This window comes from Nicotiana attenuata, unplaced genomic scaffold, assembly GCF_001879085.1.
Source record: "Nicotiana attenuata strain UT unplaced genomic scaffold, NIATTr2, whole genome shotgun sequence".
Classification (NCBI taxonomy): Eukaryota; Viridiplantae; Streptophyta; class Magnoliopsida; order Solanales; family Solanaceae; genus Nicotiana; species Nicotiana attenuata.
The window spans coordinates 248,094-320,182 of NW_017670979.1; the positions used below are offsets into that span (position 1 = coordinate 248,094).

Below are 72,089 nucleotides of genomic sequence, written 5' to 3' on the forward strand. Positions count from 1 at the left end.
CGGCCCCCGGGCCCACGTCTCGAAATTCAATTATTTTCATATCAACTGATTTCTTATCTCCCCACGAGTTCATACATACCAAGAACATCAAAATCCATCCACAAATGACCCTTCAAATCCCAAATGTTTGGTTTCAAATTTCCAAGCCCTAGTTCTTCAATTTTAGGCTTAATTCCATGATAAATTGGGTGGATTTCACACAAGAATCGAGTATTGAGTTCAAAAATCTTACCTCGAGGCAATTCTCCTTGAATCCCTCTTAATTCCTTTTCAAAAAGCTTCAAAATTGACCAACAATGGAGGAACTTAGCCTCAAATTCGCGAAAATGAGCTTTTAAAACATTCTGCCCAGCTCTCATTTTTACTTAATCGTGATCACGGAAAACCCATCGCGATTGCGAAGCACAACCTATAATTCCCTCTACGCGATCGCGTATATCCTCACGCGAACGTGATGCCTAAAATCTTCCAACTACGCGATCGCAAATGAGACCACGCGACCGCGCTACACAGAAACATAAAGCTATGCGATCGCAGCCCTATCTACGCGAACGCGAACCTGGATGCTCCCCTGAGATAACTCTACGCGATCGCGAGCCCCCTCACGCGATCGTGACGAAGAAAAACCTGCAACAGAACTGAATCTGCAACTTTTAATATACGAATTTGATCCGTTTAACCACCCGAAACTCACCCGACTCCTCCGGGACCTCAACCAAAGGCACTAACATATCCCATAACATCAATCAAACTTGTTCCAACCTTCGGCACGCTCAAAAAAATCATTAATACACCGAATCTCATCGGAATCAAGCCTAAGGATTTCAAGAACTTCCAAATTACATTTTTGATCAAAAATCCAACCAAACCACGTCCGAATGACCTGGAATTGTGCACACACGTCATAATTGACACAATGGAGCTACTGCAATTTCCGGAATTTCATTCCGACCTCTATATCAAAATCTCACCTATCAACCCTAAAATGCCGAAATTTCAATTTCGCCATTTCAAGCCTAAACCTTCCACGGACCTCCAAAATGCATTACGATCATGCTCCTAAGTCCCAAATCACCTAACGGAGCTAACCAAACAATAAAAATTCTAATCCGAGATCAAATACAAACAAGTCAACTCTTGGTCAAACCTTTCAAATTTCAAGCTTCAAACTGAGAACTGTTCTTCCAAATTCACTTCGATTACTCTGAAAACCAAAACCAGCGATTTACATAAGTCATAATACATCACACGGGGCAAGTCATGCCTGAGAACTGGCGATCAAGGTGCAAAAGCTCAAAACGATCGGTCGGGTCATTACATTATCATAATCAATATATCACTGTTGCGGCGTGCAGCCCGACCCAAAAGTATCCTCACAATACAGGCCCTCGGCCTTACTCAGTCTGAATCTTATAAGCCCCTCGGGCATCAGTAATGAAGCTCAGCTCAAAATATCTTTAAAAATATCATTTAATGTGTTTAAAACAGAATAACATAGCTGAGTTTTGAAAATAGTAAAAATATAGCATGACTGAGCACAAGTTTGAAATCAAACAGTGAGGAAAATATCATTTAAAATCCCCTAAGGGTTCAAACAGTAGGCACGAAGCCCACATATGGCGTTTAGCCCAAAATATAATAATATCAAAGAATTAACTGTCAAATATGCAGCAAAATAGTCATTCGGGATGGACTAAGTCACAATCCCCAACGGTGCAACGTCATCTAGCGTGTGTCCTACCTCAACATGGCCGAACGCTGTGAATTTCCGGGGTTTCATACCCTCAGGACAGTATTTAAAATCATTACTCACCTCAATCCGGCCCGAAATCTAGCTTGCAATGCCCTTGCCCTTCCAATCGATCTCCGGATGCTCCGAATCTACCAAAATCAAAATGTAACCATTAATTTATGCTAAAGGGACGAAGCCTACTCGAAAATAATCGAAAAGCATCACAAAATCCGAAATTACCAAAACCCGACCCCCGGGCCCATGTCTCGGAATTCGATGAAATTAACATCATTAGATTCCTTATCTCCCCACAAGTTCATACATATAAAAAGTTCCAAAATCCGACCACAAATGGTCTTCCAAAACCTCAACCAAAGGCCTAGGTTTCTAAGCCCTACTTTCTCAACTTTACCTTTAATTACAGCTCTAATCCATGCATTAACACCATAAAAACTAGTTTTCATAATCCCAAACCTTACCTCAATGATGTCTCCTTGATTTCTCTCTTCAAAATCGCCCAAAGCTCCAAAATTCGTGTTAAAAAATGAGAAAACCTTCTGAAAATCGCGAAGGAACTAATTTATTTTTCTGTCCGGACATTTCCGCATCTGTGGTCCAATTACCGCTTCTGCGATACCGCATTTGCGGCCAATGAACCGCTTCTGCGGTTCTTCACTTAACCTGCCCTTTCCGCATTTGCGATGGGCTCTCCGCACCTGCGCCTTCGCAGATGCGGCCACACAACCTCTTCTGCGGTCCCAGCCAAACGCACCTCTAGCCGCTTCTGCGGCCCCTCTTTCGCATATGCGGCGCCGCACCTGCGGTCCCCAATTCGCAGGTGCGGAAATACCAGAAGCAGCAAAATCTGCAGCTGCAAAAATTCCTCAAACTCCGCGTCAACCATCCGAAATCACCCAGAGGCCCTCGGGACATCAACCAAAAGCACAAACATATCCCATAACCTCATTCAAAGTTGTACCAATCTTCAAAACACCTCAAACAACATCAAAATCACCAAACTCATCGAATTCAAGCCTAAGGTTCTAAATTCTTCCGCATTCCGCTTTTGACCGAAAACCCAACCAAACCATGTCCAAACGACCTGAAATTTTGCACACACATCCCAAATGACATAATGAAGCTACTGCAACTTCCGGAATTCCATTCCGACTCCTATATCAAAATCTCACCTACCAACCGGAAAACGCCAAAAACTCAATTTCGTCAATTCAAGCCTAAATCTACTCCGGACCTCCAAAACACATTTCAATCACGCTCCTAAGTCCCAAATCATCTCCTGAAACTATCTGAACCATCGGAACTCACATCCGAGCCCTCTAACACATAAGTCAACATCCGGTTGACATTTCCAACTTAAGCTTTCTTAAAAGAGACTAAGTGCCTCAAACCTTCTCAAAACCATTTTCGAACCCGAGCCAACCAACCCGATCAAATATAAAACCGATAATTAAAGCAAATAGAAGCAGATATGGGGGAAACGGAGCGGTAACTCATGAGACGACCGGCCGGGTCGTCACAAATTCCTTCCTGTGTATATACAGATTATATGCAGATTCCTGGAAAAGGAAAGATGCATTCAGTTAATGAATGAATGAAATGATGAGATGGTCCGGTATCATTATCACTGTACTCTTCAAAGAAATATTATGGGTTATGAGTATGTCCAGATATCTCTTTTTTTAACTAAGTTCCAAGCATCACTTTTATCATTTAGTATCGAGTTGTGGGATTTTATATTGCGAATAATACATGTTGTAGGAAGGGATAAGCAAGTGTAATCTTGAAGCACAGAACAATGATAGACAATGATGCTGCTAAAGGTATGGTTGGTCATCAAATCAATTATAATACAGCATGACATAAAACCAATACATCCTAATCATAGAAGTTTTGATGTTAAGATTTCAGGATTCACGCTTGTAAAATCAGGTTTTATCGGATCAATCTTATGATAGGAAGCAGTAGGGACACTACGACACCTTGATCATTCTCTGTTTGAATTTTTTACTAATGTCAGCAGACAACATCTATTATGTTGTACAATCGCAACTTGTTGCCACTAGATCAGTAATTAAGAGAAGTAGAGGGCTCTTACATGTAAGTTTTTTATTACTCTTGGTTGATTGGATAGTAACAAAGCTTTGATTCAACATCCTAACCTGCAATATGCAAAAGTATTATATTTTGATAAAATTTTGAATATGCTGAAATGGTAGCAAGGCCTTATACCAAGACATATCAAGGAAGTTATAGATTTCTAATGTCTTAATGGATAAACAGAATATGGAAATAATTTCTCAAATGTTTCAATAAGGAAAGAAACAACTGATGTTTTGAAGATACTGTATCTGCAATATAGATGATTAAACACAGATGTGAAATGTTTACACCTATTAGCTTTCTTGGAAGTTGCAGGATGTCTGTAACTTTTGCGCTTCTTGAGTTACTTCATAGCATCCAGAAACGGTAAGATTTTTCCACCTTCGGATCATTTGTAACTCAAAGTCGTATATAAGTTATCATCTATATGACTATATCGGTTGATATAATTTGACAATTAAACATTGCTCTGAAGCTTGCTCTTTTATGATACAATTGCATCCAAAAGGATGAGGAAAAGGAAAAAACCTACAAAACTCTTAAAAGGAAAGGCAACATGAAGTTGGTTCGAAGCTTGGCCATGTGGTATAGTTTGGCAGTGATTTGTAATGTTTCAAAAAAGAAAATATTATATGTTCCACATAAATTTTAAATATTATATATATATGCTCGAAGCTTTCCATTTGCTCCCATTGTTTCTATGAAAGTTGACAAAGTTGATTCATTTTTCAATTCATAACAAATCTATTTTTCTATTTTGCTCCAAACTAGATAACTGAATTTATGAAATGACTTTTTTTTAATTATAAATGAAGTGACTTTTATTCTATGTATATTTGCAGGTAAAAATAACTAATGCTAATACAGTCTAGGTCAAATTGTTGGGCACGTGCTAGGCACGGGCATAGAAAAGTCTAGTGTTTACATAAAATGGAAAAATACGTGCTTTACGGATGCAGAACTACTTCTAGAAAAAGGCGCACGTGTTTTATTACAAAGTGACTAAGAATAACCTTTTACAAAATAACTAAAATAGTCTTGCTCCTCTCATCAGCACATAGTACAATTTATTATAGCCATGTTCGTACACCTAACTCTAACTCTAATATATAGTAATCTGTACCAATAAGATGCTAATTAACAATGAATTACAACTGAATCTGAAGAATTTTTTTTAAAACAAAAATTTAAAAGAAGTTTAATTTATAGCTTCTGCAAGTGGTGGTTCAAATAACATAGGATTACATTATTATTAAATCAAAAATAATTCACCATTAATTGCTTTAATGAGTATCAACAACAAAACTATGTTGACAAATATTTATGTCAACAAAGAAAAGCCAACTACTCTATGCTGAGTGTCCCATAACTAGCTATAGCAAGAAGTCTTTTCTTGCGAAAGGTATGAAAAGGCAAGCAAACATATTACTAATCGAGCGCCGCTTAGTTCTTTTACATCAAAGAGAAATTAAACTGATCAGTTGCATGCTAGCTTACTAGATTGTGCATTCTACAACAACAACAACAACAACTACCCAGTAAAATCCCACCAGGTGTGGTCTGGGGAGGGTAATGTGTACGCAGACCTTAACCCTACCCGATAGGGCAGAGAGGTTGTCCGATAGATCCTCGACTCAGAAAAACGAAAAAAGAAACAACTCATTAGTAACTCCAGTATAAACCGTAATAGTAACGAAAGCATAACAACCAAAAGATGAAAGACATGCAATAACAGTAACCAGTATCTAACGCCCAGGGCTAAGATAAACAACAAGTACAGAGTGTATTCAGCATAAACTGCAAGCTATCTAAGATCAACCCTAATCCAACCCCGCCTCACCCCCGGAATGAAGTAAGGAAAGTTCTACTACCCCCTTACCTACAATCCTAATTCTTGACCTCCAGACCTTCCTATCAAGGGCCATGTCCTCGAAAATTCACAGTCGTACCATGTCCTGCCTGATCACCTCCCCCCAATAACTCTTAGGCCTCCCTCTACCTCTTCTCGTACCCACCACGGCCAACCGCTCACACCTCCTTACCGGCGCATCTAGGCTTCTCCTCTGCACGTGCCCAAACCACCTGAGCCTTGCTTCCCGCATCTTGTCATCCACAGGGGCCACACCCACCTTCTTTCGAATATTTTTATTCCTAATCTTGTCTATCCTAGTGTGCCCGCACATCCACCTCAGCATCCTCATTTCTGCTACCTTCATCCTCTGGAAATGGGAGTTCTTAACCGGCCAACACTCTGCCCCATACAACATGGGCGGTCTAACCACGGCTCTATAGAACTTACCTTTGAGTGGAAGTGGCACTTTCTTGTCGCACAGATCTCTAGATGCAAGCCTCCATTTCATCCAGCCCGCCCCTATACGGTGAGTGACGTCCTCGTCGATCTCTCCGTCCCCCTGAATCATCGACCCAAGGTACTTGAAGCTATCTCTCTCCGGGATGACCTGCGGTCCAAGTCTCACGTCCCTGCCTACTTCCCTCGACTCAGCGCTAAACTTGCACTCCAGGTACTCTGTCTTAGACCTGCTCAATTTGAAACCCTTAGACTCGAGGGTCTGTCTCCAAACCTCCAATCTCTCGTTAACATTAGCCCTCGTCTCATCAATTAGAACTATGTCATTAGCAAATAACATACACCATGGCACATCCCCTTGAATATGGTGTGTCAGTGCATCCATCACTAAGGCGAATAGGAACGGGCTAAGCGCATAGCCTTGGTGTAATCCCATAACAACCGGAAAATGCTCCGAGTCGCCTCCCACAGTCCTAACCTTAGTCTTAGCTCCATCATACATGTCCTTGATTGCTCTTATGTAGGCTACCGTCACGCCCTTCGCCTCAAGACATCTACAGAGCACCTCCCTAGGAACCTTGTCGTACGCTTTCTCCAAGTCAATAAACACCATGTGCAGATCCTTCTTCTTATCCCTGTATTGTTCTACCAACCTCCTAATAAGGTGGATAGCTTCCGTAGTGGAGCGACCCGGCATGAACCCAAACTGATTGTCGGAAATAGACGTCGTCTTCCTTACCCTTACCTCCACCACCCTCTCCCAGACTTTCATGGTATGGCTAAGTAACTTGATACCCCTATAATTATTACAACACTGGATATCACCTTTGTTCTTGTACAACGGTACCATTGTACTCGACCTCCACTCATCTGGCATCCTCTTCGTCCAAAAAATTACATTGAACAACCCAGTCAGCCATTCCAATCCTGCTCTACCCATACACTTCCAAAACTCCATCGGGATTTCATCTGGCCCGGTCGCTCTACCCCTACTCATCTTACGCAAAGCCCCCACGACCTCCTCCACCTTAATGCGCCTGCAATACCTAAAATCTCGAAAACTCTCCGAATGCCCCAAGTCCCCTAGCACTATATCCCGGTCGCCCTCCTCGTTTAGAAGACCGTAGAAGTACGTCTGCCATCTCTGCTTAATCTGGGACTCCCCCGTCAATACTCTACCATCCTCGTCTTTGATGCACCTTACTTGGTCCAGATCCCGGGCCTTCCTCTCCCTCGCTTTAGCTAGCCGAACCAGCTTCGCCTTTCTCCCCCAATTCCTCGTATAGACGGCTAAACGCTGCATTCTTAGCCTCCGTGACCGCCAGCTTGCCTCCTTCCTAGCCACTTTGTACCTCTATCTATTCGCTCTCCTCTCCTCTTCGCTAGTGCTCCCTGCCAACTTCGCGTACGCTACCTTCTTCGCCACCACTTTACCTTGGACTACGTCATTCCACCACCAGTTGCCTTGGTGCCTGCTAGAAAAACCCTTTGATATACCTAGCACCTCCCTCGCCGCCTTCCTCACACAGCTCGCCGTCATTGACCAGATAGTGCTCGTGTCTCTACTACTCCTCCAAGCTCCCATAGTGGATAACCTCCCCTCCAACTCGTGAGCTTTATCCTTGGTTAAAGCACCCCATCTAATCCTTGATCGTCCACGAGCATGCCTCTTTTTCCTCTTCATCCTAATGCACATGTCCATCACTAAGAGCCTATGCTGAGTCGCGAGGGTCTCTCCCGGGATAACCTTGCAATCCTTGCACAACCCTCTATCACACCTTCTGAGGAGAAGGTAATCAATCTGAGTCTTCAGCGCCGAACTTTGGAAAGTAACCAGATGCTCCTCCCTCCTGGGAAAACTCGAGTTCGCAATCACCAGCTCGAAAGCTTTAGCGAAGTCTAACAGCGAAGTGCCTCCTCCGTTCCTATCCCCAAGGCCAAAGCCACCATGCACCTCGCTATAACTACCAGCAGCCGACCCAATATGGCCATTAAAATCCTCTCCAATAAATAACCTTTCAGTAGGTGGAATACTACGCAGAATCTCATCCAAACCCTATCAAAAGCGCCTCTTAACCTCCTCATCCAAGCCCGCTTGCGGCGCATACGCGCTCACTACAGTGAGGGTGCACTCACCAATCACCAACTTAATAAACATTAGCCTATCATTCACTCGTCTAACCTCAACCACAGACTCTCTAAGGTCCTTATCCACCAAGATACCCACTCCATTCTTACCCCTCACGACTCTAGAGTACCACAACTTATACCCGTCCGCATTCCTCGCCTTCGACCCTGCCCACCTAGTCTCCTGGACACACGCTACATTAACCTTTCTCTTCTGGAGAATCTTTGCCAACTCAATAGACTTACCCGTCAGCGTGCCTATGTTCCACAACCCGATCCTCAATCTACAAGCTCCCTATTTCCCCTTACCCTCCTTACCTCTCGTCCCATCCACTGACCCCTCCCCACCCCCTACTCACCCCCGGGACCCCTCGAGGACATGACCTTACTCTACCATCCCTGACCACTGCCACAATACCTACGGCAAACTCCGAAAAATACAAACACAGACCCAAACTAGAAAGTAACCGGTAGCAACTACAAGTATTTTAATAATATGCTTAAAGTGATGCTAACTAAATAGCCACAATTAACTTACATAAAGAAAGAGACAAGAAAGCGGGAGGTACCAACTCCCGATGGGAAGAACCTGGGAATATGACTTGAGGTCACAGAAATGTGACGTGCGTCCTTCCAACTCCCACCAACCTTTGCACACACTAGCCGGAGCTGCTCCGCTCTACTCACCCGTACGCCCCACGCTCACCTCGGCAGCCGCAACTAGTTCCCTGAAAAATTACACACAAACACCACGAAACCAATAGGGGGGCTGTCCCAGGCGTGGACCTGGGCAGATTCGAAAACGGTGGGACAACAGGGGAGGGGGAGGGTGGCCGGACAGAGGTCGCCGGCGTCGCTGCTAGGTTTCGGAGCTGAAATTTTGGGCTCAAGAAGGGTTGGGTTGGGGAAAGCGCACAACAGGAGAAGGGAGACGGGTTTATGGGGATAGGAGAGAAGAAGGGAGAAGGGGGTGGGGAGGCGGTCGCCGGCCAAAACACTCCGGCGCTGAACAGAAAAAATAAAAGAGAGAGAAGGGGTGGAGAAAAGAGAGAGAAGGGGGGAGGGGAGAGAGAGGAGGGGGGTGAGAGGAGAGAGGAAGGTGGGGGAAGATCGGGGAGAGAGAGTGTGACTTACCTAGGTCGCCGGCGCCGGAAATCAGGAGGCAGAAGAGAGAGATAGCTAGCGGGGAGAGAGAAGACTAGATTGTGCATTCTCTGATGGAAAAATAGCAGATCCTGATATGAAGTTATCACTTCAAGGCACATGAAAGCATTGAAAACAAGTGCTGCTTAGAAACCCAACTTTTGCGGCCATGACTAAAAGGGTTAAGAATAACCTTATTACTGATCAGCCCACGATCTTCTGGGTGATATTTACTAGATGTAGCACTCTTGATGAATGGCTGACTGAGTAGCATATCTGCAATCCATCTCTAACTATGATCCCTTTCAAAACACTTGGCCAGAAAGTCTTTGCATATATTAGAAACGTTACTCGGAATCACAGGTTCTTCATGTGTAATCTCAAAGTCCAAATCACCAATACCTTCACAACATGACGATAACCGCCTCCTTGTGATCATCTCTAAAACTGTGCAACCAATTGCCCAAATATCAACAGCTTTACAATGAATCTCACAAGCTACAGATTCTGGGGACGCATAAAGCAGTGTCCCTCTATTATTATGACCACACTTCTTTGAGCCTCTATCCCAATATGTATGCGTTTCGTTTTCTACCGCCCTCAAAGACAATCCAAAATCGGCCAACTTGAGGCGCACATCCACAATACTATCATATTCGTGATCAATAGTAGGAAAAACAAGTACATATTTCAGATCTCAGTAAATAAAACCTTTGTGATGAAAATAAGAAATCCCTGTTAAAAGCTGAAAAGCATAGTATGCGACCACCGATTCTTCGAGCGTTATCTTAGACTTAGAGTAGATATCAACTAAATCATGCAAAGTGCCACCGACAGCATATTCAAGCAAGAGGTTATAAGTGTGTTTACCGTTTACGGCGCTTACATCTTCTCCGAAGCACCGAATTACGTATACTTTGATGACTTTTCCTTCTCTATCTATCTAAATGTATTCTTAACCCTAGCAGTGACAATAGAATCCAGGCTTTAGTTCTGTGACTAACTTCTTTCTCTTTAGTACGTAACCCTAACACGATTAACAAAAGTAGACGATGACTTCTCTAGCTACTTAATTCGTTAGAGACTTGATCTTGCTTATATAATGCATGCCCTAAAGTATTTTAGAAAGTTCCATAGTCGGTTGTTTTCACCTCTTAATATATAGAATACGCATTCATTTTATTTTATTTCCATAATGGGTTAATTACTCGCCAAGTAATTAATTAGGGAGCCCTTGTGAGAACATAAAACTAAAAATTTCGTATCCTAAACCTCTTCAACAGCGGCTTTCCAAAACCCTTTTTCTTGCTATTTACTTCATCAAATTTTGACAAAACTTTCCCAAGGTAACTAAATACTCCACTCTTGTTGTACAGTACGAGAATCAAAAAAGATCTGTCTAAATTCCAAAACGATCGTAAATTTAAATTGTAAACTTAAAAAATGTTAAACTTCTTGAACATACATATTTTGAGAACAAAATGACTTTAGAAGTGTTGACTTGAGTATTTAGAAGAAACAATTTCACTTGTTAACTAGTATGTGATATATATATATATATATATATATATATANTATTTTATATAAAATTTAATCTGCTCATCTAAATAAAAAATTAAACATTAAGTTTGCGAGCAGAACTTTCAAAGAATGTTCAGAGAAATGCAACTTCTCTGTTCAATTATACATCATTACCAGATTTGAAAAGGCAATATACACAAAATATTGCCTATAAAAATTAAGTTTCAGCAAAATAGTTTCTTAAAACTCTCTGAAAATCAAAATTTAATTTTGACACAGACATAACAGAGAAAGAAAAATGCAACCGAAAAAAAGAAAACCTTCACCAAGTTACGAATCTCAGAAGAAATGAGGGGAATAGCACAAAGCTGCTTCTTGACGCTCTGAAGATACCTACCTTCCTCTCCAAAGATAGATAGTTTCCTTCCAATTTCTACTTTCATCTCTCAACTCGAAATCTTCTTCAACAGACCCGATTTTGAATATATATATATATATATATATATATATATATATATAAAGAGAGTAGCGAGATACATTGATATTCAGTGAGTACGTTCCTCATGTAATACAAATGAATAAAGCAAACAAATATCTAAAGTATAAATAAATCTCAACTAGTAATAAACTAAAACCAATCTTGAGCCAATTTATTTTACATAATATATATCTCGGAAATTGAAATGTTAGCTTATTTTATCTTTTCTGTTACGGAATATGCATGATTGTATGGTGTGGCAAATTACAGGAGATATTTGTTATGTCATTTGCATTTAATGTCTGCTTTGTCATGGCAAATTCATCCAAAGTTAATTAACCAAAAGCATAAGTTTTAAAAGGAAAAAAGGTTTAAATTTATATTTGTACTATTCGGAATTGTTTAATTTTACATTCGATTACCATTTTAATCCATTATGCCCTTCATGTTAGCATGTCTCTTGTATTTGCTCTGTCAATATGGTGCTCCATTGTGAAAGGTAGATTTCACATATCCAAATTTTTCGAGAAAAAATATCTAAATTTACCCCTAGACTTTTGACTATGGTTTAAATTTAGACTAATTTTAAACTCCATCATAGGTCAAGGGAAAATATAATACTTTTGCAAGGTAATATTTAAACCAAAAATTAAATGAAGGACAAAGTGTTGAAATTCTAATACATATACAGAGCCAACGCAGCGGAAATTAATCAAGGAACGTACCTTCAGCCGTAGTCGTTCAAGTATTGTAGAATCGCCTTCGAAAAACTTGACAGGAATATCTAGAGAGCCTTCTAGCCCGTGCCTATCATAGGATGCCAGACTGATGGAGTCACATGCGTATTTATAGGTAGGCTAGGGACTCTTAGGCAAACACTTTAGCCCTATGGACTTCTCCATAAATTATAATTGCCCTAGGGACTCCTAATGAAAATTGTTTCTTTCCATCAAAGAAACTACCATATATGCATAATTACAAAATATTATCTGATATATTATTTCCTTTGGGAGATAAGGTAAATAATTTATTACCTTATATGTGGGTCACACTAGAAGCCTCTAGAAGAGACGGTAAATTTCTAACATTCTCCCACTTGACCCGCATATTAAAATCAGATAATCCTTTATAAGCGATAAATATATAATATGGCCATAGACTTTATCACTCAACTAAAAGATATGCAACAATCACTTTAACTAGAATTTATTATTACACGAATCATTGCGGTCATGCTTTTAAACAAACACTTCCTTCCGTGTATTACGATGCACAATACATTCTAACAAAGTGTCTAACCACTTTATGAATGAACTTAATATATGTCATTCAGAGTCCAACTTTATTGATCCAATGATCACAAATAATACATGAAAAACTAAAAGTTGCACTGTCATATATATCAGAATAAACATAATGTCTAGACAAACTGTTAGAGAGCAAATCAAGACTTAATTGAGCTACTAAGCCCCATATGAGTTACATGATCCTTGAAAATATTAGAGGGCAGACCTTTAGTCGTAGGATCAGCAATCATCAAGGTAGTACTAATATGCTCAAAATTTACATCTTGCTTCTTCACATAGTCTCTAACCATCAAGCACTTTATATATGTCGATGTGCTTGCTTCGGCTATCACTTTTATTGTTCTTAGAGAAGAACACTGTAGCTGAATTGTCACATAAGATTCTTAATTGCCTTGAAATGGAATCGATAATACAAAGGCCAGAAACAAAGTTTTTCAACCATAACGCCTGCGATGTAGCTTCATAACATGCTTTAAATTCAGCTTCCATTGTGGATGTTGCAACAATGGTCTGCTTGACACTTCTCCAAGACACAACACCTCCAGCAAGAAGAAAAATTTATCCTGAAATAGATATACTAGTGTCTTTGCATCCACCCAAATCAGAGTTTGAATATCCAATCACCTCCAATGAGTCGGAGTATTTGTATGTGAGCTTAAAATCCTTGGTTCCTTGAAAATATCTCAAAACTTTTTTACCTGCTTTCCGATGGTCAAGACCAGGGTTACTTTGATATATGCCAAGCATTCCTACCGCAAAAGCAATATCAGGTCTAGTACAGACTTGTGCTGTAGCGACCCGACTGATCGTTTTGCTTTCTAGAACCCCGTTAAACTAAATAACTCTTCCTGTACCTGCTTTTGTTCATTTATGACTTGCGGGGATGGTTGGTTTGGGATTTGGAAGAGTTTGGGTTGAAATCGGAACACTTGGTTCCCTTAAGGTTGGCTTAAAAGGCCAAGTTTGACTTCGGTCAATGTTTTGAGTAAACAACCTCTAAATCCTGATTTGAAGGTTCCAACAGGTTCATATGATGATTTCGGACTTGGGCGTATATCCGGATCGGGTGTTAGATGATCGGGGAGGGTTTTGGCGCCTAATAGTGAAAGTTGATTCCTTAAGGATTTTGAAGTTCTTTAAATTTGGTTTGGAGCAGCTTTTTGTGATATCGATGTCCGAACGGAACTCCAAGACCGAGAATAGTTCCATATTGTCATTTAAGACATGCACGCAAAATTTGGTGTCAATCCGAGTAGTATAAGTATGTTTCGCTACATTGGATGTGAATTGAAGAACTTGAAGTTCATAAGTTTGATTCAATTGGTTTCAGGGGGTGATTCATAGATTTAGCATTGTTTCGGGCATTCTGAGGGTTTGGGCGAGTCCGTTTTATGAATTCAAACTTGTCGGTATGTTCGGGCGGGGCCTCGGGGGCCCCGAGCGTCTATCGAATGAGGCTCGAGTTAAGTTAGAAAAATTCAAAAGGAGCTGAAGCTCCAGTTCTGTCATAACCGCACCTGCGGTTGGCCAGCCGCATGTGCGAGACCGCAGAAGTGGCCCACCAATCGCAGATGCGGCCCAAGGGGAGGAGCCCAGGAACTGCTGATGCGGCTCCTCTTCCGCAGAAGCGGAACCGCAGAAGCGTCGCCCAGACAGCAGCTGTGGCCCCAGCTAGCCTGGCCAAATTCTGCAGATGCGAACCTTCCCTCGCAAAAGCAAGACCGTAGATGCGGTCCCCTAACCGCAAGTGCGGAAATCGTAGAAGGCAGTGCCTTTATTTAATATGGGAATGTGTCATTTTCAACACATTTCATTCGTTCCTTGGGCGATTTGGGAGCTTCCAAAGAGGGGATTTCGGCTTAGCATCTTGTGGTAAGTTATTCCACCATGTAAATTAGTGAAAATTGTGGGTTCAGAGTAAAACCTAAGGTTTTTATAAAAACAAGCTTTAACCACAAAATTTGTTAGGAAATGAAGTAAAAACAATATATTCTTGATCCTTAGGTTATGGGCAACAACTTCCCTCGAAAATTTCTAGGATCAGGACACGTGGGCCCGGGGATCAGTTTTAGGAAACTTGTATTTAGGGTTGGGAAAGTACTTTAATAGTTAGAATATGAACTCTTGAGCTTGTATTGACTAGTTCTTACCCCATTTGAATAGTTTTGGATCGTTCGGCTCCGAATTGAGGGTTTGAGCGCGTTCTTGAAATTTGAAGTAAGCTTTGGAGCAAGATGAGTCTCCTTTCTAACCTCGTAAGAGGTAAATAACCCCCTAGGTGAATTAAATAAATGTATGTGACTATCTATGAGGGCTACATACATATGTGGTGACGAGAGTCCGTGCGTAGCAACTATTATGCTAATTGTCGGGGTAGTTTAGGACCCGTATCATACCATACTTGCAATGCTTACATTGTTGCTTGCTACTGAGATCACTTAGGACATGCTAGAAATTGTAAATGAATATAAACGGATGTACGCACTTACTTGAAGACTTGTATGAATTTATTTGACTATAAATGAGCAATGTGTGCTTACTTGATAATAAATTGGTATTTCTGGATCGGGCCGATCGCCTCAGTAGAAACTAGATGCATCTATGGTTCGCGCCATTCGACCCTCTGGCAGTGCACAGTTTATTATTATGTTGGACCGGGCTGTACGACCTTGGCATATAGTGCGCATGTTATTTATGTGTAATTCATCCATGATTTACTCTGTTTAAATGCTTTGAAATGTAACTTATTATATGACATGACTGCAATTGATATATTGTTAAGAAATAATATCTTGTTTCGCCTTGTTCTGAGACTGTCATTATATTCATGCTATCCATACTTAGCGTAAACTTTAAAATATTGTTATTGTTGACCTTAGTAGGTGTCAAGTCGAACCCTCGTTACTACTTCTTCGAGGTTAGACTTGATACTTGTCGGGTACTTGTTGGTTATGTACTTATACTACGCTTTCGTACTTAACTATACAGGATCTGAGGCAGGTGCATCTTGTTACCCGTCCGGCACTCGTTCCTAATTCCTGATCGAGATCTCACGCTGAGCTGCCCTTTCTGAGCCGTTCAGCAGCATACCGGAGTTCTCTTCTTTTGTTGTTGTTATGTGCAGTCTATTCTGTTTCAGGCAATAGGATAGTGGTATTTTTGTACATCTAGCACTTGTGACACTAGTTCCTGACACACACTTTGTAGACTATTATTTTGGGTTGTATTTCTATTATTATAAATTTGTTAATTATTGACTGTTTAAAATTTAAGATTTAGTAAATGACGGGATTGGTTGGTAAAATAGATGAGAACTCACTAGTTCATTAGAGTTGGCTTGCTTAACAACGGCGTTGGGCGCCATCACGACCTATGATGGAATTGGGCCGTCACAACATGGTATCAGAGCACTAGGTTCACGTAGGTCTCACAAGTCATGGGCAAACCTAATATAGTCTTGAGGATCGGTACGGAGACGTCTGTACTTATCTTCGAGAGGCTATAGGGTGTTAGGAAACTACTCTTTATTCATCTTCTATCGTGCAGTTGATGGTATACAAAACTTCCTTCTTCTAGTCTCTTACAAATGGTGAGGACGCGCACGACAGATGCTCTAGACCTGGGAGGAGCTTCTCCCCCCGTTGCTAGAGGCCGAGGCAAAGGTTGGGAGAGGGCACCGCCCGAGGTAGGGGACGAGGGCATCCCAGAGCTACCCCAGTTGCACCACCGGCGGATCCTACGGGGGATCCTATCATTGAGGATCAGGGCGAGGTGCCCGCAGTTGAGCCTACCCCGGCGGACTTTTGACAGCTTCGGGTTTCCAGGAGGTCATGGTCCGTATGTTACGTTTCATGGATTCCATGACTCAGGCTGGTTTACTTCCAGTAGACCCATCCACATCTCAGGCGGGAGGGGGAGCACAGACCCCTACTATTCAGGCTCCTGGTCATGCAGCTGTAGTGTATCAGACTCCGGGTGCACTACCCACGAATGGGGCTCAACCAGTTACTGCAGTGGTACCCGAGCCCAGACCGGCTGCAGGCGACGATCTGTAGAAGTTATTGAACAGATGGACTAGGCTAAACCCTCCTATCTTCTGAGGTGAGCGTCATGAGGATACCCAGGATTTCATTGATAGGTGCAGGGACATACTGCACAACATGAGGATATTGGAGTCTCATGGGGTTGACTTCACTACATTCCAGCTAGAGGGTAGGGCCCGTAGATGGTGGCAGTCTTATGTTTTTGGCAGGCCAACGGGTTCTCCTCCCATTACTTGGAGTCAGTTCACACAGCTTTTCGTGGACAGGTATATTCCACCCTCTGAGAGGGAAGAGCTGCGGTATCAGTTTGACCAGCTTGAGTAGGATCAGATGTCGGTGACCGACTATGAGGCGAGGTTTTCTGAGTTGTCCCGCCATGCACTGATAATACTTCCTACGGACACAGAGAAGGTGCGAAGGTTTGTTGTAGGGTTGCATTTTGGTATTAGGGCTAACATGGCCTGAGGGGTAGAGATGGGGACTTCTTATCAGCTGGTAGTAGAGATTGCTCGAAGGATTGAGGGCTACCGTCTGAGGTAGAGAGCAGATGCAGCAGGACAAGAGGGCTCGATTCTCTGGCGAGTTTAGAGGTGCCCCGGCTAGGGGCAGAGGTATGTTTGGGAGGGATCAGCCCAGCAGGCCCCCATATTCAGCACCACCACCTCCTCGAGGTGCTCCAGCGCGCCCCTATTTCAGCGCCATACCAGAGAGTTCTTACCACCCGCTAGCTATTCAGGGTTCTTCCAGTGGGTATTCAGGTCCCCAGGGTTCTTCTAGTTCCTACTTCAGTGCCATGCCGGAGAGTTCATACCACCCACTGGCAATTCAGGCTTCTTCCAGTGGGTCTACAGGCCATCAGGGTCATATATCAGCGCAGCAGGTCACCGCACCGAGGTGTTGTTTCGAGTGCGGAGACCTTAGTCACATGAGGAGATACTGCCCCAAACTTCGGGGCAAGGGAGTGCAGCAGGGTCAGTAGCCTATGATTACAACATCGGCTGCCCAGCCGCCTAGAGGCGGACGACAGACTGGCAAGGGCCGTCCTAGAGGTGGAGGCCAGGCAGGGAGAGGTCACCCAGCTACTGCTCAGTCAGGTGGAGGCCAGCCAGCCGGCGCTCTAGCCAGATTTTATGCTTTTCCGGCCAGACCAGATGTATTGGCCTTAGATGTCGTTACCACAGGTAATATTTTCGTCTGCGGTAGGGATGCTTCAGTGCTATTTGATCCAGAGTCTACTGTCACAACCTCAGTTCGCCCTCTGTGAACTATCGTGACGGTACCTAGTCTCTACGACTAGGTAAGCCTAACAAATGCGGAAAACAACTAATCTTGCGGAATAAATAATCAAAAGCTGAATAACTGAAAGAAATAGTATCTAAATGCTGCTTGGCATATACACACAATTTATCAAAATCTGATACACTATCCCAAAACCCGGAAACTCACGGATCCACAAGCTGAGAAAACACTACATAGCTCTTATCTCCAGAATGCCTAATCAAGAACATAAAGTACAGAAGGGCTAAATACTAGATGCAGGAATAGAAAGAGACTCCTCGGTCTGCGGACGCGGCAGACATACCTCGAAGTCCCGTAGAATCGCCTCGCCTCAAGAATGGTAAGCCTGAGTAGAGGTACCTAGATCTGCACATGAAAAACATGCCACAGGAAGGGCATGAGTACACCACAGCGGTACTCAGTAAGTGCCAAGCCTAACCTCGGTTGGGTAGTGATGAGGAAGGTCAGGGCCTTACTGAGGTTAAATAAGATAGTAGTTTTAACAGTGTGAAATAAACAGTGTAAATAAGTAACACAAGATATAAAGGACAGCAACAACTATCACAGAGGCAAGTAAAACACAGTAAGAGAATATAACTCAGCTCCAAGATAACAACCGGGGATCTCCCAGGATACTGTCCTGTAGTCCCCAGATATAAATACCATATCTGGTGGATCTCCCGGGTGCAGTCCTGTAGTGCAACTCATAAATGTGCAGGGGGATCTCCCGGAATGAAATTCCGTAGTCCCAAAGTAAACATACGGGGGAGCTCCCGGGATACCGTCCCATAGTCCCAAAGTAAAAGTGTAGGGGGATCTCCCGGAATACCGTTCCGTAGCCCCAAAGTATATATGCAGGGGAGCTCCCGGCATACCCTCCCGTAGTGCCAAAGTAAATACGCAGCGACAACAGGAATTCAATTCAATCAATTTCATATCAAATGTGAAGCAGGTAATCCTAACCTAGCATGGTTCACGTAATACAATTAAGGCAGTTAAGGCAAATAGAGCAATTTAGTCAAGTAGACATGCTTCTCTAGGCTACAACATGTTTATTTTCCAAACAATGTAAGCAAGAAAAGGAAGAACACAATTCAAGGCTATTCTTAACGAAAAACTGGATTTCCAACAATTTGTACAAGTACGCGCTCGTCACCTCACATACGAGGCATTTCAATTACCACAATATCAATCCTAAGGGGAAAAGGTCCCCCACACAAGGTGAGACAAGCCATTTACCTCGAACAAGTGCAAGTCAACCTGAAACCACGCCTTTGCCACGAGTATCCGACTCCGAATGGCCAAAATCTATTCAATTAAATTTCATAATGTAAATAACACTTCAAGAACTGATTCTATAATTAAATTCTAAGCTAATACGCAAAATCAGGTAAAATGACCAAAATGCCCCTCAGGCCCACATCTCGGAATTGGATATAATTTACATTTTCAGAAACCTCGTACTCTCACGAGTTCATACATACCAAGAACACTAGAATCAGAGTCCAAATGACCCCTCAAATCCTCATTTAAAGGCCTCTTAAACTCAAGCCCTAATTACCCCTTTTTCCCAAATTTCTCATCAGTAATTAGGTCTTTAATCACATAAAAACGAGTTATGAAGTCAAAAATGTTACCTCCAAGTGATTCCCCTTTGTTTTCCTCAAAAGTCTCTCTCAAAAGCTTCAAACCCGGATGAAAATGGTGAAAAACGGCTCACTTTCGCAAAGGCAACTAAATATAGGTTCTGCCCAGCGATTCCCGCATTTGCGGCTCTGGGACCGCATCTACGGTCCCACTTCTGCGGAAATTACGTCGCATCTGCGACTATCATTTAAGTGACAAAAAACCGCATCTGCGATTGCCCTTCCGCAGATGCGCCACCGCTTCTGCGGTATTCCTTCCGCATCTGCGGACCTTGAAGGAAAATCGAAAATCCGCTTCTGCGGTTGCGAAAATACCAGAAGCAGCAAAAAAATACAGCAGCTGCAACATTTCTCAAAACTCCCCGTCAACCACCCGAAATTATCCCGAGGCCCCCGGGACCTCAACCAAAGGCACCAACAAGTCTAATACCACTCCCCAAACTTGTACCAATCCTTAAAACACCTAAAACAACATCGAAACCTCAAATTAACCATGGATTCAAGCCTAAGAACTCCAAATTTCTCAAAATACGCTTTTGATAAAAAAGTCTATCAAACCTCGTCCGAATGACCTGAAATTTTGCACACACGTCCCAAATGACATAACGGGACAATAGCAACTCTCGAAATTCCATTCCGACCCTCGGATAAAAAACTCACTATCAAACCGGAAACTTCAAAATTCGGCCTTTCGGCATTTCAAGCCTAAATTAGCTACGGACCTCCAAAACACAATCCGACCACGCCCCTAAACCCGAAATCACCTAACGGAACCCTCGGATTTCCATTCCGAGGCCGTCTTCACACTGTTCCGACTAAGGTCAACTTTCCAACACTTAAGCTCTCATTTAGGGACTAAGTGTCCCAAAACTCTCCTGAACTCAAAACCGAACTTTCCGGCAAATCAAAATAGCAGAAATAAACTTGGGGGAAGTAGTTAATAGAGGATCAGGGCGTAAATTCCAAAAACGACCGGCCGGGTCGTTACATCCTCCCACACTTAAACATTCGTTCGTCCTCGAACGAGCACAAAGACATACCTGAAGTAGTGAAAAGATGAGGGTACTGGCTCCGCATATCCTGCTCGGNATATATATATATATATATATATATATATATATATATATAAAGAGAGAGAGAGGGAGAAAGGGATTTGATCAAGGCTAGAAGCTAGAAGTAAGGGTTTTAGGAGAATAGGATAAGTGATTTAGGAGAACGAGATTTTCACCGGGGAGCTGTCACAGCTGTAGAATTTTGAGAAAATGGGGAAGATGGTTTGGGAAAATGAGAGAAAAAAAAGAAAACATACGGTTCTATTAGGCAAGAAAATATGACATTTATTTATTAATTTTTTAATTTTAATCAAGTGACAAAGTCGCCACAATAGATATTTAGTAGCAACTTGTCACGACCCTGGTTTGCCCTCTGTGAACCATCATGACGGCACCTAGTCTCTACGACTAGTAAGCCTAAATTGCGGAAGAAAACCAAAATTCGCGGAAGTAAAACAATTTAAAACAGAAATAAAGGAATAAACAGTGTTTAAATGTGCCGCTTGGCATACACCATATTTAATTCTCAAAACCAACATATAAATCCAAGACCTGAAAACCCATGAATCACAAGTTAAGAAGTACTACATAGCTCTAACTCCAGAATGTCTAACAAGAACTGAAATACAGAAGGCTAGCACTAAACAGCAAGAATAGAAAGAGACTCCTCGGTCTGCGGACGCGGCAGATATACCTCGAAGTCGCTATGGCAGTCGCCTCGCCTCAGGGGTGGTAGGACTGAGTCGAAGTACCTGGATCTGCACATGAAAAACATGCGTAGGAAGGGCATGAGTACACCACATCGGTACTCAGTAAGTGCCAAGCCTAACCTCGGTTGGGTAGTGACGAGGAAGGTCAGGGCCCTACTGAGATTTAATAGAATATAAAAATTCAACAGTGTAGATAAGAACAGTATAATTAAGTGCAGCAGTGAAAGTATCACAGGATATAAAGGTAACTACGACTAATACAGAGGCAAGAACAATCACAAGGATGATAACTGGGGATCTCTTGGTATCCCGAGGATCTCTTGGTATCCTCAATATATGCCAGGGATCTCTTGGTATCCCGAGGATCTCTTAGTATCCTCAATATATGCCAGAGATCTCTTGGTATCCCGAGGATCTCTTAGTATCCTCAATATATGCCAGGGATCTCTTGGTATCCCGAGGATCTCTTAGTATCCTCAATATATGCCAGGGATCTCTTGGTATCCCGAGGATCTCTTAGTATCCTCAATAGGTATGTGCCAGGGATCTCTCGGTATCCCGCACCTCAGCTCGATCATGAATAGTACAGGGGGTCTCCTGGGATGCCTTCCCATAGCCCCAAAATAAAACGCACAACAATAGCAAAAAGAAATACTCAATTAAGCTCAACTTCGTACCAAGGCAAAATAGATAATTCTAACCTAGCATGCTTCACGTAATACAAATAAGACATTTAAGGAAAGTAGAGCAGTTTAGTCAATTAGACATGCTTCTCTAAACTAACAGCATGCTAAATTTCCAAGTAGTGTAAGCAAGAAAAAGGAAGAACACAATTCAAGGCTATTTTTAGTGAAAAACCGGATTTTCAACAATTAGCACAAGTACGCGCTCGTCACCTTACGCACAAGGCATTTCAAATTATCACAATAACAGTCCTAAGGGGAAAGGTCCCCCACACAAGGTTAGACAAGTCACTTAGCTCGGACCGGCTCAAATGTCAACCCGAAACTATGTTTTTGCCACGAGTATCCGACTCCAAATGGCCCAAATCTATTCAATTAAATTTCATAATGTAAATAACACTTCAAGTAACTGATTCTACAATTAATTCTAAGCTAATACGCGAATTAGGTAAAATGACTAAAACGCCGTCGGGCCCATGTCTCGAAATCGAGTGAAATTTATATTTTCGGAATCCTCACACTCTCACGAGTTCATACATACCAAGAACACTGAAATCGGAGCCCAAATGACCCCTCAAATTCTTATTTCAAGTCTCTTAAATCCCAAGCCCTAATTCTTCCATTTTAGGCCTAGCTTCCATGATTTACTAGGTAGATTTCACATTAGAAACGAGTTATAAGACCAAGAATCTTACCTCCAAGTGATTCCCTTGAAATCCCTCTTTCAAATCGTCCCAAAAGCTCCCAAGCCGAGATAAAAATGGTGAAATAAACCTCAAAGTCGCGGAACCCCTTTTAAAAATAATGCCCAACAGTTTTCGCATATGCGGTCCTGGGACCGCATCTGCGGTCCCGCTTCTGCGGAACAAATGACGCATCTGCGATTTCCCGCTTAAAGGCCAAAATCCGCATCTGCGGAAAATATAGCGCATCTGCGGTTCCTGAAGAGATGGCCAAAATTCCGCTTCTGCGGCCACTTAGCCGCTTCTGCGGCGCCGCACCTGCGGAACCCAAACCGCAGGTGCGGTTATGACACCACCAGCAGCTCAAGCTGCAACTTGAACTCCAAAATTTCCTCCGTCAACCATCCGAATTCACCCCGAGGCCCCCGGGACCTCAACCAAAGGCACCAACAAGTCACAAACCACTACCCAAACTTGTACCAATCCTTAAAACACCTAAAACAACATCGAAACCTCGAATTAACCATGGATTAAAGCCTAAGAACTCCAAAATCCTCAAAAATACGCTTTCGATCAAAAAGTCTATAAAATCTCGTCCGAATGACCTGAAATTTTGCACACACGTCACATTCAACACTACAAAGCTATTCCAACTTTCGGAATTCCATTCCGACCCTCGGATCAAAATCTCACTATCGAACCGGAAACTTCAAAAATTAAACTTCCGGCATTTCAAGCCTAAATTAGCTACGGACCTCCAAAACACAATCCGACCACGCCCCTAAACCCGAAATCACCCAACGGAGTTAACGGAACCATCGGATTTTAATTCCGAGGCCGTCTTCACACTGTTCCGCCTACGGTCAACTTTCCAACACTTAAGCTCTCATTTAGGGACTAAGTGTCCCAAAACTCTCCGAAATTCAAAACCGACTATCCCGGCAATTCAAAATAGCAAAATAAACTTGGGGAAAGCAGTTAATAGGGGATCGGGGTGTAAATTCTAAAAATAACCGGTTGGGTCGTTACATCCTCCCTCACTTAAACATTCGTTCGTCCTCGAACGAGCACAAAGACATACCTGAAGTAGTGAAAAGATGAGGGTACTGGCTGCGCATATCCTGCTCGGTCTCCCAGGTCGCCTCCTCGACCGGCTGACCCCGCCACTGAACCTTCACTGATGCAATGTTCTTTGACCTCAGCTTCCTAACCTGCCTGTCCAATATTGCCACTGGCTCCTCAACATAAGATAGATCCTTCTCCAACTGGACTGAGCTGAAACCCAACACGTGCGACGGATCACTATGATACCTCCGGAGCATCGAAACATGAAATATCGAATGAACTCCTGCCAAGCTGGGAGGTAAGGCAAGCTCGTAAGCAACCTCCCCAACACGCCTCAATATCTCAAAAGGGCCAATGAACCTCGGACTCAACTTCCCCTTCTTCCCAAATCTCATAACGCCCTTCGTAGGCGAAACCCGAAGCAGAACCCGCTCTCCAACCATGTAGGAAACATCACGAACCTTTTGGTCCGCGTAACTCTTCTGTCTGGACTAGGCTGTACGGAGTCTATCCTGAATCACCTTGACTCTCTCCAAAGCATCCTGAACCAAGTCTGTGCCCAATAATCTAGCCTCACCTGGCTCGAACCAACCCACCGGAGATCTACATCGCCTACCATATAAGGCCTCGTACGGTGCCATCTGAATGCTGGACTGATAGCTGTTGTTGTAGGCAAACTCCGCCAATGGAAAGAACTGATCCCAAGAACCTCCAAACTCAATCACACACGCACGGAGCATATCCTCAAGAATCTGAATAGTGCGCTCGGACTGTCCGTCTATCTAAGGGTGAAATGTTGTGCTCAACTCCACCCGGGTACCTAACTCCTGCTGTATGGCTCTCCAAAATCGCGATGTGAACAGAGTACCTCTGTCTGAAATGATGGAAACTGGAATACCATGCAGACGGACAATCTCCCGGATATAAATCTCCACCAACCGCTCCGAGGAATAGGTAGTACACACAGGGATGAAATGCGCGGACTTGGTCAGCCGATCCACAATAACCCAAATGGCATCGAACTTCTTCAAAGTCCGTGGGAGCCTAGATACGAAGTCCATGGTAATCCGCTCCCACTTCCACTCCAGAATCTCTATCTGCTGAAGCAATCCACCCGGTCTCTGGTGCTCATACTTCACCTGCTGACAGTTAAGGCACCGAGCTACAAACCCAACAATATCTTTCTTCATCCTCCTCCACCAGTAGTGCTGCCTCAAATCCTGATACATCTTCGTGGCACCCGGATGAATGGAATACCGCAAACTATGGGCCTCCTGTAGAATCAACTCCCGAAGCCCATCAACATTGGGTACACAAACTCGACCCTGCATCCTCAATACCCCGCAAGCACCTAAAGTCACATCTCGAGCATCGCCATGCAACACTTTGTCCTTGAGGACAAGCAAATGAGGGTCATCAAACTGACGCTCCCGGATACGATTAAACAAGGAAGACCAGGAGACCACACAAGCTAGAACCCGACTGGGCTCCGAAAGATCCAATCTCACAAACTGGTGTTGATACCCAATTTTTCCCTATGTATTTTACACTCAAAATACTTTCGAAATAGCATGTGTATGCATATATAAGCATGCCCAAGAGTTTTGGTATTTTTTTCCCTAATTTTTTAAGATTTTTAAAATCAATTATTGTCTATTTTGGTAGTACACAATCCAATAATTGTTCCCAAAATTATCACTTTGGTGAATAATTTATTTCTATTCTCGTATTTACACCAAAATATAATTAAGGTGATTTTGCATATTTTTATAAATTTATTTGGTATTTTTAAAGCTAAATTGCATATAATTGCAATTATAGCCTATTTTACAATTAACAGCATTTTACAATTGTAAAATCATTTCCAGTATTTTTAGATCAATATTTATATATTATTAATTAGTTCAGTGCTTTTAATTTGTTTTTAAAATCATTTTAACTATTTTTATAAAATAAAAGGGGGAAAATTGGCTATTTAACACATAGCCATTTCTATTTCAATTACAGCCTCAATTTAACCCCCCAATTCCACCCTAATTAAACGACCCAACTTCAAATTTTAACCCAAACCCACAACCCGTTTTCAAACCCGCCCAGCTTCTCTTTTAATCCTAGCCGCTGATCATTTTGATCAACGGCCATGATCCGTTCTTTCCTTTTTAATTCCCATACCCCCCTTAACCCTAATTCACTCTATCAGATGTGCCGCCTTTGAACTCTCTTCACCTCCCAAATTCTCTCAAGGCTCCCCGGAACCCTAGCCTCCCCTACCTTGTTCCACCATATTTTCACCAGCGTCCATGGCTTCTCAGGCCATGGACAGTCTATACCCACCTCCTATGGCTCCTGCATGCCTGTTGTTCGAAGGATCGAGGCCAGACCTCGAGGGTCTTCACCCAGGCCTTCACTGATTCGAAGATTCCGGCCATCTCCGGCCTTGCTCCGTTGGCTCTTGGTCTTTTGAGCTTGTTTATGACATTATCCGACTTAGATCGGGTATTTTCGAAGCCTTTCTCATCTCTAGGGTTCATCTAGAACCCTAATATCGAGGTTCTCTCCGATTATTTTAGATCTGTTACATGTTTGCACTGTTGCTTAAGCTTCTTAAACCTTTTTCCGATTTTCTTTCAAAAAATCACTTCTTTTCAATTAGGGTTTCTGAAAAGTCCCTAAAATGTTTCTGATTCTTCTTCTTCTCTTTTCTTGGTGTGAATCGATCCCTGCTATGTTCCTACTGGCTCTTTTGTGACTCATATGCCTTTCGTGTGTTCTTATATTTGCCTTGTTATGAAATTTATTTTATTATGCTCCGTTCTATCTCATATTGGTTTTTCACCATGCTCTCTCATGTCTATCTTATGTGTTCCTCTACTGTATGCTTCTCCTGAGACTCTGAAAAGGTCTCTGGGCTCACCTCGATAGTTTGCCTCTTCATCTCTGTATCAAATTCGAGTTTAAAAACCCTAGGATTTGGGGGTTTTCTTTGGCTAAATTTGATTTATGTCTGGACAAGGGTTCTACTTTGAAACCTTGAACTCTCAGACTCACTTCGAGTTTATGAATTGAATTTGAACCTTCTTCTGCGTTTGTGATTTTGAAACCCTCTTGCTTGACATGTCTATGTGTTTTATACGAGAGCTTCTCTTTCAAAGGTCTTGCCAACTGTTAATTGATTCTGAATTCCTTTAATGTTGCTTAATTGATTGTTAATGATTTTCCCTAAATTAAAACTTTCCTTTTACCACTTTTATGACTCGAGCAAGGCTTTCAATGGGATTCTTTACTGGTTATTTTACTGGTTCCCTTTCCTTGTTTTACAAATCAAGTACCACCATGTATTTACCCTTATTTGTCTACCTTGCACGAGGTATTTACTTGATTTCCTTCCTTAAATAACTTCTGCCCATTACCGTTTGAATTTGGACTCCTTAATTAAAGGAAGTCTATAGGCTGATTGATTTTTAATTGGTACATAGTTCCTTAATTATTACTAAACTATGATTCTTGCCTTATTTGCTACACCTGTTTGCAATTATAAATACCCTGCTCTTTCATTAACACACACACGATTTTTAATCATCACAGCTCTCTTCTAAAACTTACACTCTTGCTTCTTGATTGCAATTTGGCTTCCCTAAATCTACTGTTTCTTCCTACTTGCTCTTCTGAACTGGTATGTCCTACTTTTGATTCAAGCATCAAAATCCAATGTGTTTACTTACAAGCTTTTATGCCCATGCCTACTTTACTGCTTTGTAGAGTTCAACTTTAAAGTAATACTTTATGTCTTGCTATCTGTTACTGCAATGAATCCCTATCCCCATTCCCCTTTTTGTGCTTGGGCTGTAGTTTAAGACATGGCAACATACAAAGTTGTTGTCATGGATTAAGACTGGGTCCTTTGGATCCCCAGCCTCTTTCAATCTCCCATAACCCCATCTCCTTATGTGTATAGAGTTAAGGTATAGCCTGGCAGCCTCTAAATTGCTGTCCATGGCTGAACTTGACCCTCAAAGGGTCCTAACTCTCTAATTTTTAAGCTGACAAGCTGGTCAGGGGTGTGCCAGCATTCCAGTTGCTGGGCATGACCACCAGCCTGCCCTAGCTCCCCCTGATTCCCTTTCATTGCACTTACACTTACTCCTAAGCCCTTAAGTCCTGCCCCCCTCCTGTGAGCCTTGCCTTGGGACCTTTAGTTCCCTTTGAACTTGGACACATGAGGGCTGGCCATTCCACACTGCACTATAATCTGTTCTGCAATAATATTTGGGGTGTAAGCACTGCCTGGAACTCTTGAAGTTCCTTGGAACTTTGACACATCCCAAATAAGAGAAAGGCTTTGAAAAATCCGATCCTGGAAGTTGGTTTATCTGATATTATTAGACTTTGAGTCTGTATTAGGCTGATTAGATGTAGATGTAATCACTGATGTATTTTCATTTATTCTCTTGATTCACTTGGTCTGTCATAAGCTTTGTAATGAACCTAGTAATGAACCTTGTAATAACTACTAGGGTATAGTGAAAAGGGATGGGATAGAATGCGTGCCAAAAGGGTAGATACCATGCCTATAGGGTGTATATTGTCTCAATTCTGCATTTTTCACGTAGATACCATGCCTATAGGGTGTATATTTTCTCAATTCTGCATTTTCACGCAGATACCATGCCTATAGGGTGTATACTTTCTCAATTCTGCATTTTCACGTAGAAAACATGTCTATAGGATTAATACTTTAAAATTCTGCATTCTTCACATAGATACCATGCTCATAGGTTTTCTGCACTTCGCAATATATACCATGTCAACAAATCACTGCTAAAATTCTGCACATCACGTAGATAATATGCCTATAGGATTTTTCCTGCATTTTTGCACGTGCATCTGTCATTAGGCAATTCCACTTATAGGGCCTAAAATAAACCAATCATATCAATGACCTGCTTAGAAGATCTCTGCATAACAAGATTCGTAACACCTAGAAAGCATGCCTATAGGAGTAATCGATTAAAATCTGAAATTGCCCACTCATCTTTAAAATCGGTAGTAATTCGTTTAAAGTGCTCGCAGAACTTACGATACTATAACTTAAATATTTTTTTTGCAATCAGTTCGTTCTTCCCCCGTCTTNAACCGGATTTCCAACAATTTGCACAAGTACGCGCTCGTCACCTCACGTACGAGGCATTTCAATTACCACAATATCAATCCTAAGGGGAAAAGGTCCCCCACACAAGGTTAGACAAGCCACTTACCTCGAACAAGTGCAAGTCAACCTGAAACCACGCCTTTGCCACGACTATCTGACTCCGAATGGCAAAAATCTGTTTAATTAAATTTCATAATGTAAATAACACTTCAAGTAACTGATTCTATAATTAAATTCTAAGCTAATACGCGAAATTAGGTAAAATGACCAAAATACCCCTCAGGCCCACATCTCGGAATCGGATATAATTTACATTTTCAGAAACCTCGTACTCTCGCGAGTTCATACATACCAAGAACACTGAAATCGGAGTCCAAATGATCCCTCAAATCCTCATTTAAAGGCCTTTTAAACTCAAGCCCTAATTACTCCTTTTTCCCAAATTTCTCATAACTAATTAGGTCTTTAATATAAAAATGTGTTATGAAGTCAAAAATATTACCTCCAAGTGATTCCCCTTTGTTTTCCTTAAAAGTCTCTCTCAAAAGCTTCAAACCAGGATGAAAATGGTGAAAGAATGGCTCAATTTCGCAAAGGCAACTAAATATAGGTTCTTCCCAGCGATTCCCGCATTTGCGGCCCTGGGACCGCATCTGCGGTCCCGCTTCTGCAGAAATTATGTTGCATCTGCGACTTTCATTTAAGTGACTAAAAATCGCATCTGCGATTGCCCTTCCGCAGATGCACCACCGCTTCTGCGGTATTCCTTCCGCATCTGCGGAACTTGAAGGAAAATCGAAAATACGCTTCTATGGTCTTCTTAGCCGCTTCTGCGGAGCCGCATCTACGGTTCCCAAACCGCAGATGCGAAAATACCAGAAGCAGCAAATAAATACAGCAGCTGCAACATTTCTCAAAACTCCCCGTCAACCACCCGAAATCATTCCGAGGCCCCCAGGACCTCAACCAAAGGCATCAACAAGTCTAATACCACTTCCCAAACTTGTACCAATCCTTAACACACCTAAAACAACATTGAAACCTCAAATTAACCATGGATTCAAGCCTATGAACTCCAAATTTCTCAAAATACGCTTTCGATCAAAAAGTCTATCAAACCTCGTCCGAATGACCTAAAATTTTGCACACACGTCCCAAATGACATAACGGAACTACAGCAACTCTCGGAATTCCATTCCGACCCTCGGATCAAAAACTCACTATCGAACCAGAAACTTCAAAATTCGACCTTTCGGTATTTCAAGCCTAAATTAGCTACGCACCTTCAAAAAACAATCCGACCATGCCCCTAAACCCGAAATCACCTAACGGAGCTAACGGAACACTCAGATTTCCATTCCAAGTCTGTCTTCACACTGTTCCGACTACGGTCAACTTTCCAACACTTAAGCTCTCATTTAGGGACTAAGTGTCCCAAAACACTCCGAAACTCAAAATCGAACGTCCCAGCAAATCAAAATAGCAGAAATAAACTTGGGGGAAGTAGTTAATAGGGGATCGGAGCATAAATTCCAAAAACAACCGGCCGGGTCGTTACATCTACCTAATCATATGTATCATCTCTGTTTGGTCATTTTCTGGATATTGCTCATGAGTCCTTGGGTACTCTTGTCCATGTGTCCACTCTTGTGGGCGATTCTGTGGTTGTGGATCGGATCTACCGATCCTGTGTGGTTACATTCTGTGGCTTTAAGACTAGAGCAGACATCCTATTGCTTGATATGACCGACTTTGAGGTCATCCTGCCATGGATTGGTTATCCCCATAGCACGCCGTCCAAGATTGCCATGCCAAGACTATTATTTTAGCAATGCACAAGTTGCCAAGATTGGAGTGGAAGGGTTCCTCAATTAGTACATCTAGTCGGGTTATCTCTTTTCTGAAGGCTCGACATATGGTTGAGAAGGGTTGTTTGGCTTAGCTGGCTTATGTTTGGGACACCACCGTAGGGTCTCTGATGATTGATTCGGTTCCAGTGGTTCGAGAGTTCACCGATGTGTTTCCTTCTGACTTTCTAGGAATGCCACCGAATCGTGATATTGATTTTTGTATTGATTTGGCTCCAGGTACCCAACCTATATCTATCCCACTGTACCGTATGGCTTTGAAAGAGTTGAAGGAGCAACTTGAGGAGTTGTTAGCAAAGGGGTTTATGAGACCGAGTGTTTCACCTTGGGGTGCACCAGTGTTGTTTGTGATGAAGAAGTATGGGACTATGCGAATGTGCATTGATTACCGCCAGTTGAACAAGGCTACCATCAAGAACAAGTACCCATTGTAGTACATTGATGATTTGTTTGACCAGTTGCAGGGTGCTAGGGTGTTCTCTAAGATCGACTTGAGATCAGGGTATCATCAACTGAAGATTCGGGACTCAGATGTCCCGAAGACTGCTTTTCGCAATAGATACGGCCATTATAAGTTTCTAGTGATGTCCTTCGGCTGACTAATGCCCCAGCGGCATTTATGGACTTAATGAACATGGTGTTTAGGCCTTATATTGATTCCTTCGTTATTGTCTTCATTGATGACATCTTGATATACTCTTGTAGCCTAGGGGAGCACGAGCAGCATTTGAGAGTAGTGCTTCAGATTTTGCGAGACTAGAAGCTATATGCTTAGTTCTCCAAGTGTGGGTTTTGGCTAGAGTCAGTAGCATTCTTGGGGCATATTGTATCAGGAGAGGGTATTAAGGTGGATCCCAAGAAGATTGAGGCAATTCAGAGTTGGCCACGTCCTACTCCAGTGATCGAGATCAGGAGTTTCCTGGGGTTAGCAGGTTATTATCGATTTGTGCAGGGTTTTTCATCCATTGCATCACCTTTGACTAGATTGACCCAGAAGGGTGCCCCTTTTCGTTGGTCCGATGATTATGAGGCAAGCTTTCAGAAGCTCAAGACAACCTTAACTACAACACCGGTTCTAGTGTTTCCTTTCGGTTTAGGGATGTATACGGTATATTGTGACGCTTCACGCGCTGGCTTGGGATGTGTATTGATGTAGGAGGGGCGAGTTATTGCATATGTTTCACGTTAGCTGAAGATTCATGAGAAGAATTACCCTGTGCACGACCTAGAGTTAGTAGTGATTGTTCATGCTCTTAAGATATGGAGGCAAGGCAAATGTGGTCGCAGATGCCTTAAGCAGGAAGGCAGAGAGTATGGATAACTTGGCATACATTTCAGCGGAAGAGAGGCTAGTTTCGGACGTTCAGTCCTCGGCTAACAGACTTGTGTGGTTGGACATTTCAGAGCTCAGCCGAGTCCTTGCGTGTGTTGTTGCTTAGTCTTCATTATTGGGGACAGATTAAGGCTCGGCAGTTCGATGATCCGCATTTGGCAGTCCTCAGAGAGACGGTGCTATAGGGTAGTGCCAAGGAGGTTACTATTAGCGAGGATGGTGTTCTGTGACTCCAGAGTCGCCTATGTGTTCCTAATGTCGATGGCCTGACGGAGAGGATTCTAGAGGAGGCACACATTTCACGGTAATCTATTTATCCAGGTGCTAGGAAGATGTATTGTGACCTGAGGAAGCATTATTAGTGGAGGCGGATGAAGAAAGACATAGTTGAGTATGTGGCTAGGTGTTTGAATTTCCCGCAGGTTAGGTACGAGCACTAGAGGCCAGGTGGCCTACTTCAGCAGATACCTATACCTGAGTGGATGTGGGAGCACATTACTATGGACGTTGTAGTTGGGTTGCCGCGGACATTGCGAAAGTTTGATGTAGTTTGGGTCATTGTCGAAAGGTTGACCAAGTCGGCACACTTCATTGCGGTGGTGACTACTTATACTTCAAAGAGGTTGGCTCAGATCTACATTCGGGAGATAGTTTGGTTGCATGGTGTGCCTATTTCTATCATATCAGATAGAGGCCCTCAGTTCACTTCTCATTTCTGGAGAGCTGTACGGAGTGAGTTAGGGACAAGTGTAGAGCTCAGCACAACATTTCACCCACAGACCGACAGGCAGTCAGACCGGACAGTTTAGATTCTAGAGGACATGCTTAGAGCATGTGTGATTGACTTTAAAGGTAGTGGGATCAATTCTTGCCTTTGGCCGAGTTTGCTTACAACAACAGTTATCAGTCCAGCATCGAGATGGCTCTATTTGAGGCTTTATATGGTCGGCGATGTCGTTCTCCTATCGGGTGGTTTGAGCCTGGTGAGGCTAAGTTGTATGGTAAAGATTTGGTGAAAGATGCCTTCGAAAAGGTAAAGCTGATTCAGGAAAGACTTCTCACAACTCAGTCCAGACAGAAGAGTTATGCAGATCAGAAGGCGCGTGATGTATCATTCATGGTCGGCGAGAAGGTTCTCTTGAATGTCTCGCCGATGAAGGGCATTATGAGATTCAGAAAGAAGGGCAAGTTGAGCCTCAAGTTTATAGGACCATTTGAGGTGTTGAGGCGAGCTGGGAAGGTTGCCTATGAGCTTGCTTTACCCCCCAGATTATCGGGAGTTCATCTAGTTTTTCATGTATCTATGCTTCGTAGGTATCACGCCGACTTGTCTCATGTGTTAGACTTCAGTACTATTCTGGTAGATGAGAGCTTGGGTTATGAGGAGGAGCTAGTCACCATTGTTGATAGACAAGATCGCCAGTTGAGATCCAAGAGGGTTTCTATGGTAAAGGTCCAGTGGAGGGGCCAACTAGTCAAGGAGGCGACCTGGGAGTCCAAGGAGGACATACAGAGCCGATATCCACACTTATTTAGCACTTCAGGTATGAATCTAAACCCGTTCGAGGACGAACGTTTGTTTAAGAGGTGGAGAATGTGACAACCCGACTGGTCGTTTTGCTTTATAGAACCCCGTTCCCCTAAATAAGACTTCCCGTACCTGCTTTTGCTGATTTATGACTTGCGGGGATGGTTTGTTCGGGATTTGGAAAAATTTGGGTTGAAATCGGAACACTTGGTTCCTTAAGGTTGGCTTAAAAGGCCAAGTTTGACTTTGGTCAACGTTTTGAGTAAACAACCTCAAAATCAGGATTTGAAGGTTCCAACAGGTTTGTATGATGATTGGGCTTGGGCGTATGTCCGGATCAGGTTTTGGATGACCCGGGAGCGTTTTGGCGCCTATAGTGAAAGTTGATTCCTTAAGGATTTTGAAGTTCTTTAAATTTTGTTTGGAGCATGTTTTTGTGATATCGAGGCCCGAACGGAATTTCGAGACCGAGAATAGTTCCATATTGTCATTTAAGACTTGCACGCAAAATTTGGTGTCAATCCGAGTAGTATATGTGTGTTTCGTTACATTGGATGTGAATTGAAGAACTTGAAGTTCATAAGTTTGATTCAATTTGTTCTAAGGGGTGATACTTAGATTTACCGTTGTTTTGGGCGATCCGAGGGTTCGAGCGAGTCCATTTTATGATTTCAAACTTGTCGGTATGTTCAAGCGGGGCCTCGGGTTCCCCGAGCGTCAATCGGACGAGGCTCTAGTTAAGTCAGAAAACTTTAGAAAGAGCTAAAGCTCCAGTTCTGTCATAACACAGGTGCGAGGCCGCAGAAGCGGCCCACCAATCGCAGATGCGGCCCAAGGGGAGGAACCCAGGAACCGCAAATACGGCTCCTCTTCTGCAAAAGCGGAACTGCAGAAGCGGCGCCCGGACCGCAGATGTGGCTCCAGCTAGCCCGGCTGAATTCCGCAGATGCGGACCTTTCCTCGTAGAAGCGAGACCGCAGATGCGGTCCCCTAACCACAGGTGCGGAAATTGCAGAAGGCAGTGCCTTCATTTAATACGGGAATGTGTCATTTTTGACACATTTCATTCGTTCCTTGGGCGATTTGGGAGCTTCCAAAGAGGGGATTTCGGCTTAGCATCTTGAGGTAAGTTATTCCTATTTAACGTGAGTTTAGTACATAGTTTAGGGGTAGATTACACCATGTAAATTAGTGAAAATTGTGGGTTTTGAGTAAAACCTAGGGTTTTGATAAAAATAAGATTTACCACGAAATTTTCTAGGAAATGAAGTAAAAATCATATATTCTTGATCCTTAGGTTATGGGTAACAACTTCCCTCGAATATTTTCGGGATCAGGGCACGTGGGCCCGGGGATGAATTTAAGAAACCTGTATTTAGGGTTGGGAATTTACTTTAATAGTTAGAATATGAACTCTTGAGCTTGTATTGACTAGTTCTTACCCCATTTGAATAGTTTGGGATCGTTCGGCTCCGAATTGAGGGTTTGAGCGCGTTCTTGAAATTGGAAGTAAGCTTTGGAGCAAGGTGAGTCTCCTTTCTAACCTCATAAGAGGGAAATAACCCCCTAGGTGAATTAAATAAGTGTATGTGACTATCTGTGGGGGCTACGTACGTACGTGGTGATGGTGTGTAGCTACTATTATGCTAATTGTACGGGTAGTTTAGGACCCGTATCATGCTATACATGCAATGCTTACGTTCTTGCTTGGTACTGAGATCACTTAGGACATGCTAAAAATTGTAAATGAATATAAACGGATGTATGACTTACTTGAGAACTTGTATGAATTTATTTGACTATAAATGAGCAATGTGTGCTTACTTGATAATAAATTTCTATTTGTGGATCATGCCAATCGCCTCGGTAGAAAATAGATGCATCTATGGTTCGCGCCATTCGACCCTCTGGCAGTGCATGGTTTATTATTATGTTGGACCGGGCCGTAGACCTCGGCATAATGTGCGCATGTTATTTAAGTGGAATTCATCCATGATTTACTCTGTTTAAATGCTTTGAAATGTAATAACTTAATATATGACATGACTGCAATTGATATATTGTTAAGAAATAATATCTTGTTTCTCCTTGTTCTGAGACTGTCATTATATTCATGCTATTCATGCTTAGCGTAAACTTTAAAATATTGTTATTGTTGACCTTAATGGGTGTCAAGTCGACCCCTCATCACTACTTCTTCGAGGTTAGACTGGATACTTGTTGGGTACATGTTGTTTATGTATTCATACTACGCTTATGTACTTAACTGTACAGGATCTGAGGCAGGTGCATCTAGTTACCCGTCCGGCGCGCGTTCGTGATTCCTGATCGAGATCTCACGGTGAGCTGCCCCTTCTGAGTCATTCAGCAGCATACTGGAGTTCTCTTCTTTTGTTGTTGTTGTTATGTACAGTCTATTTTGTTTCAGGCAGTAGGATAGTTGTATTTTTGTACATTCTACTAGTTTTCCTAGTACTTGTGACACTAGTTCCTGGCGCACACTTTCTAGACTATTATTTTGGGTTGTATTTCTATCATTATAAATTTGTTAATTATCGACTGGTTAAAATTAAAGATTTAGTAAATGACGGGATTGGTTGGTAAAATAAATGAGAATTTACTAGTTGATTAGAGTTGGCTTACCTAACAATGGTGTTGGGCGCCATCACGACCTATGATGGAATTCGGATCATGACATGTGCATACATAAGGCTCCCAACAAGCGAAGCATAGGGAATGTCTTTCTTTTCCAATGCATTTTGTGGACATTGATTCAATGAGAATTTGTCACCTTTAATTATGAGTGCTGCTATAGGTGAATAGTTCTTCATCCCGAATCTTTCCAGAATTCTTTCTATGTAGGCCTTTTGAGACAGTCCAAGTAATCTTTGGGATCTCTCTCTGTGAATCTCTATGCCAATGACATAAGAGCTTCACCCATATCCTTCATCTCAAAATTCTGGATATAAAACTATTTAGTCTCGTGCAATAATCCCAAATCACTACTTGTAAGCAAAATGCCATCCACATATGGGATTAGAAAAATATATTTACTCCCACTTATCTTAAGGTATATACACTGATCAATGATGTTCTCCATAAATTCAAATAAAGAAACAATATTATGAAATTTAATATACCATTGGCAGGAAGTCTGCTTTAGCCCATAAATGGATATATTCAACTTGCAAACAAAGTGACTATTATCCTTATCACAAAATCCTTCAGGCTGACGCATGTATACCTCCTCTTCAAGATCTCCATTCAGGAAAGTTGTTTTCACATCCATTTGATTTAACTCTAAATCAAAATGAGCTACTAATGCCATGATTATTCTCAATGGATCCTTTTTTGATACTAGAGAGAAGGTTTCATGGTAATAAAGGCCTTTCCTTTGAGTAAAACGCTTGGATACAAGTCTGGATTTATATTGTTCGATATTACCATATGAGTCTTTTTTAGCTTTAGACCCGACTTGGAACCTATGATAGAGGATCCCTTTGTTAATTCGACGAGATCCCAAACTTTTTTCTTAGCCATAGATTCTAACTCTTCTTTCATGGCATCATACCAAAGTGTGGAGTTTTCTACACTCATGGCTTGTGAAAACGAGCATGGATCATCTTTTAGTCCAATATCATAATTAGACTCTTGGAGATATACAACATAGTCACTAGAAATTGCTGGTTTACGAACTTTTGAGGATTTTCTCACTCCCACTAGTTCAGACACTTCTTCAGTGGGTTCAGGTAAAGTGGGTTGATCTTCATATGGCTCCTCAAGTGGTGGTGGATCTTGAACTTGTTGTTTTTCAAATAATTCATGAGAATTTTTCTGAGCAACATTCAAGTTCCCAATAAATAAAGGTACCACAGGTGGTTCCCTCATTTCTTTCAGTTCCACCCTTTGAGTCAAACCACTCCCACTCTCTTCATAATCCTCAAGAAATTTAGCGTTTCTAGCCTCAACAATTTTAGGAGAATGAGAAGGACAATAAAATCTAAATCCCTTAGAGTTAACTGCATAGCCTATAAAATAACCGATTATTGTTCTTTCAACCAACTTCTTTAGTTGTGGGTTATAAACACTCACTTCAGTTGGACATCCCCAAATATGTAAATGATTTAAACTAGGTTTCCATCTTTTCCACAACTCAAAAGGTGTCTTGTGGACTGCATTGGATGGAACCCTATTTAATATATACACAACGGTTTTTAAGGCTTCATTCCATAAGGATAAAGGTAAACTTATCTGCTAATCACGCTTCATACCATGTCCATTAATTGTCGATTCCTTTTTTCTACCATACCATTTTATTGTGTTGTTCCTAGCATGGTATATTGGGTAATTATACATTCAATTTCAAGGAACTCAGCAAATGGACCTTAACTTGTCCCTTATTTGTGTACCTACCACAATATTCTCCACCCCTAGTTTGTTTCTCTACTTCTGTTTTGTAAACTTTAAAAGCATCAAGTGCTTCTGATTTGTTAAACGAAAAATAGAGATACATATATCTTGAATAGTCATCAATAAATGAGATAAAATATCTCTCACTATTCAAGCAAGGGGTAAGAAAAGCTCCACGGATGCATGTATGTATGATCTCAAGCAATTGAGAACTACTTTTGGCACCTTTAGTTGATTTATTGGTCTGCTTACCCTTTATGCAGTCCACAAAAGTTGCAAAGTCAGAAAAATCAATAGCTTTTAGAACTCCATCATTAACCAACCTCTTGACCCTATCAATAGAGATGTGTCTCAATCTCTTGTGCCAATGACTTGACGAGTTCTCATTGATAATACATCGCTTAGTGACAATTTCTTTGTCATCCAAAGTTAAAACATTGCATTAAAATGTGGGGTGTAGAACAAGTTTATATAAATTTCCATTCAAATTTCCAGAACCAATAACTTTATTATCTTTCAAAAGTTTCATAGAAGGATAATGAAAATTCAAATCATATCCATTAATCGATAGTCTTGAAAGAGAAATTAAATTTCTAGAATATTATGGAACATAAAAATTATTTTCTAAATCTAAGTGAAAACCATCCATCAAAATGAGCCTATAAGTCCCCACGCCTTCCACACATGAACACGTCCTATTGCCAGAATAAACGTATTGTTCACTTCCTATCAGCTTCCTCTGAGTTAGAAAGCCCTGCATGAATTTGGCAATGTGAATTGTAGCACCAGAATCAATCCACCATGTACTATTAGAAACTTCAGTAAAATTAGATTCATAACATACAAAGGTAAAATTACCTTTCTTCTCAAGCCATTTCTTGTATTTCAGGCAATCCTTCTTCCAGTATCCTTCTTCTTACAGAAATGACAAGTATCTATCTCAAAGGTGCTTTTCTTCTTCATGGTAACACTTTTGCCTTCTTTGCATTTCTCTTACGAAGAGTCACCATATTAACACTTTCAGGTGTCTCATGCTTCAACCTCTCTTCTTCTTGAACACATACGGTAAAAAGTTCATTGATTGACCATTTATCCTTATATGTGTTATAAGAAATCTTAAACGGACCATATTCCACAGGAAGGGAGTTAAGAATGAAATGCAGACATGGTTCAGACATTTCCACCTCAAGGGACTTGAGTTTAGCAGCAATGTCTCTCATCTCCCTAATGTGCTAACGCACTATACGACTTCTGTCAAAAGTCATACTTGAGAGCCTCTTCATAAGGGTGCTGGCCAGTGCCTTGTCAGAGCTTACGAATTGTTCATCAATTTCCTTCATGTAAGCTTTTACTATCGCTATTAGGGATAGAACCTCTAATTCTTTGGCTTATGTGGGCTTTTTATGAGCTTTAAACTTAAGAGATTAGATTGCTCGCACCGCTCAAAATTAGCCTTAGCCACTGGCGTACTTGATTCCATGGGAATAGGTAGCTCATCCACACGGAGTGCCAGGTCCAGATCCGAGCACCCTAAAGTGAGAAGGACTTTCTCCTTCCATTTAGTATAATTTTCACCAGAAAGCATTGGAATTCGAGCATTCTTATTAAAAATAGTGGTAGGAAAAGCTGTAAAGACTGCAAAGCAAGGATAAATATACATAAGCTATGAAGTACAATCCATCAAATGTGAATCGCGTAAAATACCGATTCTAAGAAAATTCTAAACCCTCCTCTGGCAGATGTTCCAACCAAGCATATAATTTAATTTACTTTATTAGACTAGTAAACCAAAACACATAGAAATTAATATGTACCTATGGGCATAAGATAATTCTCAACTTAAAGGTTTACTATCTCATTTCAATTAGTCTCACCAAAATGGTTACCTCCCTGTAGGGCCGGGTTAAAATTTTAATAAGATAACTTGATGTCGTAACCCTAAACAGACTGGTCGTGATGACGCCTATCATGTAACTAGGCCAGCCGACACAAATTCCAAATCAAACCAATATTTTATAAAAAAAGATGTTTTAAGCTATTAATTAATAAAATTTCCATAACATGAGTCTAAATAACAAGTGCGGAAAAACAACACAAGCCCGACATCGGGGTGTCACTAGTCATGAGCATCTACTAAAACCGTCTGACAACATCAAGACCAACATGGCCGGGAAAATCACTAAATACCACTAAGAGAGAATAAGGAGGGAGGAAAGCAGGACTGCTATCGCCAGGCAGCTACCTTACTAACTCCGATGGACCTGCAACTGAGTAATCAACGCCCGATACCGGGCTTAGAAATACCTGGATCTGTACACAAGGTGCAGGGAGTAATGTGAGTACTCCAACTCAGTAAGTAACAATCATAAATAAAGGCTGAGTGCAGTGACGAGCAGTAAAAGCACATAAAGTTCACAATATAAAGTCTCAGTGAAAAGTAGCAAATGCCAAAACAGTATCCCAGTCAAGATATCTCGTAAAACTCCAATTTCAATGAAAAACATATAAAAGCATTTTTGTTCACTAGTTTTCAATAGAGGCTCAATATAAAAGAAGAGGAGTGAATACAGTAATTTCGTAAACAAGCCCCTCGGGCGAAGTATCACTCATATACATATATAGCCTCTCGGGTGAAGTATCGCTCATATATATAGCCTCTCGGGAAAGTATCACTCATATATAGCCTCTCGGGCCAGCCTCTCAGTCCCTCGTGGCTCAACTCTCATCATCCAGCACTCGAACTCAGAACTCACGCTCAATAGGTACCTCATAATAACCGCTACGGCGTGCAGCCCGATCCATATATCGCTGCGGCGTGCATCCCGATCCATACACACACACACACATATATATATATTCTCAGTCATCAACCTCACAAGCCACTCGGGCATTTCAGTGAACAATCAGGGAACTCAGCCTAAACAACTCTCATATGTTTAAAAATAGAGTAATGAAACTGAATCAAACAATAAACAGGTAAAAATCATGACTGAGGATATGCTTTCAAATCAAAACAGTGTGAGGATAATAGTAAAATACCCTGGAGGGTCCAAACAGTATGGCACAAGGCCCCAAACATGGCATTCAGCCCAAGTTAACAGAATCATTTCTAAAACACATAGATATCATATAGAGTTTATCAAAATATGCCACTTTACAGTTGCCACAGGACGGACCAAGTCACCATCCCTACTGGTGCATGCCCACACGCCCGTCACCTAGCATGTGCGTCACATCATTTATCAAAATAGTACAAAATTTTGGGGTTTCATACCCTCAGGTCTAGATTTACAATCGTTACTTACCTCATACCGGATGAAAATCTACTCAGCGATGCCCTTGCCTCTCGACTCGGCCTCAAATCGCCCCAAATCTATCCAAAATCAGAATCATATCATCAATACATGCTAATGGAACAAAGCCCACGCGAAGATTATCAAATCAAAATCAAAATTCCCGAAATTGGCCAAATTCGACCCTCGGGCCCACGTCTCGAAATCCGATAAAAATTACAAAACTAGAATCTTCATCCTCTCACGAGACTATACATACCAAAACCATCAAAATCCGATGTCAAATGGCCCTCAAATCCTCAAATTAAACTCTCCAATTTCAAGCCTAAATTCCCAAATTTCTAGTCCAACTTCTCAATTAGATGATGAATAAAATCATAGATTCATGAAATTTATACCATTATAGGTTAGAATCATTTACCCCAACGTTGCTCTTTCAAATCCCTTAAAAAATCGCCTCTCTCCTAAGTTCCTCAAGCCCAAAATCAAAAAATAAAGAACAAACCTCGAGGTGGGGTTTTCTGTCCAGCAAAACCGCACCTGCGGTCAAATACACGCTTCTGCGGCACCGCACCTGTGGAATTTCCATCGCAAGTGCGGAACCCACTTAATGAACCACTTTTCGCACCTACGGTCACACCATCGCACATGCGGTGCGCACCTGCAACTAATCTTCCGCTTCTGCGGAAGGACCAAACTCCACAGCATCCGCATCTGCGGCTCGCAGCTCGCACCTGCGGTCCCCAATCCGCCGCTACGGATATGACAGAAGCAGCAAATTTTCAGCAGCACCAACTCAATGCCAATCCTTCCGTCAACCACCCAAATTCATCTTGAGGCCCGAGGGACCTCAACCAAACATGCCGACAAGTCATATAACACCATTCGAACTTATTCAAACCTTCGGAACACTCAAAACAACATCAAAACACCAAGTCACCCTCGGATTCAAGCCTAAGGATTTCCAAACTTCCGAATTCCGCAACGATGCCGAAACCTATCAAACCTTGCCCGGATGACCTGAAATTTTGCACACACATCACAAATGACACAACGGACCTACTCCAATTTCCGGAATTCCATTCCGACCCCGATGTCAAGATTTCCACTGCCGACCGGAAAACACCGAATTTCCAATTTCGCCAATTCAAGCCTAATTCTACCACGGACCTCCAAACCACATTCCCGACATGCTCCCAAGTTCAAAATCACCTAATGGAGCTGACCAAATCATAAAAATCCAAATCCAGATCGAATACTAAAAAGTCAAAACTTAGTCAAACCTTTCAAACTTAAAGCTTCAAGCCGAAAAACATTTTTCCATAGCTGCTCCGATTAACCTGAAAACCAAAATCGACGATTTGCATAAGTCATAATACATCATACTGGGATAGTCATGCCCGAGAACTGGCAAGCGAAATGCAAAATGCTCAAAACGACCGGTTGGGTCGTTACATTCTCCCCCACTTAAGCATACATTCATCCTCGAACGTGCCCAGAGTTGTTCCGAAAACCATCAATTCGTTGTATAACCTTATCATGCACATACCCGGAGGTGATCCCATGTCACCCTATCCCACATAGGTCTGATAATGCCACATGACTGAAATTTCGCAATCCAACCAAGCCCGTGAACCTTAGAACCAAATTTTCATTTCCGAACTTATCTGTAAGGTCAGAATCTCACATCTATACACTGTATAAGTCCGAACAAGCTGTAACAAACCATATCCGTAACCCAAAAATGTAATCACATGATATACCACATAACTCAACCACTTGTAGCGATAACTTCTAGTCACAGCATCTACTCAAACAACCCAATACCGATAATAACCCTCTTATCAAACAAAGCCCCATTCCAACACTTTCGTGTACTGCCAATGATGAAAGAAACAAGGAGAAAGTCATAACCATTCCTCTGATCAACCAGTCATGGAGCTCCCTCTCCTTTGGCAAGGACCATAGTAAATTTCTAAGCCGAAACTTAATATTATCTTTCCAACATGCTGAAATCGAATCCGATAGTATTCATCCTAGATCTCGATGACCTCATCTCATCCAACACAAGTACTCTAGCAACATGACACATCGATACAATCTAAACCACAACCTGTGCGAACCGCGCACCAATAAGCAACAATCCAAATCTACTCAAATCATGGAAAAATGACTCAAATGAGAGAGTTGTACTGCAAGCTCACCAGTACCACCACAACACGATGCTAAGAACCCATCACACATCGTATAACCAGAACACACGAGTCTAACCCGAAGGATCATACCTCAAAATAACTTCGCTGCAGTGCGCGACCATATCCAAACACTGGTCCACATGGACACCTCAAATCACCATGCTCAAAACCATCAACCACACGCAATTTAATGTCTAGCACCAAAAGTAAATCACTATAACCACGGAGAAGCAAATGACGCAATGTCATACCAGCCTGAAAGAACATATCCAGTACGCAATCAATCACGCAACACCCAAATATCCGTCTCGCTCAAATCCCGCTATAAAGCCCAAATAGAACCACACCATATGTGCATAGAACCAACAATCATAACTCCTCGCAACACCAAAGGGTAACTCATAGATCACTCCAGAACACGAATAAGCTCAATGACAATCGAATAGCACATCCTTCAACAATAGCAACTCGGAGTCAACAATTTCGACCCGGTGCAGAATAGACATCCATACTAGGCCTACCAATGAACCCTAAATCAACACTGGACAACCACAATAGATAATTTACTCTCCTAAAGTTCACAATGACTGAATCATAACACATACCATCGCCTGACTAGCTTTGCCCACATCTTCACAGTCCACAACTATGAAACGACATGTTTCTGAGAACTCCGAGTCTCGAAATCCATAAAGCGCATGAATCACCATATCTGATCCCAAATCCACCGCTCGAATATATTACACACCTCTAATACCCAATCATTCCACGAGGGATACTCCTATAATTCTTCTGTGCCAAAGCAAACTTGAATATCAGCAGCCGATCCAACAAAAGAGTGCCGCAATTCCGATGAAGTACCCCTAACTCAAACACATTGCCCTTTCTAGAATGTATACCCTCATCAAGCCACACCAATTAGTGATATCATTTACCTAGTCATCTGAAACTGCCCATGCGGCCTAAGAATTTATGGCCTTCCTTCCAGAACTAAACTGTGACCACACACATGCAAATCTCAACCCTACACAACATACCGCATATACCATGCCATCATATGATAAATATGAGAACTTCATAATCCATTCTAAACCACAAGCAACTACGTGCTCAACTAGCCAAGAACTTTCCATTTGATCCCATCTAGAAGAAGATCACTATATGTCACCTGCTCCTCACGCCAATAGAAAATACACATCTCTACCTGTGGAAGAAACCATCAAGAACTCTCTGAATCCCACTCGCACCCAAACTAAACCGTCAGGACCGATTCCTTCTAACTCAACCAAGTTACACAGGTCACAAAAAACCCAAGAGCCTTGCCACGAAACACCTGTAGAACTCATTACCTCATAAGCACCCAGAGAACTAATCATATCCCTTACCGTACCGATCCGACCTACTACCAAGCCATCCTATTTATCCAAGTTCCTTCTGAATTACCTTCGAATTGATACTTCTCCTTGCCATAATACTGCAATTCTCAACCCGGACTCACCACACTAGGCCCAAGCATAAAACCACACCGTCCAAGGCTCATAAGCCGCTGAATACTCTCTCAAATATCCCCAAAAGTACCACATTAAAAATACTTACCCTGAAGAGACTTCCTGCGACTCTAAAGCCATTACCTTCGCCTTGATGATACTGATATGTAGGTCCATAATGAAATAGTAATGCCACAAGTCTTGACACCCTCCAATGTAAACCTCAGTTCCTAGCCAAATACACATCCTGAAGATCCCCCAATTGTTACATATACATTTTGATACCATTAGAACCATTCTCGAGAGTCATCCACTCTGCTCAAACCTCGATTAAAATGATCAAACTGACTGAATGACATGTGCTCCATTAGAAATCAAACACCCCAGGAAGTTGCCCCATCTTAATGCAATCAAATAAATTCCTGCTCTATGCACATTACATCCTTCACTAATAACAACTCAAGTCATTCCATGATTCTTATACACACATAAAGCATAACACAACCCCTATCAAGAATTTCCTTTACTCGAGTCATTCTCAAACTCTACCTCTGCAAGTTATAACGGATTCACCAGTATACCTCGAACCGAAACCAATACCTCACATAATCGTGCAACCAAATTATCGTTAGCAGACTCCCCCACTTGGTTCAAAGCCATATATCAAGACAAACAATAACTCATAATGCACATACGCTATCACCGCCACAATACCACAGTGTGATTCAACTAATTCCTTCATAAGCTCATATAACATAACCATCTAATATCGCAAATCGTCTGCAAATCTCGCGTTCACCATTGTAATGGCCGTGCCAAATTCCACAAGCGATCTAAAATCAAATTGCAACATATATCATTTACTGGTAAAAGAGGACTTGCTATAAAACTACCTAAGGATCACACAAGCCCAGGACACCCCGCAGAAATAACCCCACCTGAGGCATCACAATACGCGGTATAAGAACCGGAAGATGATGGCAGAACTAACACTGGAGTTGTGGTCAAAGCAATCTTGAGCTTCTAAAAGCTCTCTCCACACTCGTCTGACCACCTGGATACCCTCACTGGACACTACGTGCCCCAAAATGCAACTGAACTGAGCCAAAATTCACACTTGGAGAACTTTGCATAAAGCTTCTCCTCCATCAATCTCTGTAATACAACTCTCAAATGCTGAGCATGCTCCTCCTGGCTACGAGAGTACACCAGGATGTCATCAATGAACATAATAACGAAGGAATCCAAATATGGCTGAAATACACTGTTAATCAAATACATAAACGTTGCTGGGGCATTGGTCAGCCCAAAAGACATCACTAGGAACTCATAACACAACATGAAGGTCCACTTCACTCCTCAACTAAACTACATGAGAGATCATTCGATACACTCACAACTCGAGGCCATATGCCAACTTAAGACATAAGTCAAACACTCAATAGTTCGTGCTACATTTCCAGCCAATTCTTTTTGTCACAGTCAACAATCTGAACACATCTCACCGTCAAATCACACTCACCACATAGTCATCCAGTCACCAAAATCCCACCAATAAGGACACAAACGGACATATAAGTCGCAAATGTTCATGCTCACACAATCAAAATCTCAGCACTCAAGCCATAGACCACACCTGGCCTCAAGTCCTCCAGACTGTCCCATTATCAACATGCTAAAATCACATCTCATACCTCACCCATGGAAATCACAAGCCGTCGATGCAAAGATGATACCGAGCGCTCACGTGCGCATTCGAATACATGGAAGGAATTCAAAGAGTTACGCTTTTGGCTGAATAAGTGGATTCGCACGATAAGAATTCAAGAATGTGAGATTTTTCTTAAGGGTTCTGCAGACTCTCGAAGATAAGTACAGACGTCTCTGAAACGATCCGCAAGACTCTACTAAACCTGCTCATGACTTGTGAGACCTATGTAACCTAGGCTATGATACTAACTTGTCACTACCCTAAACCGACCCGGTCGTAATGGCGCCTATCATGGAACTAGGCCAGCCGACACAAATCCCAAATCAAACCAATATTTTATAAAACAAGATGTTTTAAGCTATTAATTAATAAAACATTCATATCATGAGTCTAAATAACAAGTGCGAAAAAACAACACAAGCCCGACATCGGGGTGTCACTAGTCATGAGCATCTACTACAACCGTCTGACAACATCAAGACCAACATGGCCGGGAAAATCACAAAATACCACTAAGGAGAATAAGGAAGGAGGAAAGCAGGGCTACGATCGTCAAGCAGCTACCTTACTAATTCTGATAGACCTACCACTGAGTAATCAACGCCCGCTACCGGGCTCAGAAATACTTGGATCTGCACAAAAGATGCAGGGAGTAATGTGAGTACGCCAGCTCAGTAAATAACAATCATAAATAAAGGTTGAGTGCAGTGACGAGCAGTAAAATCACATAAACTTCACAATATAAAGTCTCAGTGAAAAATAGCAAAGGCCAAATCAGTATCCCAGTCAAGATATCTCATAAAACTCCAGTTTCAATGAAAAACATAAAAAAGCATTTTTGTTCAACAGTTTTCAATAGAGAATCAATATAAAAGAAGAGGAGTGAAAACAGTAATTTTGTAAAAAGCCCCTCGGACGAAGTATCACTCATATATATATATATAGCCTCTTGGGCGAAGTATCGCTCAAATATATAGCCTCTCGGGCAAGTATCACTCATATATAGCCCCTCGAACTAGCCTCTGAGTCCCTCGTGCCTCAACTCTCATCAACCAGCAGTCACACTCAGCACTCACGCTCAATAGGTACCGTATAATAACCGATGCGGCGTGCAGCCCGATCCATAAATATATAGTCGACTGCGCTCACTGGGGGTGTGCAGACTCCGGAGGGGCTCTTACAACCCAAGCGCTATGTCGATGCGGCGTGCAACCCGATCCATACACACACACACACACACACACACACACACACATATATATATATATATACATATACATATATATCGCTGCGGCGTGCAGCCCGATCCATAATTATATAATCCTCACCATCAGGCCCTCGGCCTCTCTCTGTCATCAACCTCAAAAGCCACTCGGGCATTTCAGTGAAAAATCAGGGAACTCAGCCCAAACAACACTCATATGTTTAAAAATAGAGAAATGAAACTGAATCAAACAATAAACAGGTAAAAATCATGACTGAGGATATGCTTTCGAGTCAAAACAGTGTGAGGATAGTAGTAAAATACCCCGGAGGGTCCAAACAGTACGGCACAAGGCTCCAAACAAGGCATTCAGCCCAAGTTAACAGAATCATTTCTAAAACACATAGATATCATATGGAGTTTATCAAAATATGCAACTTTACAGTTGCCACGGGATGGACTAAGTTACCATCCCTACTGGTGCACGCCCACTCGCCCGTCACCTAGCATGTGCGTCACCTCATTTATCAAAATAGTACGAAATTCCAGGGTTTCAAACCCTCAGGTCTAGATTTACAATCGTTACTTACCTCAAACCGAACGAAAATCTACTCCGTGATGCCCTTGCCGCTCGACTCGGCCTCAAATCGCCCCAAATTTATCCAAAATAGGAATCATATCATCAATACATGCTAAAGGAACAAAGCCCACACGAAGATTATAAAATTAAATCAAAATTCCCGAAATTGGCAAAACCCGACCCCTCGGCCCACGTCTCGAAATCCGATAAAAATTATAAAACTATAATCCTCATCCTCTCACGAGTCTATACATACCAAAACCATCACAATCCGATGTCAAATGGCCCCTCAAATCCTCAAATTAAACTCTCCAATTTCAAGCCCTAAATTCCCAAATTTCTAGTCCAACTTCTCAATTTGATGAGGAAGAAAATCATAGATTCATGAAATTTAAACCATTACAGGTTAGAATCACTTACCCCAACGTTGGTCCTTCAAATCCTGTGAAAAATCGCCTCTCTCCCGAGTTCCTCAAGCCCAAAATCGAAAAATGAAGAACAAACCTCGAGCTGGGGTTTTTTGTCCAGCAAAACCACACTGCAGTCAAATAAACGCTTATGCGGCACTGCACCTGCAGAATCTCCAACACATGTGCGGAACCCACTTAATGAACCACTTTCCGCACCTGCGGTCACACCATCGCACCTGCGGTGCGTACCTGCGACTAATCTTCCACTTCTGCGGAATGGACCAAACTCCACAGCGTCCGCATCTGCGGCTCCCAGCTCGCACCTGCGGTCTCCAATCCGCAGGTGCGGATATGACAGAAGCAACAAATTTTCAGCAGCACCAACTCAATGCCAATCCTTCCGTCAACCACCCAAATTCATCCCGAGGCCCTCGCGACCTCAACCAAACATGCCAACAAGTCATGATCACGCCCAACTATGCCTTATAAAAAGGACAATGCGGTCGCTGCAAATATAATCCGGTTTACAAGTCCGGAGTCGAATCCCACAGAGAACTAAGGTTTAGCTATAGCTGTTCACTATCACCAAGAAGACAAGCTTGAACAATTCCTAACTTATAGATATTAAGATTCTTCTGTTTAACTAATTAACTAACAAATTAAAATAGTAAATTAACAACTAACGATACTAAGGGTTAGAGAAAAGATTAAGGAGGTCTAGAGTTATGATTTCCCCAATTGTCGGAATCCTTCCTGCTATGTCTTCTATAATTTCGCCTAAGTATTCTCTACCGATCATGAGCACTCTTATTACCGTAAATCTCTCCCGAGTAATTACGACAATTTACTAGACGCACTCTCCCGAGATACGCTAGCTGGCTTTTAATACAACTCACTTTAGATCGCACCCAAGGCTTCGTTATCCCTAATCCCGCCTTTAAACCCTCGGTTATTGATCCCTCATATACTTTGGGAGTGGTGTTGTTCAACAATTACCTAAATATGCACTCTCTCCCGAGTTATGCATACTAAATAGGCACAGCTAATTGAGAGCTCTTCAATCAACCACAATATAAACGTAGTTGAACAAATAGAGAAAAGGCTATGACTCAATTATATAAAAACATAACAAGAATTTATCCTACAAAAGGTTCTATCAAACTCTAGATAACAAATTAGCTATTCATAATAGTATGTAAAACTACAATACTAAAAGTCATAACCAACAATGAAAAATAGGAAGAGGAAGGAAAAACTCGTAGAAGAATTCTCCGCCTTGCTCCCAATGTGTTCTTGCCTCCAAGGGTGTTGTCTAACCCTAAAGTAGTGTCTCTCCGCCTCCTTAGGTCTAATTTGTGTCCAAAATATGTCCTCTTCTTGTTCTAGGCCGGCCTCCTTTGTTTTATATAGGGTTTAGGACTTAAAATCTCATGTTTTACACTTTAGCCCCTGAAATTTACGCTTCCCACCGCGGTTTCACCGCGATCGCGGTGGAACCGCGGCCAAACGCCCTCGCGGATTCTTCATTCTTCAGAAACTGCCTTCCACCGCGGTTCTGCCGCGGTTCTGCCGCGGTCGCGGTAAAACTGCGGTTTTTCACCCTGTTCCGTTTGGAATTTTGGAAACCGTAAAACATGAAAGTTGTAGCCCTTTGAGTTAGCTTTCCAACCATATATTGTGGAGCCCAAATGGAGTTCTGAGCAAAAAGTTATGTCTATTTTACTAGACAGTGCGCAATATGCCTCCTCAAGTCTTCGTTCGTACTTAATTATCAAATTTGACCCCCGAACACGATCCCGGCTTAATTCCTTGAGCTTTTACTCAGACTTCAAAGCTTCAAATCACTTAAATTCATTCCATAACATCTATATAGCTCGGAATCACACCTACAAGGCATAAAACACACAATTAGTGCAAAACACTAGCGATTAAAGCGCAAACTCAATTAAAGTGCAGTAAATTCGAGTGTAATAAGCGACTAAAATATGCAATTATAGCCTATCATCAAGTCACATAACACCATTTAAACTTATTAAAACCTTCGGAACACTCAAAACAACATCAAAACACCAAATTACCCTCGGATTCAAGCCTAAGGATTTCCAAACATCCGAAATTTGCAACGATGCCGAAACCTATCAAACCTTACCCGAATGACCTGAAATTTTGCACACACATCACAATTGACACAACGGACCTACTCCAATTTCTGAAACTCCATTCCGACCCCGATATCAAGATTTCCACTGCCGATCGGGAAACGCCAAATTTCCAATTTCGCCAATTCAAGCCTAATTCTACCACGGACCTCCAAATCACTTTCCGGATGCACTCCCAAGTCCAAAATCACCTAACGGATCTAACTAAATCATAAAAATTCGAGATCGAATACTAAAAAGTCAAAACTTGGTCAAACCTTTCATATTTAAAGCTTCAAGCTAAGAATCATTCTTCCATAGCTGTTCCGATTAACCTGAAAACCAAAACTGACGATTTACATAAGTCATAATATATCATACTGGGCTAGTCATGCCCGAGAACTGGCGAGCGAAATGCAAAATGCTCAAAATGACCGGTCGGGTCGTTACACTGGACTAAATAGATATCATTATCACTAAACTTTATGTGAATAAGTAACTCAATTTCTTTTATATTAAGTACTCAAGATGTTGTGGCCACTCCTAAATACCTTAAACAAAAGAAAACTCAAAATTAACATCTGAGAGTAATTAACCTTGATAATCAACTTAAGCAAATTGTTGATTAGCTCTGAATATAAGCAGGATACTATATTACCCTAAAGGTTCATCCTTATAATTAAAATATTATAAGAATCTTACAGAATTAAGCAAATCTTTTCTAAAACATATTTTTGTATATACCAAACAGTTTTTTCCATTCTCAAACTTTGAGATAAACAAGCGTACAATGATTTTACCTAAAGTGAAAAGTTAAATTTAAGCATATTAAAACCTTAGTTGTTACTTAATAAAACGTATACAAAAGGATATAATTACCAAACAAACCAAATTATTAGTTTATATTCCAAATAGTTTGACTAATGTATAAATCAATTAAACAACAAACCAACTAAAAATTCTAGCATCAAGTAATACCAAAGCAGATTCGGTTCTCACATTAAAATCAAACATTAGAGTTATGATAGGTCATAACAGAAATTTCAGAAACCAGCTTTTGTCAAGTATTCCCATAAACAGTAGGCGTTTTCACCTAATATGTACTTAGCATCATCATTATTATTGTTCGCATACAAACCTTCAGAAAAGACAGACGAATTATTACCAAAAAATGCTAAACTGATAAATGCTTATAAATTCGCCTACAAACTCACGAAAGCTTCTGCCAAAAATAAACTGTCTAGATCTATTTTGAATCACCAGAATAACAAAGATTTCTCTCTTGTTCTTAAAACATGAAATCAAAGTATGTCGATAGAGATGCATAAAGCTCAAGGATTTAGCAGTAAATAACGATACACTCAGAAGCCAAAAACTACAGAGTAATCTGCCGATTAAAGTTTGATTCCATCTTATGATTTTATTGTTACCGAAACATGATAAATTATATTCATAATTCCCATTAACAAATACTGAACAACACAGCTAAAAGGCAGGCTCTGATACCACATGTTGAAATTCTAATACATATACAGAGCCAATGCAGCGGAAATTAAACAAGGAACGTACCTTCAGCCGTAGTCATTCAAGTATTGTAGAATCACATTGGAAAAACTTGACAGGAATAACTAGAGAGCCTTCTAGCCTGTGCCGATTGTAGGATGCCAGACTGATGGAGTCACAGGCGTATTTATAGGTAGGCTAGGGACTCTTAGGCAAATACTTTAGCCCTAGGGACTTCTCCATAAGTTATAATTGCCCTAGGGACTCCTAATGAAAATTATTTTTTTCCATCAAAGAAACTACCATATATGCATAACTACACAATATTGTCTGATATATTATTTTCTTTGGGAGGCAAGGTAAGTAATTTATTACCTTATATGTGGGTTAGACTAGAATCTGTAGAAGAGACGGTAAATTTCTAACACAAAGTTGTTTAATTTCAAAAGTCCCTCTTAAAATTGTTCTAAAAATAATTATCAAATGTGATATATCTGAAAAAAATACCCTATAACCCATACAAAAGAAGAAAGCTTTAACATTATGTAGCGACCTGAAAAAATTTCGTAAGCTTTTAAATCCTTAATATATGCTAATTAATGTGTGCTAAATGCGTTGTTTGACGTGCTAATGAGAGTTAATAATTTGAAAGATATATATTATTTGGTCATTAAAGTATAAGTAGGATATGGTTTGAAAGATGCTAAGGATGTTAGGAAGTTGAGAGAAATGGTATGAACTGAGTTAGAAATGTTAACAGAAAAAGATGGCCAATGTTAAAGTAGACCTGACTTCAATGATGTTCAAGTTATGTTATGAATAATATGACTTTATGAGTTTTCAAATGAACCATGTGTAAAGTTTATGCTCTTGTGTCATGTTTATTTAAATAAATGACATGTTAAGGAAATGTTTATGGAGTCCTTAAGTAACTGAGAGAATATTTGGGCAAAAAGGTCCGATGACTGAAGTTACATGTGTTGGTATAGGCTATTGGGATAACCATTAGTTTAGCCGGCTAGACAGCTTCCCTTATATGGGATTTCATGCTAGTAAGGTATATGACCCATATATAATATGTGTATAGTGTATATTATCAACGTATTATTACGATCCGAGTTCGCCCTCCATAAACTGTCGTGGCGGCACCTAGTCTCTACGACTAGGTAAAACTAACAATTTGCGGAAAAAGGAAAAAAGAAAGATAAAACTAACCAAAAACTGCGGAATAACATAAATAAAACGCTTAGGATGCCGCTCGGCATATACAAATATAAACTCTCAAACTGAATCGACTCCCCAAATCCGGATCTCATGAAATCACAAGCTGAGAATGTTTACATAAAGTTCTAACTCCAGAATATCTAGTCAACGGAGAGTACAGAAAGACCTAAAGCTAACAGAAAGAGATAGAGAGAGACTCCTCGGTCTGCGGACGCGGCAGATATACCTCAAAGTCTCCGAAAGTCGCCTCGTCTCACTAATGATATAGCTGAGCAGACGAACCTGGATATGCAAACGGAAAACATGTGCAGGAAAGGGAATGAGTACACCACGGCGGTACCCAGTAAGTGCCAAGCCTAACCTCGGTCGGGTAGTAACGAGGAAGGTCAGGGCCCTGCCGGTCATAAACATATATATATATATATATATATATATATATATATATAAGGAAATGAAACAGTATAAAGCAACATAGGGTAATAAGAACAACAACAACTACAACAGAGATAAAATCACAGAAAGAAGATAGCTCTACACAGAGATAGCAACCGGGGATCTACCAGGATACCATCCTGTAGTCCCCAAACGTAAATATCCAGCAACCGGGGATCTACCAGGATACCGTCATGTAGTCCCCAAATGTAAATATCCAGTGGACCTCCCGGGTGCCGTCCCGTAGTCCAACTAATAGTGCGCAGGGGATCTACCGGAATACCAATCCGTAGTACCAAATGTAAATATCCAGTACTAGGGGAATCTACCGGGTGCAGTCCCCTAGTTCCAATATAACTGTGCAGGGGGATCTACCGGAATACCGACCCGTAGTCCCAAATAAACAGGCAAGGGAGATCTACCGGGATACCGCCCGTAGTCCAAAAGTAAACACACAGCAGCAACACGAAAATTATTCAATTCAATCCAATTTCATGCCAAGGTAAAACAGGTATTTCTAACCTAGTACGCTGCACAGAATTCAAATAAAGCAGTTTGAGCAAGTAAAACAATTGAGTCATTTAGACATGCTTTCCTAAGCTAACAGTAGGCTTAAATTGCATGTAGTATAATCAGGGAAGAAAACACAATTATAGTTACTTAATGAAAACCGGATTTTCAACAATTAGCACATGTATGCACTCATCACCTCACGTACAAGGCATTTCATATATCAGTAATACCAAATCCTAAGGGGGAGTTCCCCCACACAAGGTTAGTCAAGCCACTTACCTCGAACCAGCTCAATCAACTCGATATCACGTTCTTGCCACGAGTACCCGACTCCAAATGGCTCAAATCTATTCAAAGTAATTGCATAATGTAAATATAACTTCAAGTAACTAGTTCAACTAATTAATTCGAAGCTAACACGCGAAATTAGGAAAATCGCCAAAAAAGTCCCCCAGGCCCACGTCTCGGAATCGGATAAAATTTGCAAAACTAGAATCCTCACATTCTCACGAGTTCATACATACCAAATACACGAAAATCGGACCACAAACAACCCCTCAAATTCCCAATACCAAGTCTCCGATTTCAAACCCTAAACCCCCAAATTTAACCCTTATTTTCCATAAATTTCTTGCCAACTCAGTAGAAAAATACCATAATAACGAGTTTGGGTTCCAAAAACCTTACCTCCTCGAAGCTCCCTTGAATTCTCTCTTGAAAACCTCCTAGAAAGCTCAATTCTCGGATAAAAATAGTGAAAGAATAGGCTAAAATCGCGACAGAAACCTTATATAGGTTCTGGCCCAGGGTTTCCGCACCTGCGGCCTTGACCTCGCACCCGCGGACCCGCACATGCGGTCCCAGGTGCGCGTCTGCAAAATTCCATTTAAAGCATTGGGCCACACCTGCGCTTCTTTTACCACACATGAGGTCTCGCAGGTGCGCTCAACCTCTCGCACCTGCGGATTCTGGTCTCCAAGCGCCTGGCCGCATCTACGGCTCCTCCATCGCTTCTACGATCACGCACCTGCGGTCCCCAAACCGCAGGTGCGGTTATGATAGAACTTCAGCAGCTAGAGCTGCTTCCAAATTTCCCAATTTCTTCCGTCAACCTTCTGAAATCATCCCGAGGCCCCCGGGACCTCAACCAAAAATACGAACAAGTCATATACCACTATTCAAACTTGTACCAGTCCTCGGAACACCCAAAACAACTCCGGAATACCAAATCACCCTCGGATTCAAACCTAAGGATTCAAAAACTTCCAATTTCCGCTTTTGATCAAACAGTCTATCAAACCTCTTTCGAATTACCTGAAATTTTGCACACACGTCCCAAATGACACGACGGACCTACTCTAACTTTCCAAATTCCGTTCCGACCCCGATATCAAAATCTCACTATCGAACCGAAAACTTCAAAAATTCAACTTTCGGCATCTCAAGCCTAATTAAGCTACGGACCTCCAAAACGCAATCCGAACACGCCCCTAAGCCCAAAATCACCCAATGGAGCTAGCGGAATCGACGGAATTCCATTCCGAGGTTGTATTCACACTGCTCCGACTACGGTCCAATTTCTAAAGCTTAAGCTCTCATTTAGGGTCTAAGTGTCCCAAAACACTCCAAAACTCAAGACGAATCCTCTCGACAACTCACAATAGCAGAAACAAACACGGGGAATGCAGTTAATAGGGGAATAGGATAATTCTTAAAATGACCGGCCGGGTCGTTACATCCTCCTCCTCTTAAAACATTCATTCATCCTCGAACAAGCATAGAGACATACCTGAAGTGGTGAAAAGATGAGGGTAACGGTTGTGCATATCCTGCTCGATCTCCCAAGTCGCCTCCTCGACCGGCTGACCCCGCCACTGAACCTTCATTGATGCAATGTTCTTTGACCTCAGCTTCCGAACCTGCCTGTCCAATATCTCCACTGGCTCCTCAATGTAAGATAGATCCTTGTCCAACTGGACTGAACTGAAATCCATCACGTACAACGGATCACTGTGATACCTCCGGAGCATCGAAACATGAAATACCGGATGAAATGCCAAGCTAGGAGGTAAGGCAATCTCATAAGCAACCTCCCCAACACGCCGCAATATCTCAAAAGGACCAAAAAACCTCGGACTCATTTCCCTTTCTTCCCAAATCTCATAACGCCCTTCATAGGCGAAACCCGAAGCAAGACCCGCTCTCCAACCATGTAGGAAACATCACGAACCTTCCGGACGCATAACTCTTCTGTCTGGACTGGGCTGTACGGAGTCTATCCTAAATCACCTTAACCTTCTCCAAAGCATCATGTACCAAGTCTGTGCCCAATAATCTAGCCTCGCCCGAATTGAACCAACCCACCGGGGACCTACACCGCCTACCATACAAGGCCTCATACGGTGCCATCTGAATGCTGGATTAGTAGCTGTTGTTGTAGGCGAACTCAGCCAGTGGAGAACCGATCCCAAGAACCTCCAAACTCCATCACACACGCACGGAGCATATTCTCAAGAATCTCAATAGTGCGCTCGGACTGTCCGTCCGTCTGGGGGTGAAATGTTGTGCTCAACTCCACCCGAGTGCCCAACTCATGCTGTACGGCCCTCCAGAACCGCGATGTGAACTGAGTACCTCTGTCTGATATGATGGATACTGGAATACCATGCAGACGGACAATCTCCTGGATATAAATCTCCGCCAACCTCTCCGAAGAATAGGTAGTACACACGGGAATGAAGTGCGCGGACTTGGTCAATCGATACACAATCACCCAAATAGCATCGAATTTCCTCAAAGCCCGTGGGAGCCCAACTACTAAGTCCATAGTGATCCGCTCCCACTTCCACTCTGGAATCTCTATCTGCTAAAGCAACCCACCCGGTCTCTAGTGTTCATACTTTACCTGCTGACAATTGAGGCACTGAGCTACAAATCCAACTATATCTTTTTTCATCCGCCTCCACTAATAGTGTTGTCTCAAATCCTGATACATCTTCGCGGCACCCGGATGGATGGAGTACCGTGAACTATGGGCCTCCTCTAGAATCAACTCCCGAAGCCCATCAACATTGGGTACACAAATCCGACCATGCATCCTCAATACCCCGTCATCACTAATGGTCATATCTCTGGCATCACCTCGCAGAACCTTGTCCTTGAGGACAAGCAAATGAGGTTCATCAAACTGACGCTCCCGGATACGATCAAACAAGGAAGACCGAGAGAACACACAAGCAAGGACCCGAATGGGCTCTGAGAGGTCCAATCTCACAAACTGGCTGGCTAAGGCCTGAACATCCATCGCCATGGGCCTCTCCGCTACTGGTAGATAAGCCAAACTCCCCAAACTCTCTGCCCGGCGACTCAAAGCATCGGCCACTACATTGGCCTTGCCGAGTGATACAGGATAGTGATATCATAGTCCTTCAGCAGCTCTAACCACCTCCTCTGGCGCAAATTAAGGTCCTTCTGCTTGAACAAATGCTGCAAACTCCGGTGATTAGTATAAATCTCACAAGGCACCCCGTACAAATAATGACGCCAGATCTTCAAGGCGTGAACAATAGCAGCTAACTCAAGATCATGGACAGGATAATTCTTCTCATGTACTTTCAACTGTCTGGACGCATAGGCAATCACCCTACCGTCATGCATCAATAACGCTCCAAGGCCAATCCTCGAGGCATCATAATAGACAGTATAAGACCCCGAATCGGTAGGCAATATAAAAACTGGAGTTGTAGTCAAAGCTATCTTGAGCTTCTGGAAGCTCTCCTCACACTCTTCCGTCCACTGGAACGGAGCACCCTTCTGGGTCAGCCTGGTCATAGGTGCTGCAATGGATGAAAATCCCTCAACAAATCGACGGTAATAACCTGTCAAGCCAAGAAAACTGCGGATCTATGTAGTTGAGGATGGTCTGGGCCAACTCTCCACTTCTTCCACTTTCTTCGGATCCACCTTTATCCCCTCACTAGATACCACGTGACCCAAGAATGCCATGGAATCCAACCAAAACTCACATTTTGAGAACTTAGCATATAACTTCTTTTCTCTCACAGTCTGAAGCACTGTCCTCAAGTGCTGCTCATGATCTTCCCGGCTCCGGGAGTATACCAGAATGTCATCAATAAAGACAATGACGAATGAGTCAAGATATGGTCGGAATACACTGTGCATCAAATGCATAAAGGCTGCTGGGGCATTGGTCAGCCTAAATGACATAACAAGGAACTCGTAATGACCATACCGAGTCCTGAAGGCAGTCTTCGGGATATCTGGTTCCTGAATCTTCAATCGATGATAGCCTGAATGCAAGTCAATCTTAGAAAACACACGAGCACCCTGTAACTAATCAAACAGGTCATCAATACGAGGCAAAGGATAATAGTTCTTCACTATAACCTTGTTCAACTGGCGATAATCAATGCACATGCACATAGAACCATCCTTTTTCTTCACAAACAAGACAGGAGCACCCCAAGGTGATACACTGGGCCAAATGAAACCCTTATCAAGCAATTCCTATAACTGCTCCTTCAACTCCTTCAACTCAGGAGGAGCCATACGGTACGGAGGAATAGAAATGGACTGAGTGCCCGGCAACAGATCAATGCCAAAATCAAGATCTCTATCGGGCGGCATGCCCGAAAAATCAACTGGAAACAAATCAGAGAAATCCCGTACTACTGTGACTGAATCAACTGTAAGGGTATCAATACTGACATCTCTCACATAAGCTAGATACGCGTCACACCCTTTCTCAACCATACGCTGGGCCATAAGGAATGAAATAACTCTACTGGAAGTATGATCTAAGGTACCCCTCCACTCTACTCGCGGTACACCTGGCACAGCCAGCGTCACGATTTTTGCGTGACAGTCAAGAATAGCATAATGGGGCGACAACCAGTCCATGCCCAAGATAATATCAAAGTATATTATGCTGAGCAATAACAAATCGGGTCTGGTCTCAAAACCACTAAGAGCAATCAAACACGACTGATAAACGCAGTCCACAACAAGAGAATCTCCAACAAGAGTAGAAACATAATTAGGAGAACTCAAGGAATCCCGAGATACGCCCAAATACGGGGCAAAATAAGAGGACACATAAGAATAAGTGGAGCCTGGATCGAATAAAACCGATGCATCTCTATGACAGACCAGGATAATACCTGTGATGATAGAATCGGAGGCGACAGCCTCAGTACGGGCAGGATGGGCATAGTATCTGGCCTGGCCTCCCCTTCTAGAGCGACCTCTACCTCTCCGACCTCCACCCCTAGCTGGCGGGGCATGTGGGGTAGCAACTGGTGCTGTAACCATAGCCTGGGAACTCTGCGGGGCACGCTGTGGCTGAGATATCTGTGGAGGTGCACCCCTCCTAAGTCTGGGACAATCCCTCACCATATGGCGTGTGTCGCCATACTCAAAACAAGCTCTGGGAGGACGTGGCGGCTGTGACTGGCCACTAGAAGCACCTCGTGCAGGAGGTGCATTGGATACTGGAGGTGCATAATAGGGCTCCTAAGGTCTAGCAGGAGCTGGAATACCACTGGGTGTTAGAAAAGCTGAATGAACGGGGCGACTCATATAACCCCTACCATGACGAGCTGCAGCTGGGGCACGAGCACCAGAATAATGGCCTGACTCTCGAGACCTCTTGGCCTCCCTCTCCTCTCTGTCCCGAGCATGCATACCCTCTACTCTCCTAGCAATGCTCACCACCTGCTGATAAGAAATATCTATCTCCAACTCCCGAGCCATGCTGGACCTGATGCTGGGAATAAGCCTCTCAATGAACCGGTGAACTCTCTCGCAAACAGTAGAAACCAAAGGTGGTGCATGTCTAGCCAAGTCAATGAAACGGACAGCATACTTCGAGACAGTCATAGTACCCTGGCGCAAATGCTCAAACTCTGCGGGCCATGCATCCCTGAGGCTCTGAGGAAAATACTCTCTCAGGAACATATCTAAAAACTGAGTCCAAGTCAGGGAAGCTGCCTCATCTGGACTGTCTAACTCATAAGTACGCCACCACATTTAGGCGACTCCTCGAAGCTGGAAGGTAGTGAAGGAAACCCCGCTCGATCCTGATATACCCATGGTGCGAAGGATACGGTAGCACTCCTCTAGAAATCCCAGAGCATCATCCGCTGCTAGTCCACTGAATGTAGGATGCTGATACTTCTTGAACCTCTCAAGCCTCCTCTGCTCCTCTTCTGAAGCTACTGCCCTCTCCTCGGGTTGAACTAGGGCTACAAGTTGTGCCGATATAATCTCTAGGACCTGCTCAACATGTACTCGCTGCTCAGGAGTGCAGGTGGCGGGAGTCTGGATCCTCCCCCGGCCTGGGATGTGGCTGCAGCAAGGGGAAGCAACCCTGCCTGAGCTAGAGTGGTGTACATACTCATAAACTGTGCAAGAGTCTCCTGGAGAGCTAGAGTAGTAGTAGCAGTAGGCGTATCAGGCGCCTGGGCTCCGGCTGGAGCTGTTGGTGGCTCCTCTGTAGCAGCTCGCGCAGGTGCTCTAGCTACACCGCGTGCGCGTCCTCAGCCTCTACCCGGCCCCGACCTCTGACGGCTCTCGCAGGGGCGCGGGTGTCTGGTCACCTCCGGTAGCACGTGTTCTCACCATCTGTGAGAGAATGGAAGATAAAAGTTTAGAATTTCGATATAAAATATCTCGTACGGCAAGAAAATCAAATGAGGTGGAATTTTTCTTAACAGTTACATAACCTCTCGTAGATAAGCACAGACGTCTCCATACCGATCCACGAGACTCTAATAAACCAGCTTGTGATTCATGACTCCTATGAACCTAGGGCTCTCATACCAACTTGTCACGACCCGAGTTCGCCCTCCATGAACTGTCGTGACGGCACCTAGTCTTTACGACTAGGTAAGCCTAACAATTTGTGGCAAAAGGAAAAATGAAAGATAAAACTAACCAAAAACTGCGGAATAACATAAATAAAATGTTTAGGATGTCGCTCGGCATATACAAATATAAACTCTCAAACTGAATCGACTCCCAAAACCCAGAATCTCATGAAATCACAAGCTGAGAATGTTTACATAAAGTTCTAAATCCGGAATATCTAGTCAACAGAGAGACAGAAAGACCTAAAGCTAACAGAAAGAGATAGAGAGAGACTCCTCAGTCTGCGGACGCGGCAGATATACCTCAAAGTCTCTGAAAGTCGCCTCGTCTCGCTAACGATATGGCTGAACAGATGAACCTGGAACTACACACGGAACATGTGCAGGAAAGGGCATGAGTACACCACGGCGGTATCCAGTAAGTGCAAAGCCTAACCTCGGTCGGGTAGTGACGAGGAAGGTCAGGGCCCTACCGGTCATAAACATATATATATATATATATATATTATATATATATAAGGAAATGAAACAGTATAAGCAACGCAGGGTAATAAGAACATCAACAACTAACAACAGAGATAAAATCACAGAAAGAGAGATAGCTCATCACAGAGATAGCAACCGGGATCTACCAGGATATTGTCCTATAGTCCCCAAATGTAAAATATCCAGCAACCGGGATCTACCAGATACCGTCCATGTAGTTCCCAAATATAAAATATCCAGTGGAATCTCTCGGGTGTCGTCCCGTAGTCCAACTCATAGTGTGCAGGGGATCTACCGGAATACCAATCCGTAGTCCCAAAATGTAAATACCCAGTACTAGGGGATTCTACCGGGTGCAGTCCCCGTAGTTCCAACATAAAACTGTGCAAGGGGGATCTACCGGAATACCGATCCGTAGTCCCAAATAAACAGGCAAGGGGGGTCTACCGGGATGCCGCCCGTATGCCCAATGTAAACACACAACAGCAACATGAAAGAATATTCAATTAATCCAATTTCATACCAAGGTAAAATGGTATTTCTAACCTAGCACGCTGCACAGAATTCAAATAAAGCAGTTGTAGCAAGTAAAACAATTGATGTCATTTAGACATGCTTTCTAAGCGTAACAGTAGGCTTAAATTGCAAGTAGTATAAACAAGGAAAAAACACAACAATAGTTACTTAATGAAAACCGGATTTTCAAACAATTAGCACATGTACGCACTCGTCACTTTACGTACAATGCATTTCATATATCAGTAATACCAAATCCTAAGGGGAAATTCCCCCACACAAGGTTAGGCCAAGCAACTTACCTCGAACCAGTTCAATCAATCGATATCACGTTCTTGCATGAGTACCCGACTCCAAATGGCCAAATCTATTCAAATAATTGCATAATGTAAATATAACTTCAAGTAACTAGCTCAACTAATTAATTCGAAGCTAACACACGAAATTAGGAAAATCAGCCAAAAAGTAACCCCAGGCCCATGTCTCAGAAATCGGATAAAATTACAAAACTAAGAAATCCCACAATCTCTCACGAGTTGATACATACAAATACACGAAAATCGGACCACAGACAACCCTCAAATTCCAATACCAAGCTCTCCGATTTCAAACCGTAAACCCCAAATTTAACCCTTATTTTCCATAAATTTTCTTGCCAACTCAGTAGAAAAATACCATAATAACGAGTTTGGGTTCCAAAAACCTTACCTCCTCGAAGCTCCCTTGAATTCTCTCTTGAAAAACCTCCTAAGAAAGCTCAATTCTCGGATAAAAATAGTGAAAGAATAGGATAAATCGCGACAGACCTTATATAGGTTCTGGCCCTGGGTTTCCGCACCTGCGGCCCTGACCTCGCACATGCGGACCCGCACATGCGCGGTCCCTAGGTGGCGGCATCTTTGCAAAATTCCACTTTTAAAGCACTGGGCGCCACCTGCAGATTCTGGTCTCCAAGTGCCTGGCCGCATCTGCGGCTCCTCCATCGCTTCTGCGATCACGCACCTGCAGTCCCCAAACTGGCAGGTGCGGTTTATGACAGAACTTCAACAGCTGGGATTGCTTACCAAATTTTCGAATATTCTCCTCCGTCAACCTTCCGAAATCATCCCGAGGCCCCGGGACCTCAACCAAAAATACGAACAAGTCATAAGCCACTATTCAAACTTGTACGAAATCCTCAGAACACTCCAAAAATAATGCCGGAATACTAAATCACCCTCGATTCAAGCCTAAGGATTCCAAAACTTTCAAATTTCCGCTTTTTGATCAAAAAGTCTAATCAAACCTCGTCCGAATTAACCTGAAATTTTGCACAGAACACATCCCAAATGACACGACGAACCTACTCCAACTTTCGGGAATTCCATTCCGACCCCGATATCAAAAATCTCACTATCGAATCGGAAACTTCATAAATTCGACTTTCGGCATTTCAAGCCTAATTAGGCTACGGACCTCCAAAAACAATCCGAAACACGCCCTACCAAATCAACCAACGGAGCTAACGGAATGACGAATTCCATCGCGAGGTCTTCACACTTCTCTGACTACGGTCCAATTCTAAGCTAAGCTCTATTTAGGGCTAAGTGTCCCAAAAACTCCAAAACTCAAGACGAATCCACCGACACTCACATAGCAGAAACAAACACGGGAATGCATTAATAGGGGAACTAGGTATAATTCTTAAACATCGGCCGGGTCTTACTATCCTTCTGTATTGCTATATAAAATACTAAATTTTCAAAGCTAATTATGTAAATGCCAATTATAATTATAATTTAGCAAGTATTAATTACTCCATTATTTTCCGGTATATTATAATGACTTGTATCTGTAATTTATAATTTGTAGGTTCATAATATTATAATGTTTTCAATGATACTAGAAAATAAATTAGAACCATTTACTTTCTCAAAAGTGCTCCTGGAATAAAGCCATTTAGGAGTGTTTGTTCCATTATTATATTCAATGAGGAAATTATAGGCTTAGTAGAAGTGATGTGTGAGGGTTCTTGTTATTAATGTAGAAATAGGTTAATTGATTTATATGCTTGAAAAAGGCATAAAAATTACTTAATAAGGGACAGGCGAAAAATGTTTAATAGTTTTTCAAGGCAATCTTAGTTATTTTAATAGATAATTGGTGTAAATAACCGAAAATTATATAATTAATTAATTGTTTAGATTTTGAAACTGATTTAAATGGAGTGGGGCCTAATTTAATTAACATCTGTTAGGTTGAATAATAAAGTAAGTTGATCAAAAACAGGGGTTTTTTCCATTCCTATACACTATTGGGAACTATTTTATTTACCCTAAATGTCCATGTTTAGTTAATTACATGGCATAAAACAAATTTTGTTTACAAAATATTATACAATTCACCTTCAAAAGGCTCCCAATCCATATATTGTGCCTTCAATCAAGGGATTGTTATCCCTTTTCCCATTTTTTTCTCTACTCTCTAGACTCGAAACTTTATTTAGGGATTTTTATTTGGCTAATTTTTTTCGATCTTTTTTTTATCCTTAAAAAACTGTATTATAAAGTGTCTAACATAAAATATGAGAATAGATGGATCATCAGGTGAAATTAAGTTTTGAGCTTTGAATGTAATCTTTCCTTTGATCTCACGGAGCCTATTTTATTGGATACAATTCTACTCAACCACATGAATGTTGGAAACGACGATGAAATTTGGTAAACGAGTAGGCGCCTTTGCTTTTCCGCTTCTGCTGCTACTGTCTTCACCTAACATTGTTTGCAAAGAAGGAAGAAGAGTGTATTTAGTTGTAATAAGGATGAAGGATCTGGAAAGGAAATAACAGAAAAGAAATATAAATATATAGAGGGAAATTCCAATCAGGATAGAAAGGGTAATGCATTAATTGGTAGAATAACTGTGTGTTTTTTCAGGCTATAAATATATATTATTTCTACCCAGTTAAATATAACTATAATATCATACAACTTAAATACAAATTTTATATAAATTATATACGATATGTTCTTTTGGATATTTTGTATCTGATTTGTACATAGTAAAAATAAATTTCATACAACTAAGCATATATTATACAATTTATCTACTACTTTCACAAATTATTTCTACCCAATTAAATATAACTACAATAACATACAACTTAAATACAAATTTTATACAAAATTTATACAATATGTCTTTTGTATATTTTTTGTATCTGATTTGTACATAGTAAAAACAAATTTCATACAACTAATTATATATTATACAACTTATCTACAACTTATCTGCAACGTATCTCAATTTTCATACATTATTCCATTCAGTTATATACAACTACAATATCATACAACTTAAATATAATTTATATATATATATATATATATATATATATATATATATATATATATATATATATATATAGCAGAATATAATTTTTCTACAATTTTACTACAATTTCGTAAATGTAATGTATATCATGTTCTCTTCTTCTTCTTCTTCGAGTTTCAATTAGAAATTCAGCCAAAATCAAGTCTAATCTTAACCAAAACACCCTCAAAATTGAGATATAAACTCCAAACCATATTCCCAATTGTTTGCAACAACACCCAATCCAAACAAATAATGATTTTTGAAAACCTAAATTCGAATTCAAAGCTACAAAGCTTTTTAATGGCTGTCAATGGTGGAATTGCTGCTTTCTTTTCCTTTGCTTTACATTACTGAAATTAAGGATTGAGAGATAGAGAGAGACATAGAGAGAATTCTCAATTCTTTGCAACAACACCTAATTCAAACAAATAATGTTTTTTGAAAATCCAAGTTCGAATTCAAAGTTTCAAAGCGTTTTAATGGTTGTCAATGGTGGAATTACTGTTCTCTGGTATAAGATACGTGGGGGAGGGGGTGGGATGTGGAGAGAGAAACGTGGAGGGAGTGGAAGATACGTTAGAGTGATTTTAGGACATTAATTATTATTATTAATTTCCATAAAATGTACATAAATGGTAATTGAGTATATAAAATATAATTATAGTAAAACTTGAGTAGGGAAGGTAATATTGTTTCATATAGTGTATAGGAATATAAAAATTCCAATAAAATATATGGTTAAAAGTGGGAGAAATTCAAAAATAGCCAGATTTACCACTGGTCGTTGAAAAATAGCCAAGTTTCAAAAGTCATCGAAATTTAGCCACTTTAAATCTGAGCGAAAACACTGTTCAAAATCCGGAAAAATACGCCCGCAAATTTTACGGGAGTTCAAGCATAATTATGCTAGAACTCCCGCAAATTTTACGGGAGTTCCAGCAAGTATAATTGTCCAGTATAATATACTGGAGTTTGGAGCACTGGTGCTCCAGTCTCCCGCAAATTTTACAGGAGTTAACAAAGTATACCGGTCCAGCATAATATGCTGGAGTTCGTACACAAATGCACCAGAACTCCCGTATATTATACTGAACCGGTCCCTGTTGCAGCAAAATAGTGGCTATTTTTCATTGACTTGATAAACGCTGGCTATTTTTCATTGACCAGTGTGAAAACTGGCTATACCATGATATTTTATGGTCTTAGTTAATACGAAGGAAAAGGGTACATTACAATACAAGACGGACGGCGGAAGAAGGGGGTTAAAATCAGTTGACTACAATTTGGCGTGGAGAAAGAACAAAAGCGATCAGGAATTTATTCTTACAAAAGTACATGAAATTGAATTTGCATGGAAAGTATTTTGGATACTGGTATCGGTTCTTGCTATAGTGGCTTATAAAAAAATATAAAGATTGAATGATGATTGGATAATAATGAGGGGCATAAAGATTATGATCATGATGATGTAATGAGTATGAGCTTGTAAAGAATATATATATGAGAAAATTTTGAAAAAACGTACACCGCTGATGGATTGAACACATTTAAAAAGCTACTGTTATGGATTTTCTTATGATTTAGTACATAGAATATAATTTTCATTCTTGGTGTAACGATTACAGTTAATAATGATGGCAATGAGGAAGTGAAATAATTATATGGTAGTACACGTCATGGAATAGTTCTTTTGAAGCTAGTATACTATTTCGGTACTTTTTGAAGTACTACTGTTGGCATATTAATTGGATCGGGAGTCGACTTTGATTTTCATTTGTCCTAAGATTATGAAAATTATTCACCTAGATTAATTAGGATATATTATTCAATATTTTGGATAGATTGAGGGCATTGAAGGCCGTTTGGTTGGTATTCTAGGCGTTGCAAGGTTAGAAAACTTCGTTAGCGAGGTAAGTGAGACTTTAAGCTTTGATGTTTTTCTAAAACCCATGTTGAAAAGTGTTTTTTCTCTACCTGGTCCATGTGTTGGGACAAGTGTGCGCTTGGCAGATCGGTGGTCTTAGACTAGCCGCAAAAATATTATTTTATAAAAAAAAATATAAAAATTATTTTATAAGTTGTTTGATGGCGTGATATGGCTGTAATAAAGTTGTCAAACATAGCATCGGAAAGGGTCGTCTTTCGCCCGATATTAAAGAGGTATCTTAACTCTTCTTTAATATGGGAGCGTAGACATTCCGGTGCAACTTGATTATCCGCTAGATCTATGAGCCATGATGTTGAGTTTGATAGTTTGATACGGCTATGAGCATGGTGTTGAGTTTGCTAGTTTGATATGGCTGTGAGCCATGATGTTGGGACATTATGTATGCCTTATTACATCACCCGAGCATTGTGCACGCTTCTTGATATATATATATATATATATATATATATATATATATATATATATAATATAGAGAGAGAGAGAGAGAGAGAGAGAGAGAGAGAGAGAGCGCGCATTGTGTATGCTCCGTTATATATTTGAGCAATTGTGGTGCCGTTTCTGACTTATGAAGTTGCTGGTTAAATTCATTCACTGTAGTTATGACAAGCCCTTAGTGTGTAGCGGGTTGAGATATGTGTGTTCTTGTTAGTTAACTAATTAACTCGGTTGATACTTATATATTGTGTGATTGTATAATTATTGTGTTTGGTATATTGTTCTTGTTGTGGTGTATTTGTATTTTCAAACACTTGTTCCAAAGGTATTTAAAGTGGCGGATCGAGAATCTTACTGGGTTATATTTACGTATAACTCACTCCTTATCTGCATCTCTATGCGGATACCGTTGCAGGAGATAGAGCTAGTGTGACGACCCAAAGGGTCATCACCTGTTTTCTCATTCGTTCCGTGCTTTCGAGGCCTTGAAAACCTCATTTTTAGTCGCCTCGCGTGCGCAGTCCGGGCGCGTAGCCGGAAAGCTTAAATATGAATTCTGTGTGAAAAATGATGAATTTTGATATTAATATGATTAAAGTTGACTTTGGTCAATATTTTAGGTAAACGGACCCGGACCCGTGATTGGACGGTCCCGGAGGGTCCGTAGAAAAATATGGGACTCGGGCGTATGTCCGGAATCGAAATCCGAGGTTCCGAGCCCGAGAAATGAATTTTTAAAAGAAGTTGTTTTTCTGAAATTTATATGGAAATTTGAAATAAAAATGGATTAGAAAGTGTTGGTATCAGGCCCGTATTTTGGTTCCGACGCCCGGTACAGGTCTTATATGTGGTTTAAGCGCTTCCTGTGAAATTTGGTTGAAATCGGACGTCATTTGACGTGTTTTGGACCTAAATATCAAAAAAATGAATTTTATGAAGTTTGATGAAAAAGTGATGATTTTGAGGTTTGATTCCTCGTTTTTGATGTTATTTTGGCGATTTGATCGTATGGTTAAGTTCGTAGGATGTGGTTGAGTTAGTGTGTGTGTTTGGTTAGGAGCCCCGAGGGCTCGGGAGTGTTTTCGGAGGTGTTCGGGATGGTTTTAAAACTTAGAAAAATGCAGAAAAGTTGCAGCAGGTGAACAGTACTTTTCTTCTTCGCGTTCGCGGCCTTCAGCTCGCGTTCACGTACCCTTGGGCTCCCCCTTCTTCGCGTTCGCGGAACAGTCCCCGCGTTCGCATAGTTTTAGCCCATCCTTCATTGCGTTCGCGTATATACCCACGCGTTCGCGTAGAGTAAGTTCCTGGACCCCAGCCCTCCTCTTCTACGCGTTCGCGATGCCTTATCCCATTTACCCTTCGCGAATGCAATCCCTTTTCCGCGAACGCGAAGGGCAATTTTGCCCAGTGTTTCTTTAAGTTTTCAGAAACAGTAGCTACGGGTCTTATTCAAAAATTCACACGAGCTCTTCTTCTCCACATCCCCTAGGCGATTGGTAGAGCAATCCTTCACCAAATCTTCTTGGGTAAGTATTATCTAACTCGTTTTCTTCATTTTCTATCATCATTCATTAAAATCCTAGGCCTAAAACATGTAATCTAGGGTTGAAATTGGGGGAAATGGGTAGGATTAGGGCTTTTCAATTTTCTTTGATTTCGGCCTCGTTTTGGGGTCGAATTTGAAAACAAATTGTATATTCGGGCTCGTGGGTGAATGGGGGATTTGAAATTGGTTCGAACCTCGTGTTTTGGCCAAGTGGGCCCGGGGTCGATTTTGGAATTTTTGGAGGAAAGGTTGGGAAACTATATTTAGGCATTGGGTTTGATTTGTTTAGCTATTATTGATATTATAAAGTCGTTATTTCATAGATTTGATTGAGTTGGAGCCGAATTCGAGGGGGAAAGCGGTCGTTGTGGATTGATTTAGCCGTGAAAGTTGAGGTAAGTGTTTGGTCTAACTTTGGCTTGAGGGAATAGGAGTAGAGTCGTATTTGATAATTGCTATTTGTCGAGTACGGTGTATAGGCATGGTGACGAGTATCTATACATTGATGTCTAGCATGACCGTGTGTCCTTATATTGAGATTATTCTGAATTTGTTGTGATTCTCCCAAGCTTATTTGATGATTTCTATATACTGTAAAGAGCATCAGACAGAGATTATGATTACTACACTCCGTGGAGCATTGGCTCGAGTTGTGTTACGGATTGAGAAGGTATATGAGATGAAATGACTCTTTGGAGCGGTGGATCGAATGATAAAGTGAATTAAAAGTGAGAAATGTAAGAAAAAGGGAGAGTTCATGGCTATTCCCTTGCCGGAAATTTAGTTGTGTTGTTATATTCCCTTGCCGGGATTTCTTCTTACTAGTTGTTACTCCCTTATCCTTGTTTGTGGCTGTTGACTGGGTGAGGTTTTGTTAATTATATGTGGATCGGGTTGCATGCCGCAACGGTGATAATTGTGGATCGGGTTGCACGCCGCAACAACACTATATATTTATGGATCGGGTTGCACGCCGCAACAGTGACGATTGAGGATCGGGTTGCACGCCGCAACAGTATTGTTGTGTGATCGGATCGGGTTGCGCGCCGCAACAAATTATAGCTTAAGTGTGTTTATTTCGGATTTAAGTTTCAGATGGTTGTTATAACCTTAGAATTTAGACTCCTTGTTTATAACTGTTGCCTCCCCACAGCATGCTCCCCCTCCCTTATGAACTGCTTATTTCCTGCTTATTTTCCGCAATATATTTCGTAACTGCACAGGTTTATCTGGTAGTCTGGTCTAGCCTCGTCACTACTTCGCCAAGGTTAGGCTAAGCACTTACCAGCACATGGGGTCGGTTGTGCTGATGCTACACTCTGTGCATCTTTTTGCACAGATCACAACGTCGGAGCAGCAGCTTTTGGACAGCAGTAGAGGATTCGAGAGCTGACTTCATTCCAGAGACCCCGAGGTAATCTCGCTGACGTCCGCAGGCCCGGAGTCTCTCTATCTCCATTTTAGTTTGTTATCTTTGTACCGAAACAAACAGTTTTATGTTTCATTCGAACCTTGTATTTAGTATTCCCTAGACGTTCGTGAGTATTGTGACACCAGTCTTGGGTAGAGGATTTTGTTAAACTTCCGCATTTCTTTCAGTTAAATATATTTGAGACTTCCGCTTTATTATTAAATGCTTCATTGTTTCTAATATTGTCGATGTTCGCTAAAAGAGGTAATTGATAATTGGCTTGCCTAGCTCCTATTAGTAGGCGCCATCACGACTCCCGAGGGTGGAAAATCCGGGTCGTGACAAGTTGGTATCAGAGCACTAGGTTACATAGGTCTCACAACTCACGGACAAACTCGGTAGAGTCTGAGGGATCGGTACGGAGACGTCTGTATTTATCCCCCAGAGGCTACGGAGTTAGGAAAAGTTTCACTTTTGTTCTTTCCTGTCGTGCGATTCTGTTTCTCAAATACTGATTGTCTTTCTACTCTGTTCTTTCGCAGATGGCGAGAACACGTGCTTCCTCTTCTACCGCGCAGCAGCCCGAGCCCCCAGCAGCAGCTCCTGCGAGGGGCAGAGGCCGAGGCCGTGC

The 72,089-nt window shown here is 41.7% G+C and overlaps 1 pseudogene; it reads right to left on the reverse strand.

Annotated features, from left to right (window-relative positions):
- Window positions 1-523: 523 nt before the first annotated feature.
- Window positions 524-37,103, reverse strand: LOC109244991 (annotated as a pseudogene).
- Between the last annotated feature and the right edge of the window lie 34,986 nt (window positions 37,104-72,089).